This window comes from Stegostoma tigrinum, chromosome 3, assembly GCF_030684315.1.
Source record: "Stegostoma tigrinum isolate sSteTig4 chromosome 3, sSteTig4.hap1, whole genome shotgun sequence".
NCBI lineage: Eukaryota > Metazoa > Chordata > Chondrichthyes > Orectolobiformes > Stegostomatidae > Stegostoma > Stegostoma tigrinum.
Genome location: NC_081356.1, coordinates 15,552,441 through 15,624,529, shown reverse-complemented (window position 1 = coordinate 15,624,529; position 72,089 = coordinate 15,552,441). Strand labels below are relative to the sequence as shown.

At 40.9% G+C, this 72,089-nt stretch overlaps 2 protein-coding genes across 2 annotated transcripts; one reads left to right on the top strand and one right to left on the bottom strand.

Annotated features, from left to right (window-relative positions):
* Positions 1-22,488: 22,488 nt before the first annotated feature.
* On the bottom strand, positions 22,489-37,957 carry saraf (store-operated calcium entry-associated regulatory factor). The gene is made up of 6 exons (XM_048528088.2): positions 37,801-37,957; positions 36,628-36,806; positions 32,423-32,828; positions 28,552-28,642; positions 24,619-24,734; positions 22,489-24,048 (listed from the first exon to the last, which is right to left on the bottom strand). The coding sequence occupies exons 1-6, from the start codon at positions 37,901-37,903 to the stop codon at positions 24,023-24,025; spliced, it is 921 nt and encodes a 306-aa protein (XP_048384045.1). The 5' UTR covers positions 37,904-37,957; the 3' UTR covers positions 22,489-24,022.
* Positions 37,958-44,235: 6,278 nt separating this feature from the next.
* On the top strand, positions 44,236-71,068 carry leprotl1 (leptin receptor overlapping transcript like 1). Its single transcript, XM_048528291.2, has 4 exons — positions 44,236-44,349; positions 44,793-44,868; positions 54,201-54,390; positions 70,272-71,068. The coding sequence occupies exons 1-4, from the start codon at positions 44,334-44,336 to the stop codon at positions 70,386-70,388; spliced, it is 399 nt and encodes a 132-aa protein (XP_048384248.1). The 5' UTR covers positions 44,236-44,333; the 3' UTR covers positions 70,389-71,068.
* The last annotated feature ends 1,021 nt before the right edge of the window (positions 71,069-72,089 follow it).

The window sequence follows — 72,089 nt, the reverse complement described above, 5'->3', positions numbered from 1 at the left end:
GTGAATTTTCCAATCTCTATTTTTAGGATCCAGTAACATTGCCTCAATTAAATCACATGGCCAATCAAAAGAGACAGAGAAGACCCAGCCACCAATAACCTACCGGTTTGCCTGTGACATTACATATTGGCTGTGAGAGATAGTGGGAACTACAGATGCTGGAGAATCCAAGATAATAAAATGTGAGGCTGGATGAACACAGCAGGCCAAGCAGCATCTCAGGAGCACAAAAGCTGACGTTTCGGGCCTAGACCCTTCATCTGATGAAGGGTCTAGGCCTGAAACGTCAGCTTTTGTGCTCCTGAGATGCTGCTTGGCCTGCTGTGTTCATCCAGCCTCACATTGTATTAACATATTGGCTGTAGTAGGTAGAAACAGCTTGAAGGGCCTCTCTGGCACCAGTTTTCATCTCCAACTGCAGTCCTTCTCATGAAGGTCCACTGTCTGTGTGCTCCATGTCCACATGTGCCAGAATGGCATTGAACCCTCACAGTCACCTGGATATTCCATAAAGTATCCTTTATGCCTTCAAGAGTCAATTATCATTGGACAAAAAGGCATTTTCTCTCCTTAGTGAGTCTCTGCAGTGGAGCCTATTTCTTGTTTTCCTTCACCTGACTTCTTTGTGTTTCTGTGTACACATTGAGTTATTTAGTCATCTAAATATTTATACATCGATGTTATGAAGTGTGTGTTGAATGTTTTATGCTATAATGAATCAATATTTTCATGCTTTTTTGTAGAAATGCGGTTGATGGATCTTTTATTTTACTATAAACTTAATACAGATAAAGTATACTATTAACTTAATATTGACAACAGGGTAAAACATTTAAATTTATGCTGTACCCAGATGCAGCACACTCCTCCGGTCTTACTTGTAACAATAGCGACTAGGTGCAGTTTGTTTGCTGCTTAGATATTATAAGCAAAACTATGAAAAGACCTCTGGATGTAAGTCTTCATTCCACAAGATCTCAATATGTTGCCTTTTGCCCACCCAACGCAGTGTTACATCTTCAGATTGGGTGGAGCTTAATTTAATTTCTATCATTAACCCTTTCAGAAGAGGATGTCTTAGAAGAAAAAGTCTTAATTTTGACTCCTAGACTGCATATTGACTTGCATGTGAATCAAGACGCTTATATTTCCAGAAACAGCAATAAAGCTGCCCTACCCTACTGTGCAGTTGCGGTTAGGGAGTCTGTACACCACTCCGACAAGTGACTTCTCTGCTTTTATTAGTTCTAATTACTGCTCAAACTGTTTCATCATCTTGGTTTGCTGAATGATTCACCCTTTCTGTTGTGCTAATACCATCATTAATTAACACAGCCAATGTATAACTTTAGTGTGGAGCTGGATGAACACAGCAGGCTAGGCAGCATCAGAAGAGCAAGGAAGTTAATGTTTCGGGTCAGGACCCTTCTTCAGAAATGTCAGCTTTCCTGCTCCTCTAATGCTGCCTGGCCTGCTGTGTTCCTCCCAGATCCACACTGTGTTATCTCTGACTCCAGCATCGGCATTTCTTGCTATCTCTCAGGGTGTAACTTTTCCTACATTCCTGTCATTCCTGAATGTCCTGTGCCTTTAAAGATCCAGGTTCCAAACCATGTCATCCTGCAACAATGTTTTCTATGGCTTCTCGACTGTACTTATTCATTTCTATTTGTTCACTCATTTCACTCATTTTGTTTCAAATGGTACATGTATTGTGATACTAAACCTTTAGTTTTATCCTTTCTTCCTGTTTGTAAGTTCAAGTCTTATCAGTTGATTGGCTCTCAAATCTCATGCTCTCTATCCCTTCCAGTCACAGTCTGCTTATCATTTCCCATATTAATACATTTCTCTTTGGTTTTGACTCCACTCTTTGGTTTTTCATGTATTCCTAAATTCCATCCGTTACCCACTATTCTTCAATTTAAAATCTTTCTATTTCCCTAGCTATGCAGATGTCAAGAGCAGCGGCCCCAGCACTTGATGATAGCAGTCCCACTGGTACAGATTCCCCAGTAGCGGTGCCAAAGTCCCATGAACCAGGACCCACCTATCTCACAGTAGTCATCCGCTCTATACTAATTTGCACAAGTCTCAGTTCATCATGCAGAGATTCCAGCCTTTGAGGTTTTCTTTGTTAATGTGGAGCCTAGCTCCTCATACTGACTGTACAGATCCTCCCTCCTTGTCCTGCCTATGTCATTGGCACTTACATGAACCACAATGGCTGGATCCTCCCTCTTACACTTGAAGTTTTTCTCCCAATTTGAGCAGATGTTCTGGCGGCACGCAGGCAATACAGCTGTCTGGACTCACACTGCTGCAGAAAATTGTATCAATCCTCTTCATGATACAAATGCACCGTAACTGTCAATATCTTCCTTCATGCTCCCCACTGAAGTGAGCCATGTTGTTAAGGTCAATTACCCCAACCTCCGCAATCAGATAAGCTGAAAGAACCTCAGGCCTGTTGGACTATTGCAAAGTCTGAGGCTCCTGCCTTTCTCACTTGAAGTCACACACTGAGCACTGTCCAAATCAGATGATCTGGCCCTACAAGATGTGACTGCCTCCATGTACAACAAATCCAGGTGACGTTATCTCCCACTGATGTGTCTCCACATCCGTAATTCACCCTCTGGCTCAGAAACTTTGAGCATATGCTGCAAACGTGTTTGGAGCAAACTGTTATCCAGGAATTTCCACATGTTACAACTGCGCTGCCATCCTTCATTTGTTCTAAGAAACTGCGTAACTATTGTATTCAATCTCACATTTTGTTGTATCTTTAGATATTTACTAATGTTATAAGTAGAGAATAAACCTTCGTCAATTACCAGCTAAATCAGCCTCTTCTCCTGTAGCCGAGCAAGCATTAACTCCTGGAGGCTGAAAAAGTTTAAGCAAAGGTCATAGAACATCTCTTTTTCATCCTCAGAGATGATGGAGAATCTGAGATAACAAAGAGTAGAGCTGGATGAACACAGCAGGCCAAGCAGCATCAGAGGAGCAGGAAGGCTGATGTTTCGGGCCTAAACCCTTCTTCAGAAATGGGGGAGGAGAAGGGGGTTTTGAAATAAATAGAGAGAGAGAGGGAGGCAGATAGAAGATGGATAAAGGAAGGATAGGTGGAGAGGAGACATTTCTCCCCCATTTCTGTAGAAGGGTCTAGGCCCGAAATGTCAGCCTTCCTGCTCCTCTGACGCTGCTTGGCCTGCTGTGTTCATCCAGTTCTACACCTTGTTATCTCTTTATCATTCTCCTCAGACCACAAAATTTGCTTAAAGGAAATGTAGGCCGTTAAATATTGAATTGTATTTCTCCATATTTAACTTGGTTTATCAGATTTCTTACATGGATTTTATTTACATTTTTAAAGTCAAGGTTAAAATAACTCCAGACAGTGGTGGTGGAGGGTTGTGTTTCAGACTGGAGGCCTGTGGACAGCTGTGTACTGCAAGGATCAGTGGTGGGTCCACTGTTTTTTGTCATTTATATAAATGATTTGGATGTGAATAAAGGAGGTATGGTTAGGAAGTTTGAAGATGACACCAAAAGTGGAGGTGTAGTGGACAGGGAAGAAGGTTGTCTCAAAGTACAACAGGACCTTGATCAGATGGGCAGATGGAGTTTAATTTAGATAAATGTGGAGTGCTGCATTTTGGAAAGGCAAAACAGATCAGGGCTTATACACTTCATGGTAAGGTCCTGGGCATTGTAACCCAACAAAGAGATCTTAGAGAGCAGGTTCATAGTTTTTTGAAAGTAGAGTCCCAGGTAGACAAGGTAGTAAAGAAAGCATTTAGTACACTTGCCATTATTGATCAGTGTATTGAGTATCGGAGTTAGGAGGTCATGTTGCAGCTGTACAGGACATTGGTTAGGCCATTTTTGGAATACTGTGTTTAATTCTGATCTCCCTGCTATTACTGTTAAACTTGAAAGGGTTCAGAAAAGATTTACAAGAATGTTGCCAGGTTTTGAGGGTTTGAGCAAAAGAGAGAGGCTGAATAGGCTGGAGCTATTTTCTCTGGTGCAACAGAGGCTAAGATGGTTTATAAAATCATGAGGGGCATGGATTGAGCGATTAGCCAAGGTCTTTTTCCCAGGGTAGGAGAGTCCAAAACTATAGGGGATAGGTTTAAGGTGAGAGAGTAAAGATATAACAGGGACCTAAGGGGCAACTTTTTCATGCAGAGGGTGATGCATGCATGGAATGAGCTGCCAGAGGAAGTGGTGGAGACTGGTACAATTACAACATTTAAAAGACATCTGAATGGGTTCATGAACAGGCAGGGTTTAGAGGGATACGGGCCAAATGCCTACAATTGGGACTAGATTAATTAAGCATATCTGGTTGGCACGGACAGGTTGAACCAATGGTTTGTGTTTCCATGCTCACACCGATATGACTTAATTCTGGCACTGTATTATAAGTCGTACTCAGGAAAGTAGAGTTGATGATTATCAGATCAGCCACAATCTTATTAAAGTGCGCAGCAGACTCAATGGGCAAAATGGCCTACTTCTGCACTGACATCTTAGAATTTGAATTGCACAGAATTGTATGAAGTTGTTTAGTTGTGTGCTAATACGAAAGACCTATTTGACTCATTTAATGAGAACCTAGTTTCAGTTTATTCTTAATTAAGAATTCAATAGAACCCTTGAAAACGCACTGCTTATGGCAGATATCTACGGAGGTAAAACTGTAGATTTCATTAAATGTCACTGAAAAGTAAATCAGACTTACACAAATTAAAAATTTAGGCTTTTGGATCCAACAACTGCATGCATTGACACTGTTCCGATCTAGTTAATAGTGTGATGAGTACAAGTATAAGCTGGCCCCTGTGCAGCCAGCTTCCTAGGGAACTGTTTATTCATTATGATGGTCTCTCTATGGCTATCCTTTTCTCTTGCTCCCCCAATCCTCACATTTGCTGTTTTCAGCTCCTACCACGCCCAGTAAGTGGAATCTTATTGCAAAATTTAAAAGTCAGGCTGCAGATTGCAATCTGTGTTCTTATTCCAGGACCATAAAAATCCCACATGCTGGGAATGGGGGGTGGGAATCCTAGAAAATCTGCTCTTTTTGAATTCCCCAACACAGAAGCATGGAAATGTGGGCCGTTAAATATTGAATTGTATTTCTTAATATTTAACTTGGCTTATCAGATTTCCTACATGGATTTTATTTACATTTTTTAAGTCAAGTTTAAAATAACTCCTGAAAGATCTTTAAGCATATATGTTTAAACCTTCCATAGATAACAATTATCTGATTTATTTGGCTTTTCAAATGTAAAGTCTCATTAACAAAATTGAAGTGACTGATGTTTTAAGATATTGCTCATATGTGTATGATCTTGTGGCTTCAAAATAACAGACTGTCTTCCAATAGGTATTGCAATAACTTAAAATTTAAGCCTGTTGGTATTACAAAGGCATGCTTCTCCTTTTGCACGAGTTATGTATAGTTTCTGATGTACAACAGGCTAACATCAGGATGAGTAGTCAGGATGCAAGTGCCATAGATTGGTCAGGAAGTATTATTTTCCACCTCAGTGTCTGAAGAGAGCTTGTCATTCGGTATGATGTTGGAGCACTTGCATGCGAGATGGCGATATTTCAGTCGGAAATCAATTGGCTGCTTCTTAATTAAGGACCCAACACAATGTTTGAATCTCATAATACCTTGAAAGTAGAAACAAAGGTGAACAGAGCATTTTTTTGTGCCTTTGTTTCATTTCAGTCCAGCATTGTGACAAGTGCAACACCTCTCAGAACACTGAGTATCTATCAGATCATAGGCTTTCTGTTGGGCATCTAACCTCACTGGTTTTGATCTGTTCCCAGTGTTGGTAAACGAGAGATCTATTGCATTTCACTGTAAGTGCATGCCAGTTACTCATGGAACTGTCTGACCTGCTGTGTTCCTCCAGTTCCACACTGTGTTACTCATGGAGCCTTTACCCTGTTGAAGGCATCAGATAATATTGCATGCATTTGTAAAATCCAGAGTTAAACAATTTGAAAAGTACAAATCCATTAAGGAAGTTTTTTTTACCACCAACACCAAGTTATAGAGATTCACATAGACTGGGGACACTGCTGTGGATATCCAGGGTTGCTAAATGTAACAAAGTTAAAGTTATAACAACTTTATGTAGTTTCCAGTGTGATACAGCCAGATTTCATTGTGTGATGTCTCATAGGCAATATGTCCAATGTATACCTTTAAGAGACATGCTCATGATATCATCACCATACCATGTGACCTGAGAGTATAAAGACCCCAACTTGTCTTTTGCCATCCTCGGCACACTAATGAAAACACAGTGCCCTTTGTTATCGCATAGCCTAACATTAGCCTAGACACATATGCACCTATCAATGTAATGTTTGTGCATAACAGCAAGCTGGAATAAACATTCAGTTGGATTCCTCAATATTACTTTACACTCACCTACTTCTTACATGACAAGGGATAAGCATTGCCAGTCAGGTAAAAATACCCTGCTGGAGGCAAAACACAAATAAGACTTTTGTAAGAACACTAAAAATGATATTCAAACTGTAGATTTTGTTCTTCTTATCCTCTTTTCATCCAATTCCTGTCAAACTTATATCCCACATTTTCATAACACCCTTTCATTTCTCCCTCAATTTGCACGAGTGTACATATCTTTCTTTAGGCTTAGTTCACATGAACAGCATTTACCTATACACTCAGCTCACACTAACGTTATGATACAAGTTGATGACGACACTGGTGCAGTCAAACATGTTATCCTTGACTCCAGATTGTCATGGTAGTTATGTCCAACTTGCCAATGTAATTCAAACCTATTGCTATTACGAAATAAGCCTCAATTTGTTCTTGTTAAGGTCAGTGGTGATTCATCATATACCATTATTAACTGAAAGAGACCTTAGATCTTACGTAGAAAGAAAGATTGCTGATAACATCAGGAGGCATATTATTTAAACCATGGATTTGTCAGGTTATTTATTAAGACTGCACGTACAGGGTTTTGCATGGCAAATCAGGAAGAGGAACATGCATGGTTTTATAGGCTGTAAAAGGTGGCTAAACATCCATTTTCCCTGTATAGGAGCACATAAACTTAGCCTGAGGGGCAGGAATCAGGAAAACCTCCACTTTGATTACAGAAATTCAAGAAATCACCCTCAAGCAGTACGTAGAGAGACAGCATTGCTCTTTCACAGAACTGAAATTTTATTTTCTTTCCCATCTGAGGCACTAGGTGTTGAAACAGAAACTAAGGGCAAAAATGTTGTTAAGCAACTCTAGGGGTGAAACCCCCCCTCACCCCACCAACCAATGACAAAGACTTCGGAAGCAGTCGGGATTCAGGCAAGTGGTAGTCCTTATTCAAGCAATGACCAGTCCATGCATTGAGAAGGATAAAGATTATCCCTGAATCTGGCCTCGATGTGAGAACCCAGTTGTTCTCTTAGTCTTTGGCTCAGACCAGAAGAGAGATCAATGATACAATCTGATTTTTACAGTGAAATACAACACTTTTATATATTTTGTGTAACAATAATCAATGTGGCCACTGTGTCATCCCCCTTATTCTATACATCCAATCCAACAAAACACTTAGCCAGTGATGAGCTTTCCTATGGTCAGCCCCAGGTTCCCATGATCTCATGGTGTAAATGAATAAAATAAAACTGATTATGAAAGGGGAAAGAGAACACAAATGCAAACTAGTGAGGAATACAGAAGTGGCCTGTTAAAAACTTCTTTTGGTATATGAATAGGAAAAGATTAACTAGTACAAATATGGGTTCACTAGAGATACAAACGAGAATTTAAGGTGGTAAGTGGTAGAGATTAAAATGTTACTTTATGTCAATCTTCATGGAAGAAGATAATAAAAACTTTCCAGAAATACTAAGGACTATGACCAAGGGACTTGTTATAGTGAGCAAGTAAAAGAAATTAATATTAGTAGAGAGATAATGCTTGAAAGGTGAACTGTTTAAAGGTTGGTAAACACCATAGATCAGATGAGCTTCATCCCAGAGTACTGAGGGAGGTGGCTAGAGATTTAATTGATGCATTGGTAGTTATCTTTCAAAATTCAATAGATTTTGAACAGTTCCTGAAGACAGGTAAGTTGCAAATGTAACTCCACTATTTATGAAGGCAAGAAGAGGAATGATAAAGAGCAACAGACCTTTTAGTTTGTTAGTAGTAGGAAAAATGTTGCATCTGCCACAACGTATGCATAGAAATGAATTGGGCAGAGTCAACTTTGATTTAGAAAATGGAAATCAGGTCTGAAAAGCCTATTGATGCTCTTTGAGGATATTACTCCAGCACAGAAAAAGGAGAACACGCGGATGTGGTTTATTTGGATTTTGATAAGGTCCCAAACAGGAGGTTAATAGATAAAAATAGAGTTTATAGGACTGGGGGAAGTGTACTGACATGGACTAAAAAGCAGACAATAAGAATAAGTAGAGATAACACAGTGTGGAGCTGGATGAACACAGCAGGCCAAGCAGCATCTTAGGAGCACAAAAGTTTCGGGCCCAGACCCTTCATCAGAAAAGGCCCGAAACATCAGCTTTTGCACTCCTAAAATGCTGCTTGGCCTGCTGTGTTCATCCAGCTGCACACTTTGTTATCTCGGATTCTCCAGCATCTGCAGTTCCCTTTATTTCTGAATAAGAATAAGTAGGATTCTTAGGATTGGCTTGCTGTTACTGTTAGGGCCTGCAAGGATCAGTGCTAGTGCTAGAGCTAGTCACAATCTATATAAACATATACATAATTTGAATATGGGGATGAATTGTAATGTTTCCAAATTTTCTGGTGACACCAAACTGCGTGGGAGTGTAAGTTGTAAGGAAAATGCAAGGAGGCTTCGAGAGGTAAGTAAATGGGCTAGAACATGTCAGATTGTAAAGAGAATAAATGTGAATGTGGAAAAAGACAGAGGACTGAGTATTGCTTAAATGGTGAGTCTTTGGAAAGGGTTGATATCTAAAAGGACTCCATTGTAGTAGTTGACAACAAAATGTGAGGCTGGATGAACACAGCAGGCCAAGCAGCATCTCAGGAGCACAAAAGCTGACGTTTCGGGCCTAGACCCTTCATCAGAGAGGGGGATGGGGTGAGGGTTCTGGAATAAATAGGGAGAGAGGGGGAGGTGGACCAAGGATGGAGAGAAAAGAAGATAGGTGGAGAGAGTGTAGGTGGGGAGGTAGGGAGGGGATAGGTCAGTCCAGGGAAGACGGGCAGGTCAAGGAGGTGGGATGAGGTTAGTAGGTAGATGGGGGTGCGGCTTGGGGTGGGAGGAAGGGATGGGTGAGAGGAAGAACAGGTTAGGGAGGCAGAGACAGGTTGGACTGGTTTTGGGATGCAGTGGGTGGAGTGGAAGAGCTGGGCTGGTTGTGTGGTGCAGTGGGGGGAGGGGTCGAACTGGGCTGGTTTCGGGATGCAGTTGGGGAAGGGGAGATTTTATTGTAGTAGTTCACGTGTCACTAAAACCTAGCATGCAGGTGCAGTAAGCAATTTGGAAGACAAGTGAGTTGTTGGCCTTTATTGCAAGGGGATTTTAGAACAGAGGTAAAGATGTCTTTTTGCAGATGTATAAAGTCTTGGTAAGACGTCACCTGGAGTATTCTGTGCAGTCTTGGCACTGTTATCGAACAAAGGATACACTTAGCATAGAGGGAGTGCAACAGAGGTTCATCAAATTAATCCCATGGACAACAGGATTGATTAATGAGGAGAGGTTAAGTAGCTTGGGTCTGTATTCCCTGGAGGTTTCAAAGAATGAGCAGTGGCCTCATTGAAACTTAAAAGGTTCTTACAGGGCGTGACCAAGTGGATACAGACAGGATGCTTCCCCTGACTGGTGAGTCTAAAACCAGCAGACATAATCTCAGAATAAGAGATAGGTCTTTCAAAAATGGATTACGGTGAAGTTCTTCACTCAGAGGGTGTGAATCCTTGGAATTCATTACCGCAGTTACCTGTGGAAGCACAATCATTGAGTAGTTCAAGACAGAAATATGTTTCTGGAGACTAATGACATCAAAAGATCTGGAGGTAGGTGAGATAATGGCATTGAAGTAAATGATCAGCCTTAACCTAACTGGATGGCAATCTTGTTGGGCTTGAACATAAGAAAAAGCAGCAGGAGTAGGCCATTTGGCACCTCAAGCCTGCCCTGCCTTTCAACAAGATCATGGCTGATGTGCCCCAGGCCTCCATTCCTCTTTTGTGCCAGTTCAGCATAGCTATCAATTCCCAGGTATTTCAAAAATCTATCTATCTCCTCTTTAAATACTTCTAGCCCCCAACAATCTCTGGTGTAAAGATTTCCAGACATTCACTATCCTGTGGGAGAAGAAATTCTTTCTCATTTTTAAATGACTGTCCCCTTATTCTGTAACTATATCCCCTAGTTTGACATGCCCCCACTAGTGGAAACGTCTTCTCAGCACCTGCTTTGTCAAGGTCACTCAGAATCTTGTATGTTTTAGTAGGGTCACTTCTTATTCTTCTAAGCTGTAATAAATAAAGGCCAGAACTATTGTAGCTGTTCTTGATAATGTTAACCCCTTCGTGCCAGGAATCAGTCTAGTGAATCTCTTTTGAACAGCCTCCAATGCCAGTATATCCTTTCTTAGATACTGAGATCAAAACCATACACAGTACTCCAGGTGCAGCCATACCCAAACTCCGTACAGTTGTTACAAAATTTCCGTTTTCTAAACTCCAGTCCTTAGCTGTAAAGGCCAAAATTCCATTTACCTTCTTAATTACTTGCTGCACCAACATGCAAACTTCTTGTGTTTCAGGCACAAGAACATCCAGATTAATCTGTGCTGCATTTTTTGGACTCTTGGTCCATTTAACAAATAGTCTGCTTTTTGTTTCTTCCTACCAAAATGCTTGATCTCACACTTTCCTGCATGAAACTGCATCTGCCAAGTTCTTGTCCACTCATTCAACCTAGCTGTATATCCCTGCCGATTCCTTATTTCCTTATCACAATGTGCACTCCCACCTATTTTTGACTGAAGGAAGTATAAATATAAAAAGGGAATTGGTTAGCTCAGCAGATAGAAACCAAGCGGAGGCTTGGGGACCGCTTTGCAGAACACCTCCGCTCAGTTCGTAACAAACAACTGCACCTCCCAGTCGCAAACCATTTCCACTCCCCCTCCCATTCTCTTGATGACATGTCCATCATGGGCCTCCTGCACTGCCACAATGATGCCACCCGAAGGTTGCAGGAACAGCAACTCATATTCCGCCTGGGAACCCTGCAGCCATATGGTATCAATGTGGACTTCACCAGTTTCAAAATCTCCCCTTCCCCCACTGCATCCCTAAACCAGCCCAGTTCATCCCCTCCCCCCACTGCACCACACAACCAGCCCAGCTCTTCCCCCCCACCCACTGCATCCCAAAACCAGTCCAACCTGTCTCTGCCTCCCTAACCGGTTCTTCCTCTCACCCATCCCTTCCTCCCGCCCCAAGCCGCACCCCCAGCTACCTACTAACCTCATCCCACCTCCTTGACCTGTCCGTCTTCCCTGGACTGACCTATCCCCTCCCTACCTCCCCACCTACACCCTCTCCACCTATCTTCTTTACTCTCCATCTTCGGTCCGCCTCCCCCTCTCTCCCTATTTATTCCAGTTCCCTCCCCCCATCCCCCTCTCTGATGAAGGGTCTAGGCCCGAAACGTCAGCTTTTGTGCTCCTGAGATGCTGCTTGGCCTGCTGTGTTCATCCAGCCTCACATTTTATTATCTTGGTTAGCTCAGCAGACTGGTTTGCAATGCAGAACGAGTCAATAGTATTGGTGCAATTCCTACATCAGCTGAGGTAACCATAAGGGAGTCTCCTCAACCTCTCCCCTTTTGTGAGGCATGGTGATCCTCTGGTTAAACCACCACCAGTCATCTCTCTCTAATGAGAGAGCATAATCCAGGGGGACTATGGTGACTTGACCTCAACTAAATGTAGAAATTAATAACCAGCTAGATGTATGTGTGACACACGGTTATTGGTATTGAAAGAGGTCAAGACATATGCAGCTAACTTAAAAAATGAGATCTGCTTAAATGTGCAAAGAAAAATGGAATTACTGAAATATGTGAATGGTAGAGTTGTTTAACCCTATAGAGATATGATAATAGGAAAATGACAAACTACAAAGGGGACCTGATCACTCAAAGACAAATAGGCAGAGGCTTGTATGCGTTGTATAGAAATAATCATTGTGAACAGAGTGGAGAAATGTCTTATAACATGAAAAAGACATGATTATTGTGTACAAAGCAAAGGAACTAGTTAGCTTTACAAAGGATGCAATGTATTAAACAAAGACTCATTCAGTTTCAATAGAATGACAGATACTGTAGTAGTTTCAGTTAACTTGTAATCATATGATAATTAGGATGCCTGAACACCTTACATGATTGTATCGTGTATAAATGTGTAAAGTGAACAATGAGCAGCAAGACAGTCTATTTACAAGCTGTACCCATTGGGTGCACAATCGAAGAATAAACCCTGTGTGGACCTTCCATTGTCTCTGTCATGTCATGTGAACACAGCAACAAGTTGAATAGCCCACACCTGTTCCCATGTTCCTAACCCTAAACATTGTGGAACATTATGGATACTGGCATATTTATCAACTCAACAAATTGTTTTTTCTGATGTGTGTAGTTATAGCACCATCTAAGGGCAAAGTAACAATTCTTGAATAACACTTCACCGAACATTTGCTTTAATGCAGTTAAATAAAACAAAGTGACTACATCATAGAATCCTACAGTGTGGAAGTGCACTATTTGGCCCATTCAGTTCACACCGACCCTCCGAAGAGCATCCCACCCAGATCCACTCCCTACCCTATCCCTGTAACCCTGCATTTCCCATGGCTAATCCACCTAACCTGCATATCTCTAAACACTGTGGAGAATTTTTCATTGATAATTCACCCAAACTGACGCATCTTTGGACTGTGGGATGAAACTGGAGCACCCAGAGGAAACCTCACACAGACACGGGGAGAATGTGCAAACTTCAACCAGACAGTTGCCCAAAGGTGGAATTGAGCCCAGATCTCTGTGATGCAGCTGTGCTAACCACTGAGCCACGTTCCATCATTACTTACATGCAGCTTTCAAATTGAACATATTAAGCACACGTCGCTGGTGGTTTCCTTGAGGTTGCTCCCCATGCACACAGTTGTCATAACTACACCAGAAGTGCATCGGAGATCCCATTTCCAGTGAAGGTACGGGAGAACATCAACCTACAAACAGTCTATTGATAGTTAGAAGTTCAGCGATGCTCCTTGATTACTATCATTAATACTTTGCATACCAATGTAAAGGGGGATCCATCTATGATACTGAGTTTTTAGATTAGCTTTCTTGTTGAAGCACAGCACATCCATTAGTATTCATTTGACAGGCATGATGCATATGTTAGGGATTCAAAGGGTATCATGGGATTTCAGTATCATGTCTTGACAATCTTCAGTCTCTGATCAGTATCCCAATAAATATCAATCCATATGCATTTGCAGATGGACCATCAGCAAAAAAACAATCTTGTTCTTAATCTTGGGGAAAAATACCCTGCAACAAGTGCTCTGGCAAGTCATACAAACACAATCTAAAGAATGTTGACAGAAATAACATTCCAAACTTTCCTGTAGGCTTGAATCGCTTAGGGTAACATGTAGGCCAGGATGGGAAGCCACAAGTGTATTAGATAGTTTCCCTACCGTAAAGAATTTTAATAGATCAGTAGAGATTTTGCAACAATGCTTAGTGCTCATGTTCTGCAGATATTACACTAGTTACCAAGTCTATTGCATTCTGCTTTACAACTTGTCTTGCAGCAATTTGAGCTCAATGCCCTTGGGTCAATCCCAAACTCTATTTACCTCCTTTGGTTTGACAGATCCACTATCCCAAGTGTTGTGCACCCATTACTGAGTGAAGTTTATTTTGCTTCAATGCTTGGTTGTTTCGCTTGGTGGACAGTAAGTCATGGGCTTATATGTCAGGACCATTGAAGTATTACTTTCTGACATATTTTGTCAGCGTTTTTCACAATATAAAGTTTGATAAGTTGGAGACATGAGTCCTAGAATACAGTAGCAAAGTCAACATATTTGGCACACAGATCCCACAATTTATAGTGAATGTGAACATAGTTCCATGCTGAAGTTCTTGGGTTCATTTTAACACCTAAATATGGGAGGCAGTGAAGGAGAAGGGGTTTTGAAATTCATTAAAAGGAAATCTGCTTTCTAGTTTCCCACTTCAGGTTTTAATGGAGTTGGTGGAGGCTGTGACCCATGCATTTTCAGGAGGTGTGCTGCTCGTAGAGATATAGTACAGAATTTAGTGCTATCTGTCTTGATTGACATGGTGGCTGGGGACATTTAATCAGGTAGGGAGTTGTCTCAAGTATGGTCACCACTGCACTAATCGCACAAGGCAAGTGCGAGGTACTTTGGATTGGGCATGTTTTTCAGTTAATTCATCGAACACAGGTCTCAACTGCCATTATCAGGTGGATAAAGAAGTTCCCATAACATTACTTGCAGGCTCTCCCCACTGCTATGGCCAATATTTATTCCACGACTAATGTCACTAGATCAGATGATTTCATTTCTGTTGGTGGGATCTTTTTCTTTTATTTGGTAGATGATGTGAACTTCACTGAATAAGTCAGCACTTATTGCCTTTGCTAATTGCCATTGAGGAGGTGGTGGTGATCCATCTTTCTGAATGTTTGCAATCTCTTTGGTGAAGGTACTGCCACCATGCTGTTTGTGGGAGAACTGGGGGAGAATGTGGGGACGTACAGACTGCAATTTAAGGATTTTGATCCAACTTGACAAACAAGTTACATTTTAATTTCCTAGTCAGAATGGTGCCTGACTTGGAGTCAGTTAAGGGGTGTTCCTCTGTGGCTGTTGCTCTTGGCTTTTGAGGTGGCAAAGTTCGTGGGTTTGGGAAAGCTGACAAATAGGCCAAAACCTTGGTGAGTTGCTACAGTGCACTTTGTAGCTGGTACACCTAGCAGCCACAGTGCACCAGTCATGAAGAAAATTAATGGGCAAGATGCTGGATGGGTGAAGATCCAGACTGTCACATACTGGATAGTGTCGAGCTTCAGTGCTGTTAAGAACTTCAATGATTCAGGTCATTTCATCAATAACATTTCAGGTCAATGACCCTTTATCTGAACTGACTAAAGATGAAAATGTAATTGGTTTTGAGCAACTGAAGATGGACGGAGGAGGGGGAAGAAGGAACAAAGTGGAAGGTCTCTACTCTGATGGAGGCCGAGAAAGGTCAAATACCAAAGGATCTCATGGTACAGAAGCCAAACAAGTAGAGATGCAAAATGGAAAATTCAGATGATGAGCAGTAGGAAGCTCAGGGCTATGCGTATACTCTGAATGGAAGCATTCCATGAAATGGCCATCCACTTTGTGTTTAATTGTCCTAATTTAGAATGGGCCATATAATTGCTGATAAATATACTAGACTATATTAAAAGAGGTGCAAAGTGATTGCTGATTCCTTTGGAAGGACTGTTTAAGACTTGAACGGTGACAAGCAAGATCAAAAGGCAGGTGTGGCATTTGCATGGTCACTTGCCATAGGAAAGGGAAAGGGTTTTGAGAATGACTGGATTGACACTCATTGAATCTCTGAAAGGGACAGATGGTTGGGATTGGGACTCTAACTTGAGGAACTCCAACTCGAGGAACTCCTGCAGTGTTGTCCTTGGTTTGAGCCGATTGTCCAAACAATAGTTACAAATTGCTTTTGACAATATTTAGACAATGGCTATGATGACGTTAGGAGCTGACAGAGTGCAAACCACACAGGAGTAAAAGTAAGCAGGTTATTGCTTAGTCAATGCCTCTCGATAATGTAGATGACAGCTTTCATTTTGTTGACAACTGAGCAGACCGACAAGGCAGAAATTGACTAGATTGGATTTAGTGGAAAAGCCAGGGTGATTTTTGACTTTTAATGGATGCCAGTGTTGTAGCTGTTGGAACAGCCTGTCTGGTCCTCCAACCTTGCTGACCAATCCCCACCACTGCCTGCCTGTACTCACCTATTGCCATCCCACCTAGTCTCCCCAGCTCCTCTCATCCCGCCTCCTTGACCTGTCTTCTCTCCCACCTATCCACTCCTCTCACCTCACTGATCAATCCCCACCCCCACCAATCACGAACTGCACTCACTTAACACTTACCTTCCATAGTCCCACCCCTATTTCAGAGGTTCCTTCCACCTCCCCCATTTCTGAAGAAGGGTCCCAACCCAAAATGTCAGCTTTCCTGCTCCTCTGATGCTGCCTGAGCTGCTGTGTTCCACCAGCTCCACACTGTGTTGTCTGAAGACCTGTTCGTTTCAGATCCAAGCTTTCAACGGGGGTTGGGGCCTGAAACCTTTGTTGTATCCAACCCACTCAGCCTTTCTTAAAAGTCTCTTTTCATCATGCTCTGCTGACTGGAGCACAATTCTAGCTTCACCTTCCCACGTGTGTGAAACCTGCACGCCTGCATCCTCTTGAAGGCTATTTCTAAGAATTGTTGATGCTATTCTACTCGCTTTTGGCAATTACTTGAAAGAGTTTCCTTTTGATCTGTGACATCTGCACAACTTGTTTTGACCTGCAATAAACTGATACATTACACCGATACTTAATCAATTTCCTGAAAACAGGGCAGTATGAATAAACATTAAAACAGTGCGCATGAGAAAAGTTGCTCTCGTTCAGCACTTATCTACATCCTTTCAGTGATGCTAGCCTTTTGTCAGTAACTTTATTCAGGCTTGTATTGAACTTACATTCCACACAGGGAGAAACATCTATATACATCTTACTGAATGTCAGTGATGGGGAAGGGATTGGTCTTCACCAGCTGTTGAGGAACAATGGTAAACATTAAAAAAAAAGTTCATGATTCACAACAAAAATGTGTGGAAGAATTCTAGGAGGGGGTAAGCCAACCAAGGTTAATCAGGTAAGTTAAGAACCGTATCAAAGTGAAAGAAAAAGAATCATATAATATGGCAAAGACTCATGATAAGCCAGGAGATTAAGGAAGATTTAAAAGCCACAAAAGATGACCAAAAATAAAGAGGAAGATAAACTTGGAGTGTAAACTTGCAAGCTATAGCAAGAGCTTCCTTAAACATATAGAGAAGCCAAAATGAATACGGGTCTCAGAGAACAAAGCTGGGGAGATAATAATGGGGAACCAGGAAATGACACAGTAGAAGATACTAATAGCAATCCAAAAATATTAAATAAACTAGGCGCAAAAGCGGGAGAGGAAATAAATTTCATAGTTATCATTAGAGCAAGTGACAGGGAAGCTCATGGGGCTTAACAATGCGGATACAATCATTCAAAAATCCTTAGATCCTGAAAGAGTCCCACAGGATTGGAAAACTGCCAATGTTTGGAAAGGGAGGATGACAAAAAACAAATATAGGACAGTTTGCTTAACATCTGTTATTGGGAAAATGTTACTCCTAAAGGATGTTGCCAGAACAGAAGGGTTTGACCTACAGGGAAAGGGGGAAGTAGACTGGGGCTTTTTGTCCCTGGAGCATCAGAGTAAGGTGACTGTATAGAGGTTTATAAAATCATGACTGAGATAGATAGCGTGAATAGGCAACATCTTTTTCATTGAGTGGGGAGTCCAAAGCTAGAGGGGATGGGTTTAAAGTGAGAGGGGAAAGATTTAAAAGGCGCCTGAGGAGTAACTTTTTCATGCAGAGGGTGGTCCATGTCTGCAACAAGCTGCCAAAGGAAGTGGTGGAGGCTGGTACTATTACAACATTTAAAAGGCATCTGCATGGGTATATGAATAGAAAGGTTGAGAGGGAAATTGGCCTGGGTCAGTTTAGGAGCTATCTGGCTGGTATGAACAAATTGGACTGAAGGGCCTGACTCCATGCTATATAGCTGTATGACTCTAAATGGAAAAAGACTACAGAAAGCTACAAAGCAAAGGGATTTGGGAGTCCTTTTGTTGGTATCATAGAAAAAACTAGCAAAGTTCAACAGATAGAAGGGAAAGCAAATGGAATGTAAAAGTATTAGAGATAGTAGGAACTGCCGATGCTGGAGAATTAGAGATAACATGGTGTGAAGCTGGATAAACACAACAGGCCAAGCAGCATCAGAGGAGCAGGAAAGCTTGATGTTTTGGGTTGGGACCCTTCTTCAGAATTGGGGGAGGGGAAGGGGATTCTGAAATAAATAGGGAGACAGGAGAGGCGGATAGAAGATGAATAAAAGGAGAAGATTGGGTGAGAGGAGACAGGTGTGTCAAAGAGGCGTGGTTAGACCTAGTGAAGGTGAATGTAGGTGGCAAGTTGGGGGGATAAGGTCAGTCCAGGGTGGACGGACAGGTCGGGGGGGGTGGGGGAGCGGGATGAGGTTAGTGGGTAAGAGATGGGGGTGGGGCTTGAGGTGGGAGGAATGGTTAGGGAGGCAGAGACTAGCTGGGCTGGTTTTGGCATGTGGTAGGGGGAAGGGGAGATTTTGAAGCTTGTGAAGTCCTGGTCAACTCATTGACTCTGCCTGCTCCTGCCCCACCGAGCTCATCTCCACCTACCTGGATTCCATTTTCTCCCCCTTGGTCCAGGAAATCCCTATCTTAAACCTAACTTAATAACTTAAGCCCATGCCCCCTAACATTTGACATTTCCACGCTGGGGAAAAATCTCCAACTCTCTATGTCTTTCATAATTTTATATACTTCTATCAAGTCATTCCCTCCACTTTCAATGCTCTAACCAAAACAATCCAAGTTTGTCCACTCTCTCCTAGTAGCTAACACACTCCAATCCAGGCAACATCTTCATAAATCTCTAGTTATGGATTATCAGATCAGCCATGATGTCTTTGAATGGCAGAGCAGACTTGATGGGCTGAATGGACATCCACTCCTACATCTTATTGTCCAGTGGCCCAAAAGAATACGTTGCCCGTCATACAAAATCTTTCATTAAATACCACAATCTGTGTTCAACACCTAGGAGTTGCTGCCTGTTAATGACGATTGGAATGCCAAATATTATATTAGTTCTATCAACTGCATGCTGTATCCTGGGAAATCACTAAACTTGTAGGAATTACGGGCCTCTCTTTGCTCTAGGCAACAAGCCATGTTAGATCAACTCATTTGAGAAAGGATACATGCCACCTGTCAAATGCAAGCTAACATTGTTGATCTTTTCAATTTGAGACAGGGAGCAAAGGCAAAAGAAAACCCATCTCTCTTTTGCTCCCTTGATCTTAAATAACACTATCACAAAGATTCACACCAGCCACCAGCCACGCCAACAACATGATACTCGGGCAAGAGAGAGGCTAGATGCTCCGTGGCAATTTATTGTTGACATAGAACAGCACAACACAGTACAGGCCCTTTGGCCCACGATGTTGCATTGAACTTTTACCCTAAATGTAAGGTCTATCTAACCTCTACCCCTAGCTTATGTTATCATCCACACGCCTATCTAATAGCTGCTTAAATGCCCCTAATGAGGCTGACTCCACTACACTCTCAGGCAAGGTATTCCATACCCCTACCGCTCTCTGAGTAAAGAACCTATCTCTGATGTCTCCCGTATATCTACCTCCAGTCACTTTAAAACTATGCTCCCTTGTAATAGCTACCTCCACCCCAGGAAAAAGTCTCTGGCTGTCCACTCTATCTATACCCCTGGTCACGTTGTACACCTTTATGAAGTCAGCTCTCATCCTTCGTCGTTGTAAAGAGAATAGCCCGAGCTCTCTCAACCTTTCCTCATAAGACCTTTCCTCCAATCCAGGCAACATCCTGGTAAATCTCCTCTGCACCTTTTCCAATGCTTCTGCATTTTTTCTGTAATGAGGTGACCAGAACAGGACACAATACTCCAGTTTCTGTATAGCTGGAGCATAACTTCACGGCTCTTGACCTCAATCCCTCTATTAATGAGAGCTAACACACCATACGCCTTCTTAACAACTCTATCCACCTCGGTAGCAGCTTTCAGGAAACTGTAGAATTGAACTCCAAGATGCCTTTGCTCTTCCACACAACCAAGAACCTCTCCGTTAACCCTGCATTCTGCTTTCAAGTTTGTCCATCCAAAATGAATCACCTCACTTTTCAGGGTTAAACTCCATCTGCCACTTCTCAGCCCAGCTCTGCGTCCTATCGATGTCCCTTTGTAAACTAAAACAGCCCTCTGCACAATTCACAACTCACCCCACCTTCGTATCATCTGTGAATTTACTAATCTACCCTTCCACTCCATCATTTCAATGTTGCATCAATATAATTATATGGCATTGTCGTCAGGCTCATTATTTTGTTCTGGTGAATGTCAAAATTATTTTGACACCTCCCTCCAGCACAATTCTACCAACCAGCAGTGAGTAATGATTATTTTCAAGTTACTTGCAAGCACATGCAACTATTGCTTTATTGCTGTTACATTAATATTCTGGAATTTCCTGTATAACATGGCTTGCACATCCATCAGCACAAAAGTGCCGCCTTTTCAGGACAAGCTACCGAAGAAAAAACATTATTTGCCTTGAGAACAAACAGTTACTAACTCTCCAACATTTTGAACACAACTTTCATTCCACAAACCCCTTACAATGTTTAATCGTTTGAAGCATTTTAAATTAATTTAGACAAAATGCTTTATGATGTTGGTCAATATATGCCTTTTCTTTTTAGCACTTACCCAAATTTTAAAAAAGGAAACATAATGCATTCATATACAAACATTATAACAAGGTGGTAGCAGTCTATTTACCTTCTATGTGACCAAACAGTTCTGATCATGTTTGACCATTGGGCTCTCACATCTATTCAACTTCTTTTCCTTTACTGACCTGGCTCATTTAATTCGGGATGTTGATAGAATGATTGCTTCAGCAGCATACTGGAAACGTGGCCAGACTAGTAACTCAGAACGTCAAGCTAGTAGTCTGGGAAATACGGGTTGGAATCCCACCATGGTAGATGAAGTTTGAATCCAATAAAACCAGGACTTAAAAGCTAGCTTAATGGTGATCGAGTAACCACTGTTCATTGCCATTTAAAACAAAACTGTTTTACAAAATGTCCTTTACAGATGGAAATCTTCCATTTGTACTCAGTCTGGTCTAAGAGTGAATACAGACACACAGCAATGTATTTGACTCTTAACTACCCTCAGCATTTAATAGTAGCAATGCAAGATTAAAAAACTTCTAATACTGGAATTCTACTGCTTTATGATTCTGTGTGAAGCAGTTTTTCTTTCTCTGTTCAAAATTCCTTATTTTTCAAGTAGATACTATACCTAAAACCCATAAGCTTGGGAACACATTGAATTTGTGTTCTCCAAACTGCAGTTCTTCGTGGATCATAAGGAAAAACGTTTTTTTTTAAACTCACTTCACTGGTCCCAAATGAACCCTAAGTGGAGCTGTTAGGGAGGCATTGAAGTTCCCTATTTTAAGGCCTTAGTTATGTTATCGCTGCCAGATTTGAATACTTGAAGAGGTCCTGTCAACTTGGGATTGGATGCTCTTGCTAATTGGAACTTAAAAATTCCAGTTGATCAAATGAGACGGGAAAAGGAATGCTTATACGCCATGCTGTATTCTGACTCTCCTTTTGTTTTAAACAGTTCCATCCTTTGTCATTTCTGAGATTCACTCAGAATCTTGGCCCTTTGCAAAAGATTAGCTCCAGGTAAAATCTACAGAAAACATTTAGATGTCGTGCAGCACAAGTCATCTAGTTGTCCAGTTCAGATTTCTGGAGTTTAATAATCTTCTTTATTTTGGAAGATTACTGAAGCATACACTTTCCATACTGACATATCATAGTGAGGCTGAAATAAACAACAACAGAAACCAATGGAGAAAGTCAGCAGGTCTGGCAGCATCTGTGGTGAGAAGACAGAGTTAATGTTTCAAGCCCAGTGACCCTTCTTCAAAACACAGTGCAGCTAACGTTTCATGAAGTACACCAGTTCCTAAAAAATTCAGAGGGACCAATCTGCTGGAATTTCTTCCCAATGGAAATGTCTATAAGTCTGGATAAAAATAGGAAAGGAAAAAGTAAGCCATAAGGGCAGAGGAAAACAACCATCTGATCACTATTCACATTGAGTGCACCACATTTGTGCTTGCTTTTCATCCATTTCTATATTCCAGGGTAGGCAAAATAAGCACAGGAAATTTTTGTGCAAGATTTCTGTGGCTAACACACATGGAGGGCTGTTTTGGCCATTTATTCCTAACTGGCATGTGACAGGCAGTAATAATGTGTTGCCAACTAGTGTAATTCTTCAACATCTTTCAAAAATATACACAAGGCACCATAGAAACAGTAAAGCACAAATTATTACAAGCTATGTCTTCAGAGAGGAGAAGGACAGAATTTTATTGGGAAAAACATTGAAGGCTTTTGGTTACGAGCAAAGCAACATTGCTATTTCTTGCACAATTTTACACTGTGTATTGCTCACAAGATCAAAATAAAAACGACCTACCACATGGGACCTTTACTTTGGGGCATGAAACGGAATAAGAAATATTCCTTTTTTGTTGGCATGGCCAATTCATTTCAATGCAAGGTACTTTTACATTATTGCGTAGATGCACATATGGCAGTTTAAAACAACTCGCACCACGTGGCAAGACCCAAGTCACTGGGAGTCTGTAAAGAACTAATGAAAACAGTAGTCTCTGTCAATGTCAAAGGCAACACGAGATCTGGTTCCAAATCTCTCTACCTGCTGGTTTCTTTCCTCAGCACATTTCCAGATGTGTATTAACTGATAATGATTCACTAGTTAGAAACCCTAATAATGTTACAGCATGTAGATGCCAAAATATTAGAAGATACATACATTTTGATCTTTTTCATTTAGCAATTCCTATATCCCATTATTCTTTTCCTATATCCCCATCGAAGATGCAGGTGTACTCTTGCATTAAGTGGAGCCTTTGAGGTCAATTGTGTAATTATTCAGTTACTTCTTTCACATTATAAGATTGAAACCATTAAACTAACCTCAAAAGATATTCCTGTCTTTTGGAACATTTAGCTTTGAGTCTTTATGGAACTCAAATACACCTCTCATTCTTGTGTAGGGCAGATAAAAATGTGGTGTTTCTCAGAAGAAAATACAAGAATGACGAAATATATTACTACTTGAAAGAGAGGGAGATAGTTGGATCAGAAGTAGGAGAAAAGGGTAGTGATGAGAGTGAACCAATGGTAAATCAATAGGAAATTCTATGAGTCAGCACAACATCACCTTGGGGGAATGAAATTATATACCAAATAGGTCCTTGTATGAAAACTAAGCCAATTTTTTTAAAAAAACTGTCAGCTTCTCCCGATGTTCTTAGTTTAATTTGCCCCTATAAAGTTGGAGAGGGGCAAGATGTTTTTAGTTCGACATTCCTCTCATGAGTGTGCTGGCCATGACAGTGATTAAAAAAAATTTAACAAAAGCACCACTTGGTTTTAGCAAATATGATTTTTGACCTGTTTTACTCCCGCTCAACTACTAGAAGACTTGCAAGTGAGTTAGCATAGTGATCCTATATGACCTTACATTGTCAAATATTCCTTTGCTTCAAAATTATAATAAGGTATTGCCTGCCATTAATCAGAAGTCCAGAGCTTGGATCAAATGTTCATACATTGATACATGAATTTTTCTCACTTTATGTAATACCCTCATTGTTATTACAAGTTCCAAATATAGTCGGATGTTACATAAAAAGTCAAATAAATGAAAATTCTAAAATTACTCAACATTACAAGAATCTCTCTTGCTCACATAAAATGCCACAAGTGTGGGTTGTACAGAAACTGAACCAGCAATTTTTGAACATTGTACAATCAAATCCTCACACAGTTCTCGTACTTTTCATTTTCTCATCTTCTTTTGGTTCCACCAAATCCTGTTAAAGCAAAAAAGAGAGAAGCTAATTTGATTGTTTAATTCTAACCGTTTTGCAAATACATTCTACAGTGTCCAAGAATTTTTTTTGCATACGAGGCACTTAGACCAGAAGCAATTTGTTAATATAGGGGTCAGGCAACTCCATTTAAGATTTAAATAAATGCAAACTAGTACATATGCTGGAAATCGGAGACAAACAAAATGATGGAGAAACTCAACATGTCTGGTAGTATCTGTGGAGTCACAGACTGTTAATGTTTTGAGTTTGTTCTGATTTCAGAACTTCAATTCTTTAAAAACTCGAAACATTAACTGTTTGTCTCCAAGAATACTGCCTCACTTGCTGAGTTTTGCCATCATTTTCTGTGACGCTTTTAAGACTTCATTATTTCTCCAATGTAATTACCATTTTGAAACATATTCTTCCCAGTGTTTCTATATTGCTAATGAACAACTGAGTGCTGAAACCTAGGATGTTTTTGGCACAGTAATGAAAATGAAAAGCATCAAAGCTATGGTGACAAACATTTTTACTTTGTCTCAACACTACTGAAAGAAAGTCATTTACCTGAAGTTGTCCTGGTTTCTCGGCCTTCAGGATTCCAACCAGTCTGCTCACTTGTCTGTGGCTGGTGCACAGAATAATTCGGGTATTGTGGATAAGGTGAAGGACTTGGCTGTGATCTGAAGCGAGGCGATTGAGAGAACATTATTATTTAGCCTTTAAAATAACCTTTTTTGATTAAAGTCAGTTAACCTTTTGCATTGTGTCAGAAAAGCAGGTATGTCACTTTCCATTTCACCTATTATACATCAATTAAAGACAAACGTTCCTCAGTAGTACATAACATTTACAGGGGTTTAAAAAAAAACTGCTTGAGCCAAGTTTTCAGGAATAAACTAAGCAAGCAACGAACACTGCCTAGACCACGTAGGCATTGATCCAATGCTAAATTTGTGCAGGCACTTTTTTTGGCAAAGAGACTAGATGCTGTGACGATACTATGACTTAAGAAGTGTGTATTGTTGTGGGTTTGTGAAGAAAGGTTGAGTCAAAGGTGCCCAGCGGCATGCTCAGAGTCAATAAAGTAAACAGCTTGAGGGACTTTGGGGTTTTTTTTAAAAAACAATTGAAACAGCCTGAAAGGGTGAGGTCGAGCGCCCACAGAACTGGGGATTGTAGCTTCAGCTTTCAGTAGCTGTTGAGGTGTTGAAGTTGGACGTGGAAGCTCAGATTCCTCTCGGTTATAGCTAAAAGCTTGGGGACTCTGTCTGCTGTTGCAACTGCGTATGAAACAATCTATTTTACTGAATCTGCCTTTGCCAATGGTGTGTATATGGGATATTATTATACTGGAGCACTATAGATGTATTAACTGGAGTTAATACATCTATATTATTTTGTTAAGCATTACAATTGTTACAGTTAAGCCAATTCTTTTTATCCTGTCTGTATTTTAACTGTTATGTAAAAATAAATTGCATTTTGCTTGAAATCGAGAAGTTTGCCCAATCAACTCTCATCTGGAATGCAACACCTTACACTTACCTTTAAAAATAAGAAAAAGTTACCGTGTAGGCTATCTTAATATATTTCGAGGGGCTTGGTCTGGTTTATAGCAATGCCTCAAAAACAGACTCTTAAATACATAAATGAGGGGTCAATCAGAAGTTCTCTGCGAAATGGCAACAGTGAGGTACCCTCCATCTAGAGCTCCTTTGCTCCACCTGTTCTTTTTCTTTATCTCTCATTTTAGCAGTCCCAGAACTGTGAGAGGGGAAACAAGTCCTGGAGCTCTGGGGAAAAGAAAGCGAGGCCAGGAGCAGCACTACTTACCTCGGTGCTGCTAAGTGTCTGGCAGAGTGGAGTGGAGGCTTGGAGAGGAGCGGGATTGTCGTTAGAATGGGACCTGGCATGGGCAGTCAGATCACACGCTGAGCTGCTGCAATGAAATATCCATCCGAAGTTCTTTACTGGACTATAATGTCAATCCTTTGTACTATAACTATCTTCGTGTCTAATTACGTGAGGACTTAAGTAATGCTACTACTTTTCTATACTCATTGCTGACCAATCAATGGTTGGGCTCTATCCACGATTTCTTCACAGCCCCTGTGATAGGTACCTCCAGTTATGAAGAAAAGTACATAAATCTTTTAAAAGTACAAACACCCTGTAGAACCAACAGGCGCAGTATTGCTCCTCCAAATTCACTGGTGTCACACAGTCTGCTGTACATATCCCCATCACAATCCACAGCACATTCCAACACCCTTTCCCAAACATATCCAAGGGCTATCAATAGAGGCAGATGGGTTGGCATTGATGGTTTGTTCAGCTAAGATGAGGCATGTTGATGAGGCCTGAAAACCAAGTTCTTGTGTATGACAGACACATTGCGTGAAGTATACATTTAACATAGTCAGAGAAGGGCTGTACAGTTTTTTTTTAAACATTGCACTTCAGATCATGCTAACGAATGACCAGCCAAATGAATCACCAGGCTCAACCAATACTCAATTTTCTATGTGTATCACTCACCTACCAACAATGCCCATCACCAAAAACTGTACTGACATATTTACAGTCTGTCTCACTCGCACATTCAAATGTTACAACCTGCACAATCATTACCAGCTATTCGTCAATAGGTACATCACCAAAAATACAGCATGACATGCACATAACACTTGAGTCTTTTGTAACTCATAACAAGAGGCAGGAGTGAATGGAAGCGAGAAGGCATACCCGATTGTTCTGACTCATGAGGAGAAAGCAATGCTACCATTTTGGGAAGAGATGTAGCTCAGGCTATAGCCAGCAGTGAGGATCAAGGGGACATCCACAGATCTACACACTCCTCTCATGCCTCAATCTCTAATTTATAAGTTGTAGCTGGTGTAAGCATGGGCTCCTTAGTTTCTCATCTTCTGTCAAGATAACCCAATTATTGCCCTTTTACGTTATAGAAATTCAAGAACTCTGTCACGCCAAGTGAAGAAACAGCTCAGTGAAGATGAAAGGATGCTGTTTCTTAACTTCACAGTCAACAATCAGTTCAGATACTGACACTAAGTAATTTAAAGGCAGGATCTGCTTATCAAGTCAAGGTTATACTAAAAAAAAAGATAGCCTGGACAAGAGCAAGCCAAAGTGCACACAAAATCTAATCTTCCTTTTTGTGGCAGTTTGTTCTATTTTGCATGATCATCTGTTCACTGTCCCAGTCGTATTTAATATGAAGGAAAACCCAACTCGGCTACATATCAGGAAGCATCAGGTTTGTATGTTAGCCTTTGTCACCAAAAAGGTGCTTCAACAACAGCGAGACAGTTTAGTCCAGACAACATATTTTTGGGGAAGTACGGATAAACACCTAATACGTATAGAATTGCAGTTACCGAAAGAAGAATAATCCAGTATTTTGAACAGTGTTGTTGGGCATTCTTTATGTTTCTAACATTGTGGTCAGATGAATGAAGCTGAGAGGATATAGGCTGGAGAGTCAAGTTTTAGTAGGGTAGCACTGGCATCAAACCAGCAATACACACACTGACTGAAATCATGGTCCATCTGCTCTGCATGTTGGCAGCAATTCTTAAGTACACATGTGCAAACCTATTCACAAAAATTGCTTCCAGTGTACTTGCCATCAGTGATATTTTCATTCTTTAAACATAGTAATGCCCAAAAAAAAATAGCACCACAGAAGCAAGTTAACCCTGAGCTCTCCTCCTCTTATTAAACACAGAATGTTAAATCTATAAATGCTCAGAAACCGTAGCCACATACTGCACAACAACAAAGCAAGAGCAGTTGCCACAAAGAACTCTCGCTGAGACACCCAGTGATTTCTAAGCTCAAGGTTTCAACACTCAATGTCTAACCAACTGAAGGGTAGTTTAATTGAAATTTCTAGCGAAACATTTTAGTATTGTCATTAAGTGTCTGTGTAGCCAATCGCATTAAAGAATTTTCAGTGAGAGCTAGTAATCAAATCATTTTTTAAAAATAGAATGTGAAATAAAATTTTGCATATATGGACATGCAGGCTGAAATATCAATTATTTAAAGCTTGTTTAGAAATATATTAGTCAGTTGTAACTTTGCAACATTTCACTTTTTAAAACAGTAGCACTTGTGACTCATCATAAAAATTCCAATTTCACTTCATCTGACCAAGGGTTCACTTTTTATGGGTTTCTTACAGAGGAACAGAAATGAGAAAAGTTCTCCTCAGTCCAGTTAATTTCATTGATTGTTGGCTTGGATAGTCTAGGGTGCAACCTGTAGAACAGTGATCAATGGTATAACATAACTTCAAGATCTTCACCTCCAAATGTACACTTAAAGTCTTAAAAGTTGTCAAATTCAAAGGGGCTCCTTATTAAAAAACACTAAATTTATACTTGTGACTTTATCAAGGATAATCAGATTAGAAATAAGAACTCTAAGAAGTGCGTTCACATCTATTATTCTTTTAGACTGTAAATGAAATACCTTCGGCTGGCAAGCAAGTATCCAAGCAAACCGCCTGCTCCTATTCCTGTCCAAAAGCCTGGTCCTGAGCTTCTACCACTAGATGTGTGACCTGGAAACAAAAAACATTTGCAGATTACACAAGGCAAGAGAACCAATAATGGTAAAACAAAGCTGGATTTCCCCAATCAATGCTAAGGAGCAATCACAGAAATGAAGCAGAAGAATGTGGCATCTTGAAATCAAGAAAGTTTTCTTTTAAACTCTAATAAAGACAGGTTAGACAACAGCTGCATTAATCTATTAAAACAGGGAAAACAAAAATAAAGGGATAAACAACACTGATAGCACAGGCTAGAAACATTTGATTAGGTTTTCTTTTTCATTGCAAAGATATTGTTCCAGAAAGAGAGGATAAAACTGCATAATCAAATCAACAAAATGTTAAAAAAACATGAAATATACAGAGAAGCATGAGAGGGACATAGCAGGTTTTCTGATTTCAATGATACTAAATGAGGTAGAGAAAGGACATTAGAAATATAGTAGCTGAAGAGAAGCAAAGTTCCAGGTGCATATTATCTCCACTCACTGACATCTTTTAAACTCCATTGGAATCAGCTAGCCTCAATGAATTGGAAGGGTGCAAACAGAACATGCATGTGAGCAATGCAATTGCAGCCATAGATCCTTACCTCAATTGTGAAGTACATGTTCAGACGAGGAAAATTACAGACATGATCATTTGAAAAGCTGATTAGACTGCTTCTGTATCAGAACAGGCAGAATCAACACTAACTCAGAAGGGTGTGTTAGATTGTCTCTCCTGTGCAAAGGTAAGCAAATGACACAGGGAAGAGAAATAGGGAAGGGAAAACTGATATTTTTGAGTTACTGATGCCACTAGCAAAGTGTGCAGGACAATTTTTTTTTAAGTAGTCAGTGGAACAGAGCTGAAACCTTGGACAAAAACCGTAACTGCAAATGGCACAAATTCAGCTTCATTTGGAATACAATTCTGCTCACTATCATGGAAAAAAAAGACATTAGAGGGGAACACTGAAAGATATGATTGGGCATCACAGTTTGAAGAAGAAACTACTGACACTTCAAAGATAATGGGAACTGCAGATGCTGGAGAATCCAAGATAACAAAGTGTGGGGCTGGATGAACTCAACAACTGCACCTCTCAGTTGCGAACCATTTCAACTCCCCCTCCCATTCCTTAGACGACATGTCCATCCTGGGCCTCCTGCAGTGCCATAACGAAGCCACCCGAAGGTTGCAGGAGCAGCAACTCATATTCCACTTGGGAAACCTGCAGCCCAATGGTATCAATGTGGATTTCCCCAGCTTCAAAATCTCCCCTCCCCTGCACTGCATTCCAAAACCAGCCCAGCTTGTCCACGCCTGCCTAACCTGTTCTTCCTGTCACCTATCCCCTCCTCCCACCTCAAGCTGCACCTCCATTTCCTACCTACTAACCTTATCCCGCCCCCTTGACCTGCCCGTCCTCCCTGGACTGACCTCCCCTCTCTACCTCCCCACCCATACTCTCCTCTCCACCTATCTTCTCCTCTATCCATCTTCAGTCCGCCTCCCCCTCTCTCCCTATTTATTTCAGAATCCTCTCCCCATTCCCCTTTTCTGATGAAGGGTCCAGGCCTGAAATGTCAGTTTTTGTGCTCGTAAGATGCTGCTTGGCCTGCTGTGTTCATCCAGCCCCACACTTTGTTATACTGACGCTTCAATATTTCTTTCAGGTTCTTGTGTGTACTGGGTCCACATGATCCCTAGCTAGCAGATCTAACCTCTGGGCTAGAAGTCTCAGTTTAGTCCCATGGCATACAGCTGCATTATAGCAAGTCTAAGGAGGCTGATTATATCCAATTTATATTAGGTAAGGTTCAGTGATGTTACTACAGAATAATTGCAGACCGAAAAGGATGTAGACAACATAAATGTCAACATGTAAAACACTGGTCACAGATTCTACAAAAGTTCTCAAATCTAAAAAACAGAAAAGACAAATATACAGGTTAAATTTAACTCATTCATGATTGAACTGCCAAATTCAAGAGAATAGACTAAAAGCTTCTGGTATATGTAAGGAGATTTGGAATATTGAGCTTTCAAGCTCCTAGACTCAAAAATGGTGAACGTTGAGAGATTTTAATGATATAAATACAGTAAATCTATTTTTATTTATGGCAAAATTGCAACCATACGGATAGACAGTTGCACAGCAAAAAGTAGACGCTTTGATGTGACTCTTCCACGCTGACTAAATATCCCAAATTACTCCTATCCCATTTGCCAGTACATGACCCATATACATATAAACCCTTCCTATTCATGTATCCATCCAGAAGCCTTTCAATGTTGCAATTGTACCAGTCTCCACCATTTCCCCTAGCAGCTGATTCCATACATGCACCAACTTCTGAATTAAAAAGTTGCCACTTAGGTCCCTTTTGTATCTTTCCCCTCTCACCTATGCCCTCTAGTTTTAGATTACCCTACCCTGGGGAAAACACCTTGGCTATTCATGCCCCTTATGGTTTTCTAAGCCTTTATAAAAGTCACCTCTCAGCCTACAATGCTCCAAGGAAAATAGTCCAAGCCTATTCAGTCTCTCCCAAGAGCCCAAAGCCGGCAACGTCCTTGTAGATCTTTTGTGAACCCTTTCAAGTTTCACAACATCATTCCTATAGCAGGGGGGCCAGAATTAAATGCAGTACTCCAATAGTGATCTAACCAGTGTCCCATACAGCTGCAACGTGACATTCCAACTCCTATACTCAATGCACTGACCAATACAGGCAACACAGTCAAACACCTTCACTGTCTTGTCTACCTGCGATTCCACCTTCAAGGAACTATGAAGCTGCACCTCAAGATCTCTGCAAGGCAATACTCCCCAGGACCCTACCATTAACTGTATAAGTCCTGTCCTGGTTTGTCTTGTCAAAATGTGACACCTAACATTAATCTAAGTTAAACTCTAACCGCCACTCCAGGCCCCATCAGCCCATCTGATCAAGGGATCATTGTATTCAGAAGATTTTCTTCACTATCCACTATACCTCCAATTTTGGCGTCATCTACAAACTTAACTGTCCTTCCTATATTCACATCCAAATCATTTATAAAAGTGACAAATAGCATTGGACCCAACACCAATCCTTGCAGCACGCTGCTGGTCACAGGTCTCCAGTCCAAAAAGCAACCCTCCACCAGCACCTCCATCTCACTGGCACATCCTTGGTCAGAGTTAATCAGTACAAAAAAAAAAGGCAGGGGTCAGGGAAGTCGTCATGTACTTTCTCTGGATTACCTTCAATGCTAGTATAACTTTCCTTAGATAAAAGGACCGAAACAGTATTCCAGGTGCAGTCTAATTAGTGCCTTGTATAGTTGTAGCCATTCTTCCCTATTTTTATATTCATTTCCCTTTGACAAAAGCTAAAATTTCTTTTTGCTTTCCTCCTTAGTTGCTAAACTTGTATGTTAGGTTTTGTAATTTCTGCACAGTGATGAGGAGATTATTTTTCTAACAGTTGTGCAGCTTTGGAACATTCCACTTCATGAGATGCTGAAAGCAGGTTCATTGTCTAACAAAAAAAATCTGACTCAGCATTAAAAGCGTTCAATGGAGTTGATTGTTATTGAGATAGCTGGAAAGGTCGAATTCAAAACAAACAGAGCAGCCACAATCTTAATGAATGGTCTTAATGGTCTACTTTTGCTTATATTTCAGATGTTTGTATGAGGTAGGGCATGTACACAATTGACCAAATTGCTTCCTGTGTGAAGAAATGTATTATTTTAATGATTATTACTTTCTATGTCTGTACAATTTTTTTTTTAAAATAATCCTGACAGATTTACCTCCAAAGGCTGGTTTAAAGCCAGGCGGCAGTGGCTGTCCGGAGGGACCCGCATCGTTGCAATATTCATCATAATCTTGAGCATTGTTTTGCGACGACTCATTACTGTTAGGTTGGCTTCTCAAACACATCATGTAGACCAGATAAGCAAGGCAAAACAGTCCGATTACCACAAGAAAAGAGGATGAATCATCGTAGTCTGAGAGATTTTCATTGCTATTTGATTTATATGCAAATCCAGAATGAGATTTCTTTCTCCGAAGGCCTTCTTCAGTAAGTTCTATCACATATTCCAGTCCGCAGGATCCCTTCAAAATGTAAGGATCTTCTGGATAGTTATATCCCTCACAACTGACGGTAATTGCTCCAAATTGGTATGCTTTGTCCATGTCTGTCTTGCATTCCCACTATGATTGTGTATAATGGATGGGGGTTTAAGAATAGACGAAGTTAGAAAGTTGTTTGGATCAATTAATAATTTTACTGTTCAATCTGAAAAAAGACAGCAGTCGTTACATTGAACAGCACAAAAGGCAGACATTCAGCTCCATATAGCTTCATTGGCCTTAGTCTCCTCCACCAATGAGATCAGACATCTAAGAACCAACTCACATACTCTTTCCCAATAATCTTGTAGCTGTTTTTATATAAAAAAAACTGTGTATGATTTCTTTTTGCAAGTCACCAATAATTCTGCTTCATCATCCCTTCAGGTTGTGCATTCCAAATAATAACTCAATGGTTAAAAAAGTTCTCTTTCCAGGGATACAATTAACTGTCAAATTTTCTATCAATCCCATTTCTTCACTCGACAACTCACTTCACACATTCAAGGCTGCACGAAGGAATTAAATTGAAATCCTTCTTCTGAGATAATGCCCTTGTGATGCTGAATTTGAGACTGTGTTAAGCATATTGCCATTTATGTTGTCCTATACCTGGTCAGATCCTGAATATTTTACTACTGAGCCTGTTCTTCTCCAGCATAAGCCTCCCTGCATAACTCGGGCATCAGTTATCTTTTGTTGCACCAACTCCAATGCCAAGGACTCTTCTTTCACACATTAACCAAAGCAACACACAGCACTTGAGGTTGGATCAGAGCTCTGTGTAAACTCAGAATCACTCATGCATAATTAATAGAATGAAGTAAATAGCACCTGTCTGCTTTTGTCATTGACGTCACCAGAAACGGTAACAGCAAAGATCTATTTTCCAGTCTCCCCAATACCATCTATTATGTTATCTTGTAAATAAAAATAATATTTACTTTATATTGCCAATGTTTTATTATCTGGTCTTAATCCATTATCATATTAAATGACATTTGCCACTCAGCTCCTCAATCTTTCCAATTCTATTAAATGATCAACCTGTTCCCTGTTGGTTGTAGTCCCATTAGCTTCAATATTATCTGCAAGTTTTCTACTCATTTTAAATTTGATTAAGGATATCCTAAGCAGGAATTAGACCTTTAGTAATTCCTGAAACAACTTTTCAGTTCCAATCCTTCCATTCAAACAACCTCTTCATAACACTTTAGACTATTTTTGATGTTCTTTAGAAGCACTGTTTCTGTGAAGGATTTTAGCTAATGATGTTCTGGTGTTTAAGTAAAAAACAGATGTCAATTTAGAATCTCTACTTAAAAATTCCCAAAGGATTCTTTAAGTACAATCCTAAATCTGTAGCTCAGTATTTTTCATAACCCTATAATAGTCTGTCATCAGGAAGCCCTCCAATGCCTTCTCTCCAGGGAGTTAGGCTGCTTCTCAATAGTAACAACAAGCTTCCCCTTGCCCTTTACCAAATAGTGGCAACATTTCCTTTGTTTTTTTTTCCCCCTCACCATATTAAAACCAGGACAGTGTCTCACGCATGTCTAATTTCTTTTATTACATCACTAAATATTCTAGGATGCAGTCTGTATGGACAGAGGGTCTGGCACACTTCATTGTCCTCACAGCTATTTTTCTACTGAGATCTGACCACTTTAACATAAAAATTGTATTTCAACAAGAGGAAGAGAAGTTTCCTTTGTGAACACGAGCAAATAATTCACTCGGTAGATGTGCTGTTCCTTGAGCGCTTCTTTGGCTTACTTTGAAAGGTTCTATGAGTTAAAATGAATTCACAGGATGTAGCCATTGCTAGCTAGGCTTGCATTTATTGCTTGTCCCCATTTGCCTAGGGGACAGTTCTGAGTCAATCACATTGCTGTGGGTCTGGAATCACATGTAGGCCAGACAAGGATAAATTTGCTTCCCTAAGAGGACATTAGTGAGCCAGATGGATATTGCTGACAATCAACAATGGTTTCATGGTCATTGTTAAACTTTAATTCTAGGTTTTTAATCGAATTCAAATTTCACCATCTACCAGAACAGGATTTGAATCCTGGCCCCAGAACCTGGTCTCTAGATTAATAGCCTAGTGATAATATCACAAGGTCACTGCTTCTCCCTTTTCCCTAACAGCTCATTTATTACCAATACTTTGCTTTTACAAATATATTCTGTTGTCAATTTTGATTGTCCTGACCAGTTCCTTATCTAGGTTTCTGTTTTCTCCACTACGTGCTATTTTAGGCAAACCATAAGGAAAACAAAGAACTAAAAATGAGGAAACACAACTAATGTAACAAATCAAGTGTAAAGGTCTAACTGGAACAAAAGCAAAATATATGAAACTACATCATAACAGAGTCACATTTTTCCATGAGCAGCAAATATGTGTACAAGGTGTATGGAAGTATGGTGGAAACAGCAATTCAGTCTTCCACAAGAGAAACAGATAATCTACTGAAGGGAATACACTTGCAGGGCTATGGAAAAATAGCAGGGGAATTAGAGTATTTGAGTTACCCTTGCTGAGTTGCCATGAACACAACGGTCCAAATGGTCACCTTGTGTGTAGATATCATTCTACGACTCTAATGTGCACTCACCCAGATATTTCTTATTGGCTTTGTCATGGAGGTTCCAGTTAGTTAACTAATAAAGAGGTGTGTGCCCTCTACAGAGCACAAAAACAAATAATTGTGCGATTTTTAACGAATCAGACCAAAGAATTGTTATTGACAATACAGAATTTGGTTAGGATCTGTCAGGTAACATTAATAGCAGTAACTGCGGTGAAATTATCTATGTTGCCATCATTAATGTAGTCCTGTCTGTCAGTCAGAACTTAGCACTCAATTGCCTGCTCACGAGAAGAATTATGTTCTTATAATGGGTTACAGGGAGTGGGCAGGAAAGTGGAGTTGAGGTCAAGATGAAACCAGTAATGATCACATCAAACGATTGAGCAGGCTTGAGATGCAGAGTCGCCTATCATTGTTTCTAGTTCTTATATTCTTATTACTCCTCTGAAACTCTTGCGGTTAGCAGTGCTGAAGGAAACATTATCATTTCTACTGCAAATTCAGTCTATTATTCTAGGTATTATCACACACAATTCTCTGTGGTGCAAATAACCAATGGATGTTCTGTACTTGAGAAAAGCTTTTTGTTTTCTCCTCCACATTTCTAACTTTGCAATATTTACCTTGTACTTATGGAAATAATCACTTTCCCCCTGTACTCCACCCCTTAAAGCACTCTTCTTATTCCACAAAATTGTATGCGAGTTTTGAGAAGATTTGTAGCTCAGGTTGAGGGTCTGGATGTAAGTTTGCTCGCTGAGCTGGAAGGTTCATTTTCATACGTTTCATCACCATTCCAGGTAACATCAGTGAGCCTCCAGTGAAGCGCTGGTGTTATGTCCCGCTTTCTATTTGTGTGTTTAGGTTTCCTTGGGTTGGTGATGCCATTTCCTGTGTTGGCGATGCCATTTCCTGTGTTGGCGATGCCATTTCCTGTTCTTTTTCTCAGATTGGGAGCCCATCGACCACCCTGAGAAAAAGAACAGGAAATGACATCACCAACCCAAGGAAACCTAAACACAAATAGAAAGCGGGACATAACACCAGCACTTCACCAGAGGCTCACTGATAATGTTAGCTATAATGGTGACGAAACGTCAGCGAGCAAACTTACATCCATAAAATTGTATGTTCCAAGATTGAGAATTTGCATAGGAATCATCTCCAATGTTAAACTCCACCAACAGTGGCTGCTGCTTCCAGACAGCAGCCTTCAGTGTAAACTAATTCAATATCACCCAGGTATATTTCGAAATCAGACCTCAGAATATTCAACTACATACCTGAACGTCATAACCATCCCACCCTTTGTTATAACACTGCACCACTTTCGGAAGGAAGACATTACAGCCAGCTGAGCCACCAACACACCGCAGCTGAGGAACAGGATGTGTTCTGCGGCCAGTAGTATACTTCTCACTGTACAATGTCAAAGCTTGGACTTCCCGGAGGAGAATTCTCTCTGTAAACAAAAAGAGACATTACACAAAGTCTTACCAGCTAGTTCACGGAAAAGTTATTGATTCATCTTATCGAACCATCTTCATTTAATTTCAGACTTGAGGGATGATTGGCAGAGGTTTCAGCAGGCAAGTTAAGTGGAAAGGAATAGTGCAAATATAGTGAAAATAATGACCAAAATAAGTCATATATATTAGACACATGTGAACATAGGACAATACACATATATCTAGTTGATTATAACATTAGTTGTTAATGGGGAAGAATGGAGTGTCTCAGCCTCAGCAAGCCCTTGATGACTGAGTAAGAGCAACTCAGCATGTATGCTGGCAAATTTAAAGCCATTTTGTGACAGCTTTGGGGTAAAAAGCCATTTAGTGAGCCCTTTGGGGAAAACTACTCCAGACAGCATGAGCACTAATGCAACAGAAATCAATTACTAATCACTTGGCAATTAATTGCATTGCTTCAATTGGTAACACTCTTGCTTCTGCATCAGGTGGTTTATGGATTGCAGGACTACTATCAGGTCAGATTTTAACTGAAATGCTACCTGCTCCCTCACGTCAGGAGGACCCACAGCATCATTTTGATAAGCAAGAAAGCTCTCTCTGATATGCTGGCCATGGCTTATCCCATACACCATTTTATTAAAACAGAAATTTTATTTCAGATCCCCAGAGTGCATTTACTTTGCTGTTATGATCATCGAGTCACATTCCCATCTCACTGAGGTCGACATTCTTAATTGGCAGAACTCGGGGATCTTTTTATAAAGGGCAGTGGAGATCCATGACTCTCTCGCGGCAAATATTGGCCGAGAACAATGTCACACTTTATTGATTTCCACTATTTAAGGATATTAAGTGGCGGTTGCAGACCCATGACTGGTGATGACAGGTCATGTACCCTGCCATATTGGGAGTGAAGACCTCTATATACAGCTACGGGACTGCATCGGCGAAGCAATGAGAATACCTGTCTCCGGATCCTACCTGAATCCTGTGCTCCGTTCACATGCAGCAAAGACGGCAGCAAGCACAGGTACCAGCAAAAGCCGAGGCCTACGCCAAGGCGGTACTTATGAAATAGTGACATCCTCCTCCTCTAACGAAAACCCCAGCCCAGGGGAACGCATGCGCAATCCTGCGGTCAACAGCACAATGCAATGACGCGTAACTACGTCATTACCGCGCGGCACCCTGTCGACGTCATCAGGGATAGGCCGCGCCCATTTCTCTGCCCGGAGTTTGACCCCAATCTTAGACCCACCCACTGACACCACCCCAACCCCACCTCCATTCCCATTCACCCATAGCCCCAAACCCAACCCCACCCTCACTCCCACCTCCCCACAGCCCAAACCCAACCCCACCCTCACTCCCACCTCCCCACAGCCCAAACCCAACCCCACCCTCACTCCCACCTCCCCACAGCCCAAACCCAACCCCACCCTCACTCCCACCTCCCCACAGCCCAAACCCAACCCCACCCTCACTCCCACCTCCCCACAGCCCAAACCCAACCCCACCCTCACTCCCACCTCCCCACACCCCAAAGCCCAACCTCACCCTCACTCTCACCTACCCACACCCCAAAACCCAACCCCACCCTCACTCCCACCTCCCCACAGCCCAAACCCAACCCCACCCTCACTCCCACCTACCCACAGCCCAAACCCAACCCCACCCTCACTCCCACCTCCCCACAGCCCAACCTCACCCTCACACTCACCTACCCACACCCCAAACCCAACCCCACCCTCATTCCCACCTCCCCATACCCCAAAACCAACCCCACCCCATTCCCATCCGTAGCCCGAAGCCCAACCCCATCCTCACTCCCACCCACCCACACACCAAACCCACCCACCCACACACCAAACCCAACCTCACCCCCATTCCCACCTAGCCACATCCCAACCCACCCCCACCCCTATTCCCATCCATCCATAGCTCCAAACCCAACCAACCCTCATCCCACCTACCCAGATGCCCCCCCCAACCCAACTCCCTAACACCTCCAACCCACACCCACTCCATCTACCCAACCCCCTAACCCTTTTTATTGCTGGCTGCCAACAGATTGCAGCATCTAAGCTAAGAGAGAGACAGAGGCAGCCAAGTTACAGCAGGAAGGCATTTACATTGTACATTGATAGGGAGTCTGATAACTTGTGGTTTAGGGGATTGAGCAGACAGCTAAGTAGGCACAACCATAGAGACCTTATACTGATCGGGACACTGTTTGCTGAACGTTCTTCTTTCTTTAGATAATGGTGAAGTATATTCTGTTAAGTAATCTCTCTTGGAATAGATTCATGCAGGAGATTTAAAAAATGCAAAATTCTGGTTTTTGTATAAAACAAAAGAACTGCCGATGCTGTAAATCAGGAAACCCACCGACTCCCACAGCCACCTGGACTATACATCCTCATATCCCACTTCCTGCAAAGACTCCATCCCACTCTCTCAGTTCCATCATCTCCATCACATATGTTCAGATGAGGCTAACTTTGACAAGGGAAAATGTCCACTTTCTTCCTGAACTGAGGTTTCTCTAGCTCTGTTGTCAACAGGGCCCTCAACTGGATCCGACCCATCTCCCGCACTTCCACTCTCACCCCTTCTCTTCCCAACTGCAACAGCGATAGGGTTCCCCTTATCCTTACTGACCGTCCCACCAGCATCCACGTGCAGGAGATCATCAGATTCCATTTCCGCCACCTCCAACCCTCACCTCCCTTGTCCGCCTTCCGCAGGGACCATTCCCTCTGGGACACCCTGGTCCATATTTCCTTCAACCCCAACACCTCCCCACAGCCCTACAGCACCTTCCCATGTAACCAGCGAAGGTGCAACACCTGCCCATTTAGCTCCTCCCTACCCAATATTCAAGGGCCCAAACATACCTTCCAGGTCCTGCACTTCCCAGAATCTAGTCTACTGCATTCGCTGCTCACAACATGGTCCTCTACACTGGGGAAGCGAAGCATAGACTTGGTGACCGCTTTGCAGAACATCTACATTCTGCTTGCCATAAGTCCCTGAACTACCCATTGCCTGCCACTTCAATGCACAACTTTGCTCCCTGGCCAACATCTCTGTCTCCGGCTTTCTAGTGTTCCAGTGAAGCCCAGTGCAAGCTGGAGGAGCAACACCTCAACTTCCGCTTGGGGACCCTACAGCCCTCCAGACTCAAATTATTGAGTTCAATAATTTTAGGGCCTAAACTCTCCCATGTCCTTGCCCTCCACCCCACACACCAGGTCTTGTTACCACACAGCCTGCCATTACACACCCCCAGTTGTTAGTCACTAACAGTCCCCATTAACAACTATTCACCCTCCCAGCCTGATCATTAGTAACTCCTTTGTCTGTCCAACTGTCTTTCTCTTTCTTTGGGCTCTATCCTAACGTTTACTCCCTACCCCACCCACTTCCCTATTTTCGGCATATAAACTGACCTCTTCCCAGCCACCACCAGTTCTGAGGAAGGGTCACCGGACCTGAAACGTTAACTCTGTTTTCTCCTTCACAGGTGCTGCCAGACCTGCTGAGCTTTTCCAGCAACTTTGTTTTTGTTTCTGGTTTTTGTATGATTTGCTTAAGGGTTCAAAAACATTACATCAGACCTAGGTATTGCATCATTTAGATTATGTTTATTTATCCATATTGCCAAACTTTATTCATTGACTGATTGATTTAAATATTTAGAAGATCCAAAAGCTATTGGAGCGAGTGGTTAGGGCATGGAATGCATTGCCAGAGAGGGTAGTGGAGTCGGCCTCATTAGGGCATTTAAGCAGCTCCTAGATCGGCATATGCATGTTAGTATAAGGTAGAGATAGAGGTTAGATAGACTTTAGGATTATGGTAAATGTTTGACACAACATCGTGGGCCGAAGGGCCTGTACTGTGCTGGACTGTTCAATGTTCTATGTTCCTCATCAAGGTAGAGGGGTGTAAAGAGAGAAATTCAGATTGAGACCCAGGCAGACGAAGGTGTGACCTTATGTAGGAAGGGAAAGTGAAAATATAGGAGAACTCAGATGCAAAGTTCAGGGAGAGAAGAATTTGTGCACTGTTGGAACTCAAAGGTCAGGAGAGATAACTTACAGATATTAAATTATTTGTTGCCATTGGTAGAAGAGGTCTTTTATTGCCTATTCCTAGTCCTCTCTCCTTCCTGGACCTCTCTGTTTCCATCTCTGGCAGCCACTTAGGAACCGATATCCAATTCAAGCCCACCAACTCCCACTGCTACCTAGAATATGCCTCCTCCCACCCACCTTCCTGCAAAAATGCCATCCCCTATTCCCAATTCCTTCGCCTCCACTGCGTCTGCTCCCAGGATGAGGCATTCCACTCCCGTACATCTCAGATGCCTTGTTCTTCAAGGACCACAACTTGCCCCCCTCAGTCGTCGCGAATGCCCTCGACCATGTCTCCCGCATTTCTCACAACTCATCCCTCACACCCCCTCCCTGCAATAACAACTAAAACAGAATCTCCTCGTCCTCACGTACTACCCCACCAACCTCCGGATCCAACGCATCATCCTCCAACACTTTCGCCGTCTGCAATCCAGCCCAACACCAGAGACATTTTTCCCTCCCCATCCTTATCTGCTTTCCAGAGGGACCACTCTTTCCGTGACTCCCCGTCCACTCCACACTCCCTTCCAGCCCCACCACACCCAGCACTTTTTCACTGCAACCGCAGGAAGTGCTACATCTGCCCCTACACGTCCCCAGTTCCCCCCCCATCCCAGGCCCCTATAAGAGTTTCCACATCAAGCAAATGGTCATCTGCACATCTGCTAATGTGGTATATTGCTTCCGCTGTTCTCGTTGTGGCCTCATCTACATCGGGGAAACCAAGCAGAGAACACCTACGCTCGGTTCGCACTAAACATGTGCATCTCCTAGTCACGAACCATTTCAACTCCTCCTCCCATTCCTCAGATGACATGTCCATTCTGGGCCTCCTGCAATGCCACAACAATGCCACCAGAAGGTTGCAGGAACAGCAACTCACATTCCGCTTGGGAACCCTGCAGCCCAATGGTATCAATGTGGACCTCACAAGCTTCAAAATCTCCCATCCCCGTACTGCATTCCAAAACCAGCCCAGTCTCCTGAGCAATTTAAATAAGGCTCTTATATGCAAAAGGTTATGCCAAATTTAATAAGCTACATGAAGTCGAATCACAAATACAACACTAAAATTGAATATCCCTATCAGACAATTGTATTAAAACAATTAACATTAATATGATTGCAAGATTGTGCTATCAGGCAATAATTGTTCGGCAATATCCTGCGTATCGATGCTACGGAGGCGGGGATGTGCTGGGCTGGTTTTGGGATGCAGTACGGGGATGGGAGATTTTGAAGTCCACACTGATACCATTGGGCTGCAGGGTTCCCAAGCGGAATGTGAGTTGCTGTTCCTGCAACCTTCGGGTGGCATTGTTGTGGCACTGCAGGAGGCCCAGAATGGACATGTCATCTGAGGAACGGGAGAAAGAATTGAAATGGTTCGTGATGCTTTTGTATTTTGCTACTATCATTTAACTCCTGGTCCAAACATGGACAAAACTGCTAATATCCAGAGTTACTGCCCCTGACATCAAGCCAGCATTTGACCAAGGACGGTGTATGGCAGCCCGAGCAAAACTGGAGTCAATCCGAATCAGGTTGAAAAGACTTTCACTGGTTGGACTTAACCACAGCACAAAGGAAGAATCTGTGGATGTTTGAGGTCAATCATTGTAGCCCCAAGCCACTAATGCAGGGATATTCTAAAGGTATATATTTTATAATTAACCTGATCACAGATGTTATTGCACACTTCTGGACCAGGTGGAACTTGAACCCACTCCTTCTGGTTTAAAGGCAAGACATTACCACTGTGCCACAACAGCCCTTAATCGCTCAAGATAGTATCCTAGGTTCAATCATCCTCAGCTCCATCATCAACTGTCCTGCCTTTATATCAAAATTGACTGTTTACACTGAAGATTGCACAATGTACATCATCACACTTATCTTCTTAGATACTAGAATAGCATATGACCAAATGCAACAAGACCTGGGCCACATCGAGGTTCAGGCTTGTAAGTGGTAAGTAACATTCACACCTTACAAGCACAAGGCAATTACTTTCTCTAACTAGAGAGAATCCAACCAACTTTATTTGGTATTCAGAGGTATTACCATCCTAGAGTTTAACATTGGCCCAGACCAGCAAAATAAACATTGTGGCTACAATGACAGATCAAAGTCTAGTAATACTGCATAGCTAACCCATTTCCTTAGTCCCAAAGCTCATCAAGGAAGGAGTATGATGGAATACTTCCCACTTGCCCAGATATTTGCAGCTTCAGCAACACTAGAAGCTTGACATCATACAAGGCAAATCACTTGATTGGGACCGTATCCATAAAAATTCACTCTCTCCACCACCAATGCTCAGGAGTAGTGTGCACCATCATGAAGGTTCTGCCTTATCAACTTCATTCTTTGCCTGAGGCATGGTGATTCAAATCACTTTCCATTGTCTCTCTTTCATGAGCTAGCAGCCTTATGGGCCTGTGGGAATATAGTGATGACCTTTGCTGTCTGCTTAGTTCAGTTGGTTGGATAACTACTTTGAGATGCAGAGTGATGCCAACAATAGGGGTTTAATTCCTATGCCAGCTGAGATTACCATGAAGGTCCCATCTTCTCAATTGTCCAAGGTATGGCGAACCTCAGTTTAAAAATCACCTCTGAATCATCTCTCTTGTAAGAGAGCAGCACCTTACCATTTACAAGATGCAAGTATTGTATTTCCCCAGGGCTCTTGGACAGCATGTACTAAACCATGCTGCAAGTTCTGAGGAAGTGTCGCCAGACCCGAAACATTAACTCTGATTTTACTTCTCAGATACTGCCACATCCGCTGAGCTTTTCCAGCAACTTCAGTTTCTGTTTCTGATTCACAGCATCTGCCGTTCTTTTGGTTCCCAAGTAGAAGGAGAAGGGCAGCAGTTACATGGGAGCACCACCACCTGCAAGTTCCCCTCCAAGGTGCACACCATCCTGGCTTGGAAATATGTCACTTTCCCCCCCCCCCCAGACCTAAGTGCAGAAAATGGACGGCAGTGGTTCAAAAAGTGGAGGGGCTGGTGCTGGGCCTGTGGTGGACAAGGTCAGAAGTCACATGGCACCAGGTTTATAGTCCAACAGGTTTGTTTGAAAACACAAGCTTTCAGAGGCTCACTCCTTCTTCAGGTTCAAGGAGGCAGCTCACCAGCAACAAAAGGTAATAAATACTAACACCCATATTGCGTTTCATCTGAACTTCTCGGGGAGGCTGATGCAAGGAGCCAGGGACCAAAAGGCTGCGCGCGCAGCCACACGGGTCTGGGGGGGAGGAGGGATAGCGGGCGCCGCCTGACGTAGTTTCCGCTGCTGGCGGGGTGGTGACCCCGGCGTGACCTTCGACCCGGTCGTGCGGGTGTTTGTTTATTTGTCGGGACCATGGCGGGGATTAAAGGTGGGCGATCGGGTGGTTTTTGTCTCCGCTGTAGCTGCTGCGGTATCCGGCTGGGCTAAAGGCTCCCTGTGCCCCGCTTCCTTGCCGGGCGTGGGTCTGACCTTGGGCGGGGGTGGAATTTGTCTTCCTCAGATCCATATCCCACTCCCTCTTCCCCCCCCCCCCCCCGTTCATACCGACGGCTCCTTCGCGGCCCACCCACTGCTTCACACCCTCCCCTGGAAGTGCCCAGTGCAACTAGATTTTAATTTTTAACCCTTGAATTGGAGGACTGTCTACAGGCACCACCAGCAGCAGCCAACATTTAACCTGAGCAAATTCCACAGACCTACGCCTTACAGTCATTCCTTACCTTATCAGATATGTAGTTAGCTGGAAGTGTGTGGTGAGTTTACAGGACGGATGATTTGGCTAATAATTTGTGTTTTGTCTGTGTTTTCCAGCGTTGATCAGCCTATCATTCGGTGGAGCCATTGGACTGATGTTCCTGATGCTTGGTTGTGCCCTTCCAGAGTACAAGTAAATAATAAGTACTCCGATAAAATGAATGCAGGAAACCTGAAATAAAAATGGAAATTGCTGGAACACCTCAACATGTCTGGCAGTCTCTTGTGGAGGGAGAAACAAAGTTAATGTTTTGAGTCCAGATGACTTCATTGGAATTTCTGGATCATATTGGACTTGAAATGTTAGCTCTGCCTTTTTCTTTTCACAGGCATTGCCAGCCCTTCTGAGAGTCTCCAGGTTTTTTTTTTCCCAAGCAGCAATTACCTTGTTTTTGGTGCTAAACAAGATGTAACACCGTCTTTGTTTTATCTTTTAACACTAAAACTAATAGAACATCACTGACCTCTTGGAGGAGAGAATAAAAATCATGACTAAAGATTAAAACTGAGTTCTTAAGTGTATATAATTCTGGTTTGCATTGTAAATTGTTAAAAATATTTGTATGAATAGTTGAGATTTTTCAGATAGGTAAGTAGATGAATAGGAAAGGTTTGGAGGGATGTGGGTCGGGAGCATGCAGGTGCAACTAGTGTAGTTTGGGATTATATTTGATATGGATTGGTTGGACAGAAGGTCTATGTCTGTACTGTATGTAAAAGTTATAATTCTTGTAATTTATACTCCTGATTGAAAACATGCTTGGTTTTTTTTCTGTTGCATGTAAGAGGGGTTGAGAAAAGTAGTTCAATTCAGAGGAGATTTGTAAATATACTGACACACACCAGTTGAACCATGTGGCCTATTTCTGTTTCATAGGTTGTAGTAAATTTCTACAGTAATGGACACCATGATATAGAGTTCCCAGGATATCAAAAAACTGAGCCAAAGATTTTGGAATGGGAGGAAGTAAGAGCTGATTGATGTGGGATGCTTTGGGAAGTGGTATATGGACCTATTATTACCAGTTATCTACATTTTAAATAGGAATTGGGTTTGGAATAATCTTTCCAAGTTTGCAAATGATTCCAAACAGTAGGGAAATGTAAGCAAGGAAGAAACCAATCAAATGCAACCGACAAGTGGGAAATAGAAATGAGTTTTTTTAAGTGGTATTACTTAGAATGATTTGTCCTGGTTTTACAGGGTTTTCATTCTTTAAGGATGCAAGGTGAGGCAGATCAGTATGTCATTCACAAGTTTTACTGGCTGTCCTTGCTGGGAGGATATTAACCAGTTGAGAAGCTGGCCACAGAGTTTCAGATACCAGTTAGTGAAGATCAATACAAAACAATGAAATTGGAACGGACAGTAAATGGTAGTGGCGTAAACTAAATGTTATGCTCCACGCAAAACCAAAGATAAGATTAGAAGAGTGCTATTAAATAGGATACACTAACCACTTCTGAAGAATGCAGCAACAATAAGGAGAGCTATTGGGCTGTGCAACAGTAATGTTGAGTATGTGTTCCAACAATAAATCCAGAGCTAATGGAACAAATGGATAAGTCATTTACAGTTGTGATGTGCAACTAATCCAAAATATAGCCTTTTCCTGGGCTGAGCAATGAGATTAATGGAGCTGTATTTAAAAATTAAAGCTTGTTAGGTAGCTGGAAGTATGCAGTGCAAAGGAGGACTGAGCTGGCATATGTGAACAACTGGGGGAAAGAAAGCTAAGCAATAAATAGACAATACAATAGGAGGTTACAGGAAGACTTTTGTTTTTGTCACCCAGGTTGGGAGAGTGGAGATGCATAGAGGACATGTTTCCATTACTTTTCATTTTTAGCAGCAGGTTTGGACACAATTAAGGGCTGAAATAAAGAGAGCAGAGCTAGAGTCAGGAGCCCAAAAGGCCATCTTAGGAGTCTAGTGGCAAGATAGTTGAGGATCAAGGCTACAACACTAAATATCATTGTGAAGGTATCTGCATGAAAAGAGGCAAAAATAAGTCCATGAAATTTCAAAGCATGAAATCAAATTAGAAATGGCTGCTTGTCAAGCTGGAAGAAATTTGTGTATGTAAAAATATTACAGATTCAAAACATGATTCTAAAGGATCAAACAAATATATAAAATAGTAAGTTTTTATTATTAAAATTTTCCAAAAAATGATGAAATTTGTGGACTTTTTTTTAAAAGCACTTCATTCATGTGTTGTGGGTATGTGGCCTGGGCCAGCATTTACTGCCCATGTTTCTTTCCCCGTAAGAATGTGGATATAAGCTGCTGCTTGAACTGCAGTCAATCTGGTGTAGGTATGCCGCCTTGTCCATTTGGAAGGAGTCCTCCCTTAATAGTATTGTATGTGTATACCTGCACCAATTGGTCTATAGCAGTTTAAGAATGCAGCTCACTGAGACAGAAGATGTAGTTTCAAAGTCTACAGCAGAGATCTGAACACATTCTTAGTGACACTTCTGATTTTAGTATTAAATGAGACCTATGCTATTGGATGCATTGGCTTTCAAATAAGTCTGAGGACCTGTCTGTCTCATCTGATGGATGTAAAATGCCCCATGGCATTAGTTGGGGAGCAGTGGAGTTCTTCGTAATGCTCAGGCCAATGTTCATCTGCAGCTACCGTTACTAAAAACACCTTATTTGGTCATGATTACCTTGTTTGTGGAAACTTGCCCTGTGGAAAATTTCCTGCCATGTTTCCACATTTTGACAGTAGTTGCCACAAAAGTGGCTGTAGAGAACATTTTGTCCTGAAGTAATGAAAGGCACAATATAAATGCAATATTTTTATTTTCAAATTTAATGCTGGAAAGATGCATCACCAGGAGCTGTATTTCTCACAGCCCATTAACCTAAACACACAAGACATTTTATTTATTAGTCTAGACTGGATTGAATTAGAAGAAAATTAAGGACAATGTGCTTTACACACATGCCATCTAATTCTCAAAACTTGAGCAATATTTACCACACAAAATGGGAAGTTACAAGTATACTCTGTCATAAACCTTCCACTATGTTACAAGGTTAATATAGGAAATCTGGTTTCATTTTTTTGGGCTACATTTGCTGTAGGATCCACTAATGTGTAAGAAACTGTTACATATGTTAAAGGAGACTGGAAGCAAATAGATCAATATTGAGAATAAAATTTCAGTGAAGACTGGTGTTGGATTAATGGATCATGGGACTATGCAGCACAAAAGGAAGCTATTTGGCCTTCTTGCCTTTATAAGCTTTTTGGAGAAGCTACTATTAGTAGCTCATTTCCATGATACAGTACTTTTTTTAAAAACAGAAATCCAATGCCCTTTTGAAAATTCTGATTGAATCTGCCACCATCATCCTTTCAGGCAGTGCATCACAGATTATTGTAACTCACTGGCATTTTGTATCTCCATTCTTATTTTTGTTAATTATTTTAAATCGATCATCCAACTCTTGTGCCAATCGAAACAATTTCTTTCCATCTGATCTTATTAAAAACCTTCATAATTTTAAGCACAACTATTAAATCTCCCATTAACCTTTCCTACTTTAGGGCAGATAATCCCAGTTCCTTCAGTCTTTCTATGTAACTGACATTCATCATGCTTGATATTATTCTGATAAACTTTCTCTGTACCAACAGCCTGGTATTGATGTCCTTTCTAAAGAGTGGGTGCCCAAAATTGGATACAATTGTCTTGCTAAAACCTAATGATTTTTTCAAATGTTGAGTATATCTATCTTTCTTTTGTGCTTCCTTATCTACAGCAAAGCAACTAATATGCTTTTTAAAACTTCAATTTTTAAAGATTTATCTACTCACATCTCCAGGACGCTCTGATCATGTACCTCTTTTAAGATGGCAAGGTGTAGAGCTGGATGAACACAGCAGGCCAAGCAGCATCAGAGGAGCAGGAAGGCTGAAGTATCAGGCCTAGACCCTTCTTCAGAAAATTTTCTGAAGAAGGGTCTAGGCCCGAAATGTCAGCTTTCCTGCTCCTCTGATGCAGCTTGGCCTGCTGTGTTCATCCAGCTCTACACTTTGCTATCTCAGGTTCTCCAGCATCTGCAGTTCCTACTATCTCTGAAACAATGTTAACCTCTTTAATTTTATTTATTTATAATGTGCTCATCAAATTTATTATCCAAAATTTATCATCACTTCACACTCCATAGGGTGCATTTCATCTGTGATGCACCTTCCTACGTCACAGTGTGCGTAGGTCTTCTTTCAGTTTACTGCTCTCCTCTATAATATATATGACTGCATTTCTGAGCTTTGTGCTATCTGTAATGCTTGAAGCTATGCTTTATATCCTTGAGTCTAGGTTGCTAATACACATGATGAATAGCAGTGATTCTAATACTGACTGCTGAGGACACTACTGTGAAAAATAATCAGTCACTTATAATTTGTTTTTCTTGGTGCTACTCTTGTGTCTTTGCTGCCCTGCTGATTGTATCAGCTTCAGTTTTTGTATGTCCATTATGCACGCTATCAATCAGTTTCGGTAACCTATACATACAACGTTAATTATATCACCTTCATCACCTCTCAGTAATTGCAATGAGAATATTAAATAAAGTTTGTCAGAGATGATTTCCCACTAAAAAATCTGTATTGACTATCATTTATTAATCAAGTGATATTAATATTGTCTTGGATTATGATCTGTAGAAGTTTTCATACTGTTGACAACACTGCCTGATTTATTTCTTCCACTGTTCAAAAGTGGGAACAGAAGTACTAGCAATCCTTCATTCCCTGGGGTTACTCGTGTCCAAGGCAAATTGGGAGGTTGTTGCCAAAGCCTCAATGTCCACCCTTGCTTCATTGAGTATCTTGGGTACATCCCTTCCTAACTAGCAGTACTCCAAGAAAACAAACTTCTAATCACCTCCTTGATCTATTTATGTCCCAGATAATTTCTCTACCTTTTTCTTCTTTATTATGACATTAGCAGCATTGTCTTCTTTAACAGTCAGGTGTGAGAATGAGAATTCTCCTGAGGTGGCAAAAATCCTGCTTCTGGGGCTGAAAGCAGGAGGTAGCCCTGTACTTTTGGGAGATGGGACCCATGCTGCATTTTATGGATGATGGCAATTAAGTGATAATAAACAATAAAGAGAAAATAATATGGTCTTTATAGTGTTAAGCTTAATTCCCTATCGTATTATTAACCAGATCATATTGTGTCATAAGCCTTTTTTTTGCTTTTCATTTAAGGTCAATTTTTTTGGTTGTTCATGAAGCTGCAGCTTTGGATGCCTTTCCTTAGTCCCTCAGCAGAATAGTTTAGTTTCTTGCTGAACTACCAGCTTTCTAAATTCATCCTTTCCATTTAAATATCTTTGCCATTGCTTTTTCTCTTGTTCTTTTCCATAACTACTCTTGTCCAAATCAAATGTCAATATAATGCTGATTGTTTTTACTCATATTGTCTGTGATGAAGTTGACTATTCTGGTTGCTGATGCAGTGAAAGCTCTGAGACTGTATCTAGATGTGTGTTATCTAGAATGATAGGATTGACAGACAAAAAATATCCAGTGCATCATCTTTGTTCCAGTGCTCCTTCAGCTGGACCTTTGTACAATTTCTTTCTTTTAATCATTTCTTCTCAAATATTTATCAAACACCCTTTTAAATAATAGTCCCTCCTTCAGGAATTTCTTGTGGTAAATAGGAATAGAAATAGACCATTCATCTCTTTGAACCTATTCTAATGTTCTGTTAGTTCATGGCTAATGTGTCTGTCAACTTCTTTTAAACCAGCTTTTGTTTTATATCTTGATGCCTTTATCGAATAAAAATGTTTCGTAAACTTAAATTATCTTAATGTCCACAGCTTTTTTTTAAGGGTTAAAATTTATTAGTGTTTATTGAAGTTCATTTCCTGGTTTCATTTCCATTTGGGCTACATCTATATATCTTTGGCCTGGAATTTCCCAACAGAGGAAATTGTTTCACTGTGGCAACCTGAACAAATCCTTTTTTGTATTTTAAAAATATCTTCCATCTAAATATTTGGGAGTACAAATCAGGTTTATGCAATCTGTTCTCCTAACTTAATCCTTTCAACTGTGAAATATTTCTGGATGATCTGTGCTGTACTATACTCCATCCAAGGGCAGTATATGTTTTCAGAAGTTTGCATTCAAAGCTTACTGGAGTGCTCCTGTTGGGAATTCACTAGGGGTTTGAATGACAAAAATACCACTTTCTAATTTCTATAATTCCTCTCCTTTTGAGATAAAAGACCAAGGGTGGGATTTCATCTGCGTTAGGCTCAACCAAGAGCCAGAAGCCCACAGTGTGGGGAACAAACACTTCCCTATGATATTTTCTAAATTGTACAGTGGGAAGCATGTGGATCTTCAATAGAAAGGCTTCCCACTTGAAAGCAGCTGTAGCGTGACCTGGATGCTCACTGTTTCAAGCTTATTTAAACTTCCTGAAACCCAGAAGAAAAAAAACTTTGTAGTTAGGGTAATTACGATGGAGGGTCTGTCCCTCAATACTAGACAGGCACTAAGGGTCATTAAGCATGCTTGGATTCTTGGCACCTGATCTACAGTTGGGAAATTGCCTTCGAGCATCAGTGCTAATCCTATGGGGCATTGGAAGTTTAGCAATCAGCATTACTGAATATTTTATACAGGTCGCTTGTCTACCCGACTGCTTGCAGCATTGTCATCTGCCCCATTCCACCTTTGGGAAAATGGCCTCAGATTGGAATATAGGTCACCTTGCAGGACAGTGGCACTGTTTTCGTCATTAGTCTGCCTCCTTACCAAATCCTGTTAGACCCTAAATAGTTCAATCCAACATTTTATTATTCTTTCTGGTTGTGTTTTTGTTCTTGTGTGCTAGCTTTCACTGCTTGTATTGCAGTTTGGAGAAATCAGAATAACTTTAAAAGTGGCTAATCTCCCATTTTCACCCATATAACCCTATTTGTTCTTAGTTTGCCCGTGCAGTAATTTGTTTCTTTGTAATTTGTGCTGCCCTTTTCACAAATCAATCTTTTAACCCAGTCTTAGCTGCAAGTTTGGATATACAGCTCTCTATTGTTCATTCAGATCATTGCCATATATGACTAAAAGGTGTGACTTCAGTAAAATTTCCTGCCAAATCTCACTTGTCACACCCCACCAATCAGAGAACTTTTCCTTTTCCTGTATCTCTGTCTCCTGCATTGTAACTAAATGAGACCTGATGTGTATAGGTAGAACATAAGAACTCTGAGCAGGCCATCTGGCCCCTTGAGCCTGCCCCGCTATTTAATAAGATCTTGGCTGATCTTTTTGAGACTCAGCTTCACTTACCCGCCCACTCACCATAACCCTTAATTCCTTTACTGTTCAAAAATTTATCTAGTCTTGCCTTAAAAACATTCAATGAGGTAGCTTCAGCTGCTTCACTGGGCAGGGAATTCCACAGATTCACAACCCTTTGGGTGAAGAAGTTCCCCCTGAGTTCAATCCTACATCTACTTCCCTTTATTTGAGGCTATGCCCTCTAGTCCTAGTTTCACCTGCTAGCGGAAACAACCTCCCTGCCTCCACCTTATTTATTCTCTTCATAATCTTATATGTTTCTATGAGATCTCCCCTCAAGGCAAGGCTTTAATTATTAAAAAAAATTCACATTCTCTGAAACAAGTTTTTTATTATCCTGTGCAAAATACTTATTAAGCTTCTGTGCCAGTTCCTCACTTTTTCAAATCCAGAATGGCCCAAAATGTTTGACCCTGTTCTTTCACGCTATTTCCTGAACATATTCCTATCTATAACTGATATATTCTATCTGCTTTGTCAATCAAAGCCACATTTGGCCAGGAGGCTCACTGGTCAACAGCCCTGGGTCCATTCTAAGACGTTTATCTTTGTATTTTCCCAGGTAACTTTAGACACCACATTATTTCAACTATTGTAATAGTTACTGCAGAAGGCCTCTGTAAATGTCATCCTGATTCTTTCTTACTTTGTTGTATAATATAGCATGAAACTTACAATTAATTTGTAACCCCACTTTGAGATTAGCGCAGAAATCAGAAAGCTGTATTATGTTGACAAGTGTAGCTGACGTGTGGGGATTATAAAGGCACCTAAGCTTAGAGATGAATGCCTGTCTGAGCTGAAACAAAAGGCTGGAGGTGTCAAGGGTGTTTATTTTGGGCTAGAGTATTTAGAAGCTTGAGGAGTATTGTTGAAGTTGGCCTCTGATGGCCTGGATCAAGGTCAAATAATTCAAACTCGTTGCAGAGGGAGTTGTATGTGGAGAAACTGAAAATGAGTATGATAAGTATAAGTGGTCAAGCTTGTGAAATAATAAAGGATATTGGATATAAAATAAAATGTTAACCTGTTTCAGACCAGTCCAGTTGGTGGCATGATTATTCTAGTTCCTTCATTCAAGCAGTGTTTAATGTGTTATGGGTAACCTTAGTCTATTGAGATTCATTGAGTATAATTAGTGTTTTTGGAAAGAATTTCCCCAAAGTTTTTGCTTTGAGCTTTTTGCCTTTCCTAGCATGTAGTATACTAGTGTTTGCATGGATGGTGGACTGTCTTAATGGAAGGTGTGAAGCATTGGCCTCATGGTATTTTCTTATCTTACTTTTCCTTTCTGTGTAATCCAGGACACATTTGCCACACAATAAAATCTTTTTTCTGTGGCAGGAATTAAATATCCTTAATTACAGAGACTTCCTTACATTTTTGAATTTATGCAGGACGTTTATAGTTTCTAGTTTTATTATGGTTAAAGTCAAGTTGTTAAGGTTGCCATGTCATATCCTTCCAATCTAATTAGTGAGTCTAGTTCTCCAGTCATCATTTCTCGTGTTTTCTACACGTGTGTAGAACAACTGCAGTTCTGATCCTGTTAGGTTTCACATTGCTTTGTTCCCATTTTTATTCTCATCAATCCCTCTATTTGTCCCAGGTTATATTTTCTCATTGTCCCTTTGGAATGATAATTTAGAATAGTGTCCCATTTCACTACACTTTTGTATGTAGTTCTTTTATCAATGATTTGCCCCTCCATCAACATTGCTAGTTCAAGCATTTATGTATTCTAAAAATATTTCTGTGTAGCTGAGATGAGCAGTTTCGAATGCTTATTTTATGTAATGGCTAACGATAAATCGATACTTCTAGCAAACAGACGATCCTTAGAGCATTGTTAATTTTCACTGAAGTGGTGTTTTGGTAATTGCCTGCGCTGATTTGAATTGCAGTGATGAAAATCAAGATTCGATCTGTAATGCATGGGGCAGCACAGAGTTATGAACTATATGGGGGATCGTGTCAAAAAATGTGATCATCTGACGAGTTGCAAAGGGAGTTTCAATAGCTAAATATGTGATTGCTTTTGGTAGTATCAAGATATTTGTCTTATGCTTCATCTGTTTTTTTCTCTTTTTTTTCTTTCCTGTTTCTCTTGCAGCAAATACTGGCCATTGTTTGTTCTTTTCTTTTACATTCTTTCTCCAATCCCCTACTACATAGGAAGGAGAGTAGTTGATGATACTACTGATGCAGCCAGCAGTGCATGTAAAGAACTTGCCATATTTCTCACTACAGGCATTGTCGTCTCAGCTTTTGGGCTGCCTATAATTTTTGCAAGAGCACAATTGGTGAGTATCATTGCCACATTACTATACAGTGTGGACTTTGAACAGTTTTGCAAATTGAGGAGACAAGAAATGGTTGATATTTTTATACTATTGCAATGAGTAGTTGCTATATTTTAAAGTGCTGACCAATATATTGGCCTGGGTTTTGCAGTCAGCGATGAAGCAGTGGTATTTGCTAGGTACAATGAGAAACAAGAACTTAGCTAGTTTGTTAGCTGCAGTGGGCACTTCAGCTGTCTGTGGCAATGTCCACATGAAGCACATTGAGAGATCAATCAGCAAAATGCGTTGCCACACTCTTCCCACTGTCACAAGTTGAAGACATGCTTTTTATGGTTGGTCTTCAGCTCAAAGGCAGGTGATGGTTTATGGTATTAAACGTTTTTTTTAAAGAAAACGTTTTTCTTTAAAACCTGTCAGGGTCAGCATGGTGGTTCAGTGGTTAGCACTGCTCCCTCACAGTGCCAGGGACTTGAGTTCAATTCCAGCCTTGGTCGACTGTCTGTGTGGGGTTTGCATACTCTCCTTTTTTCTGTGTGGGATTCGGGCAGGTGCTGTTGTTTCCTCCCACAGGCCAAAGGTGTGCTGGTTATATGGATTGGCCATACTAAATTGACAATAGTGTCCAAGATGTGCAGGCTAATTGGATTATCCATGGGAAGTGCGGGGTTACAGGGATAGGCTGGAGGGCTTGGCCTGGATGGGATATTCTTTAGAGGGACAATGCAGATTCGATGGGCCAAATAGCTTCTTCCTGCAATGTAGGGATTCCATGGTTCTGTTCCATGAAAATTTTAGATATGTTAAAACTTTCAACACCCAGTGGCTGCTCCTTCAGAATATCTTTGCCAAAGTGCCTTGGTTAAACAAGAGCTGAGAGTCATAGAGCTGTACAGCATGGCAACAGACTTCTTGGTCCAATTTGTCCATGTTGACCAGGTATCCTAACTTAATGTAGTCCCGCTTGCCAGCATTTGTCCCATATCCGTCTAAACTCTGATGCCTTTTAAATGTTGTAATGTATCAGCCTCCACCACCTCCTCTGACAGCTCGTTTGATACATGCACAGCCCTCTGTGTGAAAAAGCTACCCCTTAAGTCCCTTTTAAATCTTACCCCTCTCACCTTAAACCTATGCTCTCTAGTTTTGGACTCCTATACCCCAGGCAAAGACCTTGACTAATCAGCCTGTCCATGCCCCTGATGACTTTATAAACCTCTATGAGGTCGCCCCACAGCCTCGGATGGTCCAGGGAAAATAGCCCTACCCTGTTCACCCTCTCCCTGTAGTTCAAACCCTTCAACCCTGGCAACATCCTTGTACAACCTTTCTGAACCTGTTCAAGTTTCACAACATACTTCCTATATAGACCACAATTGCAAGCACTATTCCAAAAGTGGCCTAACCAATCTCCTGTACATGATCTGGTAACTCCTGTACTGAGCAGTGATAGCAAGCATACCAAACATGGTCTTCACTATCCTGTAAACCTGGGAATCTACTGACAACATTGAGCCTGCACTCCAAGGTCTCTTTGTTCAACAACCCTCCCCCGAACATTACCATTAATTATATGAGTCTGCCATGATTTGCCTCTCGAAAATGCAGCACTTCATATTTATCTAAATTAAATTCCACCTGCCAGTCTTCACCCCGTCTGATCAAGGCTCCATTGTAGGCTGAGGTAACCTTCTTCACTGTCTACTACACCTCCAATTTTGATATCATCTGCAGACTTATTAACCATACCTCGTATGTTCACATCCACATCGTTTATATAAATGATGTAAAGCAGTGGACTCAGCACCAATCCTTGTGATACACTGCTGGTCACAGGCCTTCAGACTGTCAAGCAACCCTCCACCACTACCCTCTGTCTTCTACCTTCGAGCCAGTTCTGTATTCAAATGGCTAGTTCTTCCTGTATTCCATGTAATCTAACCTTGCTAACCAGTCTACCATGCAGAACCTTGGTGAACGCCCTACTGAAGTGAATATAAATTACGTGCGCTGCTCTGCCCTCATCAATCCTTTTTGTTTCTTCTTCAAAAATCTCAATCATGTTAGTGAGACATTATTTCCTGTGCACAAAGCCATGTTGACTATCCCTAATCAGTCCTTGCATTTCCAAATATATGTAAATCCTGTTCCTCAGGATTCCAACAACTAGCCCGCCATTGATGTCAGGCTCACCAGCCTACAGTTCCCCTGGTTTTTCCTTACCACCTTTCTTAAATAGTGGCACCATGTTAGCCAACCTCCAGTCTTCTGGCACCTCACCTGTGGCTGTTGACAATACAAATATCTCAGCAAGGAGCCCAGCAATCACTTCCTAGCTTTCCACAGACCGCTAGGATTCACCTGATCAGGTCCTGAGGATTTATCCACCTTTATGCATTTTAAGACGTCCAGCACCACTTCCTCTGTAATATTGGCATCTTTCAAGATGCCACTATTTATTTTTCCATGTTCTCTGTCTTCCATACTCTTCTCCACAGTAAACACTGATGCAAAATATTTATTTAGCTTCTCCCCTGTCTCCTGCGGTTCCACACATAGACGGCCTCGCTGATGTTTCTGTAGTTGCTCTTTTGACCTTAATGTATTTGTAGAATCCCTTTGGATTCATCTTAACCCTATTTGCTAAAACTGTCTCATGTCCCTTTTTTTGCCTTCATGATTTCCCTCTTATTTATACTCCTAGAACATAGAACATAGAACATAGAAAAGAACAGCACAGTACAGGCCCTTCGGCCCACGATGTTGTGCCGTGGAATATTCCTAATCCAAAAGTAAAATAACCTAACCTACATTCCCTCAATTCACTGCTGTCCATGTGCATGTCCAGCAGTCGCTTAAGTGTCACTAATGACTCCGCTTCCACGACTACCACTGGTAAACTATTCCATGCGCTCACAACTCTCTGGGTGTAGAACCTCCCTCTGACGTCTCCTGTATACCTTCCTCCTAACACCTTAAAACTATGACCCCTCGTGGCAGTCAGTCCTGCCCTGGGGAAAAGTCTCTGGCTATCGAATCTATCCATGCCTCTCATTACCTTGTACACCTCGATCAGGTCACCTCTCTTCCTCCTTCTCTCCAGAGAGAAAAGTCTGAGCCCTGTCAACCTCTCCTCGTAAGACAAGCCCTCCAGTCCAGACAGCATCCTGGTAAACCTCCTGTGCACCCTCTCCAAAGCCTCCACATCTTTCCTATAATAGGGCAACCAGAACTGGACACAGTATTCCAAGTGTGGTCTCACCAGGGTTTTGTAGAGCTGCAGCATAACCTCGCGGCTCTTAAACTCGATCCCCCTGTTAATGAAAGCCAAAACACCGTATGCTTTCTTAACAACCTTATCCACCTGGGTGGCAACTTTGAGGGAGCAATGCACTTGAACACCAAGATCCTGCTGTTCCTCCACACTGCCGAGAATCCTGCCTTTAATCCTATATTCAGCATTTATGTTCGACCTTCCAAAATGCATCACTTCGCATTTATCCAGGTTGAACTCCATCTGCCATTTCTCAGCCCAGCTCTGCATTCTGTCAATGTCTCGCTGAAGCCTGCAATAGCCCTCGATACTATCAACGGCACCTCCAACCTTTGTGTCATCAGCAAACGTACTAACCCACCCCTCAACCTCCTCATCCAAGTCATTTATAAAAACTACAAAGAGCAGAGGCCCAAGAACAGAGCCCTGCGGGACACCACTCAGCACTGACCTCCAGGCAGAATACTTACCATCTACAACCACTCTCTGCCTCCTGTCAGCCAACCAATTCTGAATCCAGACAGCCAAATCACCCTGTATCCCATACCTTCTGACTTTATGAATGAACTGTTCCTAATGTTCTTACACTCTTTTAGGGATTCACATCATCTCTTTCCTTCTTTTTCTTGACCAAAACCTCAATTTCTCTAGTCATCCAGCATTCCCTAGACTTACCAGCCTTGCTCTTCACCCTAACAGGAACAAACTGTCTCTGGACACTTGTTAGCACATTTTTGAAAAGAAACTTTTGAAGGATTTAATGTAAGACTGAAGTATCACTTTATACTTTGTATTTTGACTTACTGTTGCAGATTAGAAGTAAAAGAAATTGTTTTTACTCCCCTAGTTGCTGCACATTATATTCTTTTTTTGAAATTTCATGCTCCAGATATTGTGCTGTATTCCATCAGCAATGTAACTCTGTTAACCAGCATGTTTGATTAACCAACATGACCCTTTCCTGCACATGCTGGATCATTAATATTTTACTGTGGTTGTATCTTTTCACTTCTCTCTACCTGGACTTTGTCGAGTTAAGGACAATACTGCCCAGAGTACACCAACATTCTAATTGAATTTCCAAGTAAACGATATGGTAGGCTCCTTAACAAATTTAGAACATTTTAAACCATGAAAAAGACCAAATGGTAACTCCATAAAATACATTCACACCCTATGCCACACTAGTATTATGCGATTTCCCTTCCATCCTCTGCTACTTTGGGACTGCACTGAAATAGTTCTGGGTAAATCAGAATGTTTATCTAGTCCCATCTTCCTCCAGTCTTCAAATGTGTAGAAAAAGGATGTTTATAAGATATGATTTACAATTGTTACTACACCACTTACAAAAGAAAATGCCTCTGACTTCAAGTGCTAATCCTTCAATTTGGAATTTGCTTAAGGTTTAATTTTCCAAATTGACATAATCTTCAATAACATTGAATCAAGTGATAATTCACACTGATATCAATAATGGATTCTCTTCAATAAACCTCTTCATACATTCTTCATAGATTCTTTGTATTTTTTGTAGTTATATGTTAAACCAAGCAAGTAATGTCCATACTTACACATCTAGCTCTACACTAATAATCGTTTTCTGCTGACTAAAAATGAGAAATGGTTCAGTTCGAATGAACTTGTCTCTTTAGGATGGAAACCATTTTCACTTCATTTATGATGTTTTTACCTCTGTGTTTTGGTATTTAAGTGATAAAATACACTGTTGAATCCCATGCTATATAATAAGAGGTTTGCTTTAAACGATTCTCTTCTTTCAGAGGTATTCCGTTTTTATCTGTCCCTATTTAGGTATACGGTGAAGCATTGACATAATATTAATACCCAGAAGCACAGGCTAGTGTGTTCAACTCCCACAGTGCCAGCTGATGAAATTAAACTCAGGTAGTTCAAGCGGATGCCTGGTTACAAACTGGTTCCATTCCTTGAGAATGTTTGTGAGTTGGTTTGTATATGCAAGTTGGAACACAATACAGTACAATATAAAATATTTGTTTGGAAGCACGAGCAAACAGTCACATGTCAGATCCTTAAAATTATTCGTACTGTGGGATCTTGTTAATAATTATGAGCATTCGTAAGTTGGATGCTCATAGTCTGGAGACCCCCATAATTGTATTTCATGTGCGGCAATGCTGCTAATCCTTAACTGCTCTTGAGAAAATAGTGGTTGGCTGCTTTCTTCAATTGCTGCGATCCCCAGGGTGTAGTTACGTTGACAGTGCTGCTTGGGAGTTTCAGGATTACAACCAAGCAACATCGGAAAAACTGGCGACATAGTTCCAAGTCAGTATGCTGTGATTTTGAGTGGATCTCGCTGATGGTGATCTTCACGATTTTAGTTTTGGAAACCCAAGCAAAATTTGAAAACTAGGCAAAGCATGTGGAGAGGGGCAAACATTAATCCATTGCTTCCACAAATCTTCCAGATTATGACCCCATTTTGTGACTTGTAAATTGTCACGACCCCTCATTGAGCAGGGCTTAGGGGCTGAGGGCTGAGAGCTGAGGCCTGTTTTTGTGGGACTGCAGCTGTTGTAACCCTGATGGAGTTCCACAGTGGCCGATGTTCAATTAGCATGACACCAGTTAGGTTATGACCCTCACTTTTGCCTGCCCTGCATTAACCACGGTAAGCATTTTTTACATTTTAATAACATTTCAAACATGATATGTGCAGTAAGATTGGTTGCCATTTAACATAATTAGGACTTTTCTAGAAATGAAAGGTTATATTAGAGGTTTGTAGATCCATATATATTGGGGATAAACAAAAAAGAAGGCTATCTGATCCCTGTTTCTCCTCTAATCTTCACTTCAAATTTACTCTTCACATCTCTGTAATGTGTGAGCATGGCAATGTTACATGCAGATTAATTTTTCATCTACCATCTTTTTCTGGGTAAAGTTCAACTTTGTCAGAGTTACCTTGTCATCTTGTTCCATTCTATTTGACATGTCAGTTTTACTGACTTCATTTCTAATGCTTTGCTTCCTCACCTTTTATATTTCTTAACTGTTCTTTCTTTTTCTATTCCTGTTATTTCCTTCAAGGTCTCTCCTTTGTTTGATCCAAATTACACCAACTCCTCAAAATTGCTACTATATAATCTATTGTCTCTCCATCATACTCTACTCTCTTTCTTTCCCCACTCCCTTCACAGGGGTGATTCTTTTAATCTTTGCTTACTAACATTCTGAGGCTGCCAAAAAGGACCAGATTTCTCAATCTCCCGCCTTGCCTGAGGTTAAACTCACCACTTGTCATCTCTCTAATAAGAGAGCAGCTATGGTCCTTTAGGACTGTGGCAATTTTACAAACGCTGTGAATCAGCTGCAATTTCTGAATTTGCATTAGAGTTTACAATTACTTGCAGAACTGTGCTCACAGGTAATCTGGAACTTGGAACAGGAGGCTTTCCTCTGGCTGAGGCAATGCTATGGGAAATCATAAATTCACCGAATCATAGAATGGTTACAGAAAAGAAGCAGATCTTTCAGTCCATCAAATCCATGCTGGCACTCCAAAAATGGTCATGATCACACTGTTTCCCTGTTTTGATTTTTGTGTCCAGGACATAACTATAATTTTCTACATTGTTGAATAAATGTCAGTGTTGTGGCTGTACTGGAACAGCTTGACTAGAAGCATGTCAAATTCTGGAGTAGAAGTTTTCAGTGCTGTTGCTGGAAGGTTATTGGGGGCCCATAACCTTTGCAATCCCTTCAATTTTTTTGATATCACGTGAAGTGAATCAAATTGGTTGAACAGTGGTATCCATAACCTGGCATTTCTATCTGGAGATTGTTTGCAAATTCTTCAGCTTAATCATTTGCACTGATGTGCTGGGCTTCCCCATCATTGAGAATGGTGGATTTTGTGAAGCCTTCTCCTCCAGTAAGTTGTTTAATTGTCCACTATCATTAACAACTGAATGTGGCTAGACTGCCACAGACTGTTTGTGGAATCACTTGGTCCTGTATATCACTTGCTGCTTATGCTGTTTTGGCAAAGAAGAGGTGTTGTAGCTGCACCAGATAGAATCCTCACTTTTGGGCATGCTTGGTGCTGCTCCTGTCATGCTGTCCTATACTTTCCATTGAACCAGATTTGACTTCCTAGCTTAATGTTATTGGTAGAGTGAGAGATATGCTGGGCCATGAGATTAAAAATTGTGTTGTAGTAGAATCCTGCTGCTGTTAATGGCCCTCGTCTCCTTGTGGATCCTGAGTTGTTAGATGTGGTCAAAGTCTAACACATTTTTAATAATATTAAACAACACACAGGAGGGTATCCTCCGAATGTACAATATGCTTGGTCTCTACAAGGAACTCACTACAACTGATACGGTCATGATACATGCATCCACAGCTGGTAGATTAGTAAGGCTAGGTATGTTTTACTGTCACGTTGGCTTCCTCACCACCTGCCACAGGCCCAGTTGAACAGTTATATCCTTAAGGGCTGGACCGGCTTGGCTGCTGGTGCTGGATGTTGAAGTGCATGTTTTGCGTTCGCCACCCTCAGTGCTTCTGTGGTGATTATTAGCAGACTGTTGCCGTGCTCAGTGTGATTTGATGTGGGGTCTAGAGTCAATGTTCAGGAGTCACTGGAAACCTTAAGGGAGAAACTGGATAGGTATTGAAAGAAAAAATGTTTAGGCTGTTGAGAAACAGCAGGGTTACATGGGACTAGTCATATACCTTTAATAAGAAAATTACTGAATGGTTTACTATGCTGTATCATTTTATAGCTCTCTGTAATTTTCCACCCCGAAAGTAAGCAAACAAAGAAAATAATATGTTGATCTACAAAAGCAGAATACTGTTAATTTTGGAAATCTGAAGTGAAGACAAAAATAAAATGCTTAAATACTTAGCAGGTCTGACAGCATCAAGAGGAAAAGAAAACAATAATTAATCTTTCACACTCGTGACCTTTCACCAGCCTTGAGAAAAGTCAGATATATAATAATTTTGAGCAAGTGCAAGAAGATGTAGGCGGGGAGATAAATGAAGGGATTGGAAGATAAGTATATTGGTATGAATGACATCATAACAGCCACGTAAACACAAACCTAAGAAGCAAATGAGAGGGGTAAAAAACAAACCAGCAAAGAAACAGATGAAATGAAATAGACGTTGTGATCTAACATCATTGAATTCAGTGTTGCACATAGACATAAAATGAAGTGCATGCTATTCAACAAGCAATATGTTGAATTTGACTGAAATGCTACAGCAGGACCGAAACAGTGGTCATTGTAGGAACCAGATTGGGAATTAAAAAGCCACGTAACAAAAACAGACAAGGCAATGCTTTCAAAATGAACTGAGGTGTTTTACAAGACAGTCACTGCATGTACGTTTGGTTCATGTCAAGGAGAACATATTTTCAATAAATAGAATCACAATGATTACAGCACAGGACGAGGCTCTTTGGCTGGTCATGTCTGTGCTGGTCCTCTAAAGATGTAACTCATCGACTGTTATTTCACTGCCTTTTCCTCATAGTCCCAGTCATTCTTCCTTTTTGGGTAAAAATTTGATTTTCCATTTGAAAACTTCAATTACAAAATCACAGACAGAAACATTACAGCACAAAAGGAAACCAAGAGGCCCATTGTGCCTGCACCAGTTTGTTAAATGAGCATCAACTACCTAATGCCAATTTCTCACTTTTTCCCCGTAGTCTAGCATGTTACATTTTATCTAAATAGTTATCCAATGGCCTCTTGAATGCCTCACTTGAACTTGAATCCCAGCAGAACATTCCATACCTTAACTACTCGCGGAGTGAAAAAGTTTTCGTCACTTCATTCTCAGTTCTGTTACAGAACACTTTTAAATTCATACCTTTTTCTGCTCCTTTTACAAGCAGTTACAGTTTCTCCCTATTAATCCTTATGATTTTGCAAACTTCTATCAGATCTCTTCTTGGCCATCTACTACTCTCCAACAGGAATAGCACCAAATTTTTCTGTCTGTCCTCTTAATTGAAGTTTCTCATTCCTGGAACCATTGTAAATTGATTCTACAATCTTTCCAATGCGTTCAGATCTTTCCTGTAATATGGCACCCAGAACTACACAATACTATAACTGATTGGAGTACTCTAACAATTGTCTAATACAATTTCAACATCAGCTTCTACTCTTGTACTCCGCCTCTGTTAATAAAGGAGACGATGCTGTATGCTTTACTTACTGCTGTCTCTACTTATTCTGCCAATTTCAATCGTCAGTGAATATATACGCCCCATTCCCTCTACTCCTGCACTCCCTTTCAAATGTGCTTCTATTTCAAATGGTCTATGAATGTTTTTCCTCTTGCTTGAGTGCCGTCTTTGAGCTGGGTGAAGGTGATTTGATAATTAGAACTCTGGCATCCTAAGCAAGTGGCCGGCCCAGCCGAGTTGATGTCACATGGTCATAACTTGATGCTGATGTGAGTAAGCTTGTCAACTCAGCTGATGCAAAAAATCCATCTTAAACAGCATTGATGGTATGTGAGGTGGTATCTATATGGAGTTCAGGTTTCGGAGCCATACAGAAGGGTCAGAAAGGTGACTGCCTCATACGCAAGAATCTTGGTATCAGCACGGATATCACAGACATCAAAGACTCTCATCCTTAGGCGTCAGAAGATGATGCTCGCTTATTGGATGCAACGTTGAATTGCTGTACTGATATCAACATTAAACGAGAGGTAGCCTCCCAGTTTGGAGAAATGCTCCACATTTGGGAACATTTTTCCATTGATTTTAATGGAGCGATGGACTCAACTTGACCTGTTCAGGATTGAGTCATCTTGACGTTGAGATTGAGACCAGTTCTTCGGTATGCTTCCCCAAAGGTGTTAATTAAGGCTTCAAGATTATATTGAAGAGTGCGGATAGGAACTAGTAACCCACATACTGCAGCTTCACAAGCGAGGTTAGTTTTGTTTTCTTCTTGGACTTCAACAGGTTGAGGTGGAAAAGTTTTTTGTCCATCCTGTAGACAATGTCCACACCACTGGGAAGTTTAGCAAATTGCTGCAGATGCTGGAATATGTTCTGAAAACAAAACCCGCTGGAAATCGTGGCGAGTCAGGCACCGACCACGGAGAGAAAGCAAGCTAACATTTCAAGTTGAAATGACTCCTCTTCAGAGCACATCTGGACTCAAAGCATTAACTTGATCACTCTCCAAGGATGCTGCCTGACTCGCTTAGAAGCTTTTGTTCTCGACAGGACGACGAACGGGAGCAACGAAGATGGAGAAAATGATGGGGGCAATGACACATCCCTGCTTGACCTCAATTCTGTCATAATACCATCTGTGATAACTGGCAGTCACGTCCTCTCATGAAGGAGGTGGGAATGTTGATGAATTTCTCTGGAGAGCAGCTTCAGATAGGATCTTGAATAGCACTTCCTGATTGACCAAGTCAAGGCCTTGACCAAATTAGTGTGATTGGCATTCAGCCCACTTTTTGGAGGTTTTGAACAGTGAAAATAATGTCCATAGTTTCATGGTTTGATTGGAATTAATATTGACTTTCAGGAAGGATTTCCACAGATTGGGAGAAGGTGCCTTGCGAGAATTCGGGTGATGATCGTCTTAGCGATGGAGAGTAGGGATTTTTCTTCGTAATTCCCACAGTCCACAGCAAGGTGGTAGTGATACCAGCAACCCTAAGATCAGATTGGAGCTTTCTTTATCCTGGATTTTCAGCTATAGTTGATGGAGATGGTGGGTAAACTCCGCTCTTCTCTGAAAATCTTTGCTGGAATCCCGTCTCCTCTGGCTTCTCCAATCTTCATGTGTCTAATGGCAGCTTCAATTTCTGCCAAACTAGTTGGGAGTCCAGGATCATCTTTGGGGACTTGGGAGATTTCCTCAAACGTGTCATCATCGACAATTGCATCATGATTTAAGAGATCTTTGAACTGTTCTCTCCATCAGAGGCTGATTTTTTTTTCTGCCTCTCGAAAGAGTTCCATCCTTATCCAATCAGTTCAAGGCCAAGGCTGTTGGGCCCATATATTATCTTGGTCCCACTGAATAAACCCCAGGAATTGTGATGGTCATTAATGAATTGCAGCTCCTTAGCTTTCTCAGGCCACTATTGGTTCTTGATTTCCTTTGTTCTTCTTTGTAACTTAGCTTTGCTGTTTGAAATTTCCTGTTTGACTCATGGGTGATGTTGTTTTGCCAGGCTTGGAGAACTTTCAACCTCTTGTTGATAAAGTCTTGGATGTTGTGGTAATTTTCTTTGAACCAGTCTTTGTGTTTCCTGGCCTTGCACCTGATGGTTTCTTCACAGCATGAAATGATGGCTGTCTTCAGCTCTTTCCAGATTTCCTCCATTGTGTTAAAATAAACACTTTGGAGATTTTGATGAAGACACTGTTGGAATTTTGCTAGTGGGCTCAGTTCTTGAAGCCAATCAGTGTTGAGCGCTTTTTTTCCCTGAATTGTTTCTTCAGCTGCCCCTGGTAGCATTTGATGGAGGTAGAGGAATGAGTCAGAAGTCTGTCCAAATATTATCTGAACTGATCATTGCTTTGTAATGAGGACATCCTTTCTGTCTCAGGATCATAAGATGACATAGTCATTTATATGCCAGAGCTTCAATTGTGGATACCTCCAAGAAGTTTTGAACTTGTCTTTTTGGCAGAACAGTCTCCGAAGGAGGTGAGGAGCATAAGTACACAAAATGAAATGGATGTAGTTAAGGACTCTGTCAACCGTGATGGGCAAGAATATTTGTGTCATGAGAAAGGAAGATCTATCAGCAGCATAACAGTGATTTTTTTCCTAGTTTGTGCTTTCTATTGTGACATTTACACCAGTTGTTGATACGCATTTTGTTTCTTTACGTTTCCCTTTCCCACGCCCCTGCATCTTGTAGCATGAAATCTCTTGTAATTTAACTTATGTTGCCCTCCAACAAAACATAGACAATATTTTTTGTTCTTCCAACCCTCGTCTCTTTTCCTGGTTCAAAGTCAATTACTGCTGTAAATTTTCCCAGTTCTGATGAAAGGTCACAAACTTGAAGTATTAACTCTGTTTTGTTTTGCATGCTATACGAGCACACCATACCATACAAAGTGCATCAAGGTAGCAGAACAGAGTGCAAAATAGTGTAACAGCTGCAGAGAGAGAGAGATCAGAATTAACATTTGAGAGCTCAGTTCAAAAGTCTGATGACAGCGGGGAAGATGATGCTCTTGAATCTGTTTGTTCATGTATTCAAACTTTTATATGTTCTGCCTGACAGAAGATGGTGGAAGAGAGTTTAAGATTCTTCTATACACTAATAAATAAAGGCTTAAACTCCTTAACTCCGTTGTCCCAGGAGCCAGTCTAGTGTCTCACTTTTGAACTGCATTCAATAGTAGTACATCCATTCTTAAATGTGATTTATTAAAGTTGTACCTGATATCTAGGTGTGGCCTCATTAACACCCTGTACAGTTGTAACAAATCTCTTTTTTTAATAGAATCCCAACAGTGTGGAAGCAGGCCCTTTGGCCCAACAAGTCAACACCAGCCCTAGAAGCATCCCGCCCAGACCCATCCCACTATAACCCACCTAATATACCCATCCCCGAACACTACGGGCAGTTTAGCATGACTGATCCACCTAGCCTGCATATCTTTTGGGGGGGGGGACTGTGAGAGGAAACTGGAGCACCCAGAGGAAACCCATGCAGACATGGGGAGAATGTGCAAACTCCACACAGACAGTCGCCCGAGGGTGGAATTGAACCTGGGTCTATGGCGCTGTGAGGCAGCAGTGCTAACCATTGAGCCACCATCCTGCCCTTCTATGTTTTTTAAACTCCAGCCCCAAAGCAATAAAGGTTAAAGTTCCATTTCCCTTGTTAATTACTTGCAGCACTCTGTCCAAAATGTTTGTGTTTCATGCACAAGTACTCCTATCCCTCTGCTGTACTTTTTGGAAGACTCCCTCATTTAAATAATCAGGTTTTTAGTTCTTCTTGCCAAAACTCATTACTCCATACATTAAACTTCATCTGCCAAGTTTTCATACACACACTGTACTCATCAGTGCCCCTTGATTATGACTTATGTTTTCATCTTAACATGCCCTGCCAGTTTTTAGTGTCATTGACACTCTTGGATATGTTGCATATTGCCATCTCCTCCACGTCCTTAATATTGATTGTAAATAATTGCGGCCCTTGGACTAATGTTTGTGGAACCACGCTCCAATATTTACATCTTTCCAACCTGAAAAAGACCCATTAATCCTACTCTGTTTTCTGTGTTAACCAATCCCCAATCTGTGGTAATACATTACCTCCAGTTTTAACATCTCCTATCTTGTACAATAATCTTTTATGTGACACCTTATTGAATGCCTTCTGGAAATCCAAGTGCAGCACATTTACAAGTTATTTTTATTTCATCAAATCTGCTTCTTCAGTGTTCAATAAACAATTGTAAATTAGTCAAGCATGAATTCCCTTTTACAATACCATGCTAACTGTTTGATTGCATTAAGCTTTTCTAAATGTTCTGTTACTTTCTTCCTTAATAATGGACTCTATACCATTTTCCCAACAACAGATAACTGGCCTGTAGTTTCCTGCTTGAACAGAGGTGTTTCATCAGTGGTTTTGTAATATGCTGGAATCCTTCTAGAACGTAACAAACCCTGAATATAAAATGTGAGGCTGGATGAACACAGCAGGCCAAGCAGCATCTCAGGAGCACAAAAGCTGACGTTTCGGGCCCGAAACGTCAGCTTTTGTGCTCCTGAGATGCTGCTTGGCCTGCTGTGTTCATCCAGCCTCACATTTTATTATCTTGGAATCTCCAGCATCTGCAGTTCCCATTATCCCTGAATATAAAATGTTTTTTTTGACAACAATGATGCAATAACATTTGCTGACTGCACATTCACATTTAAAAAGCTGACACTTAAAAAAGATTACAAATAAAATTTACCTAACCCTTGTTTCAATGATCCAATGTATACTTCCATTGGATAATTTAGTTTTTTTTATTTTTTATTAACGCTTTTTTAAAATAAGTAGGGTGTGATACCTTTCTTACTGCCTCGAAGTTAAAGTATTAGCCATTGGACAGTGCAGACGTATCCTTCAATATGTTGAGAATATTTACTTAAGTGAATCTATGCCTAAAGGAAATTCTAGAGCAAGTTTTTAAACTTAATACCGAACAGGATGTAGGACCTCTGAAGTATGACACATTTGCATACAGCATATACTTTCAATACATTGTCAGGAAGTGCATCCAAGCCTAAGAATTTTAATATATTATTTAAAAATAAGGAACACATTTGCCCTGTTTCACCATCGTCTTGCAGTACTAAACAGATGGAGTTCACAACTTGAAACATCTTGCTGTTTTTCTAACATTTATGTACTCCTGGTAGAATCGTGACCAAATTTATACACTCTGTTGTCTAATGCAGTTTTAAGATCTGTCTATTAGTTTGATAGTGCAAATCTTCTTTCTATATCCCTGTCTTATATATAATCTTAATTCCTTCATTACTGTCCTTGGACATTAACCTAACCTAGTTTAAAATTAACCATTGTGTTTTTTGAATCATCTTGTTCTAATTCTAACCTGTTGTACATGTATCTCCAAATTGTTTTGGACAATGTGTAGTCATTTGCATTTGTCAGTACAAAATGTAATTTGAATAGCTATTTTTGTAAATGTTTAAACCATCTGGATTGTGCTATGACTGCAAGATTGAAAGATTTGCCAATAATGTTAACACACAATGCACAACTTTGTAGGTGGATGTTGCTTGTTTTATGCAAATAAGCAACATCTTGCAAATGAAATTTTACAACAATTAATCCTAGCCTTCAGGGTGGAAATGCTTCTTTCTCTCACTGCTGATGGTCCATTATCAAATTTTTATAGTCCTGATGAAAGATTATTCCTGTAGGGCTGGAAGTTTGTTTTGCCACCAGGACCCTGATGATGTAATCAGATTCATGCCTGAATCCTGCACTGCTGTGCGTAGTCATCCATCAAAACTGTCAATGAAATGACACATTTATGGCCAGTGTGCAAACATACCATCCAATTAAGGGCTGTGAGCAGCCTTTTGAAGCTGAATGGTGTCCTTTTCTGATACAGGTAGGGCAAGAGAGGTGCAAGTGGGACTTGCCCTTTCACTGCTTTTTACATATGTCTAAAATTGAAATGGCTGCATCAACTAGACCACCATTATGGTATAATAGCATGGGTGTTTATTGGGCCATGGTCTGCATGTTCGAGACTGTCGCCAGGAATCTGCTGCCCTTCACACACACTTCTGGGAGGATAACCATTACTCTATCCACCCATCATGTCAATAGAGTTTACATCAGATGGAAAATATGATTGTTAAATGTGAATGACGTCTTAATACTTTGATGTATTCTATGTCAAGTCACAGACAGGATTCCAGTACAAAAATTATAAGATTATATTGAATATTATACGTCCTTAAACCAGTGTTGTATCAAGCTCAGATGTTATTGGTTACAGATGTGCCAAAGTATTTATTTTTAAACTGTTATTTCTTTAATATAATTTCAGATTCAATGGGGAGCGTGTTCACTGGTGCTAACAGGCAATGTAATCATCTTTGCAACCATTCTGGGATTTTTTATGGTTTTCGGCACTAATGACGACTTTAGCTGGCAGCAATGGTGAGATACACATGCCAACATTTGCTGGAGGGAGAATGTTCACAACTAGACTTCATCCAAAAAAAGACTGCGATAATATCAACTACTGTCCAACACCAGATACGCTGATTTGTTACATTTTCCACTGACATTTGATAGTCTGCACAAGTGTGCATTTGTAAGTGACTGTATCCTTCTTTGTTAGCCTAAATATTATTTCCACATCAGGACATGGTTTGACTTTGCAATCCCTACTGGTGCAACATTAATAACCATATCAAAAAAGTGACAAAATCAATTGCAACTTTGTAGGAAATATTTTTGAGAGGAAACAACTGTTTGATTTGTTACTTTGTAAGCTTTGACGTAAAGCTTTTATGAACTAACAAAAGGGATTTATTTTCTTTTAAAATCAAAGTATTTGCTGCCTTTTGTGTTTTCAGTCTACACAAGTGGTGCTTGTGTGTACAGTAAGATTTTAGTGCTATGTTATAAATTTGGTTTCAGTGTTGCATGCTGTATTATACTTGACCTTTTACTGTGTTCATATTTTTACGCAAAAGATCAGTATCAAATCAGAAAACTGAAGCTTGTACATTCTACTTGTCTTTACAATTGGTGAATTGTTTTCTTTTGTTGACATCGTTCTCAGTACATTTATGAAAAGTGTTAAATCAGTGTGTCTAGTAAAGCTGCTGAAATATACTTTGAAGAATTGTACTCATCTTATTGATAATTGTGACTTGTGTTCTATGCATCTTAAATATCTTGTATTTCTGTATGTTTTTAATGTGTACTGAAATTATAATATTTTTGTAGACTTTGAGAGCATGAATGTCGATGACCGGAGGTCCATCCCTTTAGTTACCCTAACTCAATTATAAAACTGATTCACTTGGTACCATAACTTGCCAGTTACGGCTTTACTAAAGCTCTACAGGTGAAGTAATTCCTAACTACGACTACAAAACTCCTTTTTCTTTTGGTGGCATCTCTTTGCCACAGCCTGTCAACCTGAGAATAACCAGGTAACTATCTATTAACCAATTCACAACTGATGCTAGAAATATTACCTCCAAACTCATTTGTTCCAGATTTGTTTACGAACCTCTTGAGTGGGACATTCTACATCCACTGATGGTCCTTATCTATTCTGCTAATTACAGCCTCAGAGCTCTAAAAAGTTTGTCAAACATGATTTTTATTTCATAAATCCATGTTGATTCTGCCCCATCCTACAATTATTCTTATATGATGAGTTATCACATCTTAGATTGTAGCATTTTCCCCACTTACCAATGTAATAATGTCTCTCCCTTCTTAAATAGGGGAGTTACATTTGTTACCTTCTAATCTGCAGGAGCTATTGTGGAATCTAACATTTCAAAAACAAAACAGATGCATGGATTTTAGTATAAGTATCTGCCTTACCACTACTGGTTCATTCAAATTGGCATAATTTGACATGAAAAGTCCTGAAGCTGGCCACCTCTCATGGGTATTTTGATTGTTGGCTGCTGTTATCACCCTTTCGACTGAGGCACTGTCTACATAGCAAGTCAGTGAGAACAAGGTTATCCCTACGTTGGTCCAGCTGGAGCAGCCTGTTGTAGCACCTATACCGCACCAAAATATTGAGGAAGGGAATCCATTATTCCCAGAGTCAAATGTGCAGCTTGTCTTCTACCTCAGTCTCTGGTCACTGTGATCAAATGGTTTTCAATTG

Bases quoted from the DNA above. Each gene is read 5' to 3' on its own strand.
- saraf (XM_048528088.2), bottom strand. From the start codon at position 37,903: ATGTCACTATTTCATAAGTACCGCCTTGGCGTAGGCCTCGGCTTTTGC. The intron at 36,807-37,800 runs GTAGGATCCGGA...TTTTGTTTACAG, and splicing joins GAACGGAGCACAGGATTCAG to AGAGAATTCTCCTCCGGGAA. The intron at 28,643-32,422 runs GTAAATCTGTCA...TTTTGTTTCCAG, and splicing joins CTTTAAACCAGCCTTTGGAG to GTCACACATCTAGTGGTAGA.
- leprotl1 (XM_048528291.2), top strand. The intron at 44,869-54,200 runs GTAAATAATAAG...TTTCTCTTGCAG, and splicing joins TGTGCCCTTCCAGAGTACAA to CAAATACTGGCCATTGTTTG. The intron at 54,391-70,271 runs GTGAGTATCATT...ATATAATTTCAG, and splicing joins TTTTTGCAAGAGCACAATTG to ATTCAATGGGGAGCGTGTTC.